At 35.5% G+C, this 72,089-nt stretch overlaps 6 protein-coding genes across 8 annotated transcripts in view; 2 read left to right on the top strand and 4 right to left on the bottom strand.

The window, feature by feature from the left end:
- Positions 1–931, bottom strand: part of LOC132059939 (CDP-diacylglycerol--serine O-phosphatidyltransferase 1-like) — an 8,775-nt gene extending 7,844 nt beyond the window's left edge. For both annotated transcript variants that reach the window (XR_009415818.1, XM_059452781.1), the window contains exon 1: positions 667–931. Coding sequence is in view for 1 of the 2 variants with exons in the window: in XM_059452781.1 (XP_059308764.1) it covers positions 667–881 (215 nt within the window). In the remaining variant the exon portion in view is untranslated. The remainder of the gene's footprint in view (positions 1–666) is intronic.
- An 18,813-nt stretch (positions 932–19,744) lies between these two features.
- On the bottom strand, positions 19,745–39,897 carry LOC132059937 (DExH-box ATP-dependent RNA helicase DExH5, mitochondrial). Of its 2 annotated transcripts, none has more exons than XM_059452779.1 (19): positions 39,583–39,897; positions 36,020–36,174; positions 35,850–35,937; positions 35,380–35,601; positions 33,735–33,830; positions 32,283–32,471; positions 32,027–32,186; positions 31,821–31,951; positions 24,983–25,150; positions 24,636–24,908; positions 24,006–24,200; positions 22,607–22,810; positions 22,359–22,428; positions 22,117–22,265; positions 21,689–21,994; positions 21,362–21,421; positions 21,130–21,282; positions 20,888–20,998; positions 19,745–20,719 (listed from the first exon to the last, which is right to left on the bottom strand). In XM_059452779.1, exons 1-19 carry the CDS (start codon positions 39,892–39,894, stop codon positions 20,264–20,266), a joined length of 3,498 nt encoding a protein of 1,165 aa, XP_059308762.1. In that variant the 5' UTR covers positions 39,895–39,897; the 3' UTR covers positions 19,745–20,263. The 2 variants fall into 2 exon arrangements, with proteins under 2 accessions (XP_059308762.1, XP_059308763.1); XM_059452780.1 differs by having other exon boundaries at positions 39,579–39,724.
- Positions 39,898–52,419: 12,522 nt separating this feature from the next.
- On the top strand, positions 52,420–53,808 carry LOC132061478 (uncharacterized). Its single transcript, XM_059454291.1, has 2 exons — positions 52,420–53,021; positions 53,235–53,808. The coding sequence occupies exons 1-2, from the start codon at positions 52,420–52,422 to the stop codon at positions 53,806–53,808; spliced, it is 1,176 nt and encodes a 391-aa protein (XP_059310274.1).
- Positions 53,215–55,183, top strand: LOC132060870 (uncharacterized). Its single transcript, XM_059453774.1, has 2 exons — positions 53,215–54,477; positions 54,609–55,183. The coding sequence occupies exons 1-2, from the start codon at positions 53,971–53,973 to the stop codon at positions 55,047–55,049; spliced, it is 948 nt and encodes a 315-aa protein (XP_059309757.1). The 5' UTR covers positions 53,215–53,970; the 3' UTR covers positions 55,050–55,183.
- A 2,324-nt stretch (positions 55,184–57,507) lies between these two features.
- On the bottom strand, positions 57,508–61,735 carry LOC132061477 (uncharacterized). The gene is made up of 9 exons (XM_059454290.1): positions 61,529–61,735; positions 60,456–60,857; positions 60,227–60,355; positions 60,035–60,130; positions 58,993–59,338; positions 58,766–58,907; positions 58,547–58,679; positions 57,935–58,464; positions 57,508–57,849 (listed from the first exon to the last, which is right to left on the bottom strand). Exons 1-9 carry the CDS (start codon positions 61,733–61,735, stop codon positions 57,621–57,623), a joined length of 2,214 nt encoding a protein of 737 aa, XP_059310273.1. The 3' UTR covers positions 57,508–57,620.
- Positions 61,541–63,244, bottom strand: LOC132060869 (uncharacterized). Its single transcript, XM_059453773.1, has 2 exons — positions 62,767–63,244; positions 61,541–62,346 (listed from the first exon to the last, which is right to left on the bottom strand). The coding sequence occupies exons 1-2, from the start codon at positions 63,061–63,063 to the stop codon at positions 61,771–61,773; spliced, it is 873 nt and encodes a 290-aa protein (XP_059309756.1). The 5' UTR covers positions 63,064–63,244; the 3' UTR covers positions 61,541–61,770.
- Between the last annotated feature and the right edge of the window lie 8,845 nt (positions 63,245–72,089).

The following is a 72,089-nucleotide window of genomic DNA, read 5'->3' as shown; positions in this document are numbered from 1 at the left end:
GCAACCTCAAAATTAACATAAATATGTATCTTTTTTTATTTTTTTTTATTTTTTATGTGAGTCCTTCTCTTCAGCTTCTATCAGTATATAAACGCCTCTAAAGAGGCAGAAGCATAAAAATTAAACAGCAACCTCAAAATGAACATAAATATATATCTTTTTTTTATGTGAGTCCTTCTCTTCAGCTTCTATCACTATAAAACTATAAAAAAAAAAAATAGTAAAACAAGAACTGACTGAATGCAATCAATAAAGATAACACCAAATTCGCAAATGCAACAAGCACCACAACGCACAATAGCTCACTTTAATACAAAAATCAATAATGTAATTGGCTATTACAAAAACATCACAATCACAACAGCAGCAGATCAATGTATACAATTGCAGATGAACCAAATCCATAAGTAAATTCTTTAGTGAAACCACAAACAACTAGTATAAAATTAATACATCAACATAATAAAATTTGACTCTTTGCTAACACTTGCAACATAAAAAGCCCGAGAACATAAAGAATAAAAACCTAATCTTCTTCTTTAAGTAGAAATGAAAGAGGGTGTCCAAAAATCAAAATTCAAGAAAATTACAACAACATACATACCCAGTGTAATCGCACAAACTGGGGTCTGGGGAGGGTAGAGCGTACGCAGACCTTACCCCTACCTTGGGACGTAGAGAGGCTGTTTTCGGTAGACCCTCCGCATAAGGACAAGCAATTCAAAGCAGTATGAAAAATGAAATAACGGAAACGAATAAGCATGATGGAGCAGTAACAACCACAAATTATGAAGAAAATTACAAGAACCCAACACTCTTTCACAAAGTAACTTAAAGGGTGCATGCCAATCACGAATTCCCAAAAATGGCAACAAATACATAATGTAACAGCTAAAAAGAGAAAAACCCAATATAATATTAAGATAGAGTAGTAAATGCCAATAATACATACATTACCCCTTCATTATGTACTCTCTCTTTTCTGACACATTTATTGTCTTGAAAGTCAAAACAACAACTCTATCTTTCACTACAATTTCGTACACATTAATGAATGTACATATACTACTTAAGTATTAGTAGTAAATGCCAATAATATTTCCTAAAGCTTCAACATTTATTTCAACTAAATAAATTCAATGAATCAATATCCCATTCCATACCAAAAATTACATGCTTTTAACTGGTACCCTGAACCCATTATTATTCTATTTTGGAATAAAAGTACAAACAAATACTCCCTTTCTCAATTTTGACAGTGTGTTAGAACATATAATCTTTTAACTTTTTTTTCAAAATAAAATTTACATATTTGAAAACAAGTACTCCCTCCGTTTCAATTTATACGAACCTATTTGACTGGACACGATATTTAAAAAAGAGGGAAGACTTTTGAAAATTGTGGTTTAAAATAAGCTCGAAAATTTAAGTGCCATCAGTAAATCATTCATAAAGTGAATTTATTTTCAACTTAAGAAAGAGGTTATTTATTTTTTACCTAACTAAAAATAGATTCAAATAAATTAAAACAGAGGGAGTACTATAAGTCCCCCATAATTAATCATTTAAAAGACATAAGAAAAAAATAAGTTTTTCGAAAATCGAAAAGTGTCAAACAGATTAGGATAGAGGGAGTAATACTTATATATAGAGAGAGAAAGAGTTGAAATACTTACGCAGAAAAAAGGGTGACAATTGATCAAATCCTTAGTCGTAGGATTGAATGAAGAGATGAATTTACAGCCGTTGGATCAAACAATACTAGGATTTAATAGAGATGGGGACGAACAAGGAAGAAATTAATGATACATGTATATATAGATATAGAAATATAGTTATGAATAAGGTGACTGGAATATGATAACAACTGGGTGTCTCTCTTTCTCTCTCTAAAAAGATGAAGGGAAAGAAGAGAGAAAGAGAGAAGGGCTTTTTGCAGTTGCGCACAGCGGCAAAAAGGCGGTGATAGAAAAACAGACACACAAGTACAAATGGTCAAACATGACAGATTTTCAACTTTGTTTTTTCATACGTTTCCTAGTACTCGTATCATTTGATAATAAGTATCACTTTAATAAAAAAAAAATACGCATATTAAAAAAATAATAATGCAATATAAAATTTATCAAATTATCTTTATATAATAAAAATAAATTATTTTTACCTTTTGATTAGAGCATGCACAAGAAGTAAACCTTTTGATATTAAAAATTCAACAATACCAAGTTACTATGTGGCTTTTCCAGACATCATTTAGACGTCACTTTATTGTCTAAGAGTAGAATTGAAAAAAAATTAGTTAATTTATGTCTTGGTTTCCTAAGGTTATTATGGGACAAAAAAATTTAGGTAAGGTGACACTTATTATGAGATGGAGGGAGTAATTTTTTGGGCTCCTTAATCGGATGTCTTGAAATCGAATCCTAATTATAGAAAAAATTCTTTGATATGAAGTGTTTTTCTTAAATAAGGATCTACGAGGAGCAAATACGAATATAATCGGGCTACAATACGAATAGCGGACCTTTGGATGAAAATAAAAATAAAAAAACTTGTCAAATTTGTATAAATCTCATTTAGACATTTAAATATCTTAATTATCATCAACTATTTATCAAAACACAAACATCAACTATAAGTTGTTCACTTTCCCTACCTGAACGATGGTGATAGTTCAGGTAAGAAAAAGCAACTACTAATAATTAAGATGTGTTTTGATAAATAGTTGGTGATAGTTCAGATAGAAAACTCTCACACAGCTTATATTTCAAGTACGAAACTCACTCATGTAGGGATATTAGTAGCTCAGTTGGTTGGCTACCTGAACTTTCACCTTATTGGTGAGAATTTGTATCCCCTACATTGTAATTCTCTTCCCCATTTCCCCTTCCCCTACCGATATGTAATAAAAATTACAATACAAAACTCACAAAAAAGTGATAGCTCAAATGTGTCTAAAATTTACCTGATAGCTCAAATGTGTCTAAAATTTACTTTCAAATTTAAGAAATTGTCAATACATTCGCCTAATTTTAGAACTAAAGTACTCTCTACAAAAAGTTCTAGGGAGGAGAAACAGTTTAAGTGAGAATTAATCTCACACTTCAAACTGCTTCTCTATCTTACCCGAAATAGGAATAAGGTATGTATACTCCACCTTCTTCAGATCCCATTTACGAGACCACATTACGTATGTTATTGATATTTATGCACTTAATGATTTTGATGCATAAACAGATGTGAATAAAGAAAAAACACAAACGGATGTGAGTAAACAATTTATTGAATTTATTGTGTAAGAACCTCCATCAATACGACTAAATACCTAACTAAAAAACTTATATTCTGACTTAATTAATCATTGTTAGTAAAGTTTAAGTGGAAAGAAATTCATAAAGTTGATGAAAAGTTGCATTATTAGTTTTCCATTTCATCCAACTTTATTACTACTTCTTTTACTTATTATGCTATGAAAATTTTATTTTTAAAAGAAATACATAACTAATTTTTGAAATTCTAAAAAGAATTATATTTTGTTTAAATTAGTGTAAGGAAAAAATTATGGGGGTTAATACACGTAGTAAGCTCTTTATATGAAAACTTATTATCACTCAATATATACACCAAATCAACAAATGAATTATGTATAGTTAATCAAGCAATATGTTCGCTCTTTATGATATAAACATAAACACGGTAAATTTTATCTTGACAAGGAGAAAAAGAAACAAATATTTTGGTACGTATTATACTATTCCCTTGCTCCTAATTTATGTTTCATTTTTCATTTTTCGAGAGTCAATTTATTTAATCTTTGAAGCTAAATTGAATTAAATCAACTCAATATTTAAAATTAAATTTAGATATTCAAAAAGTATATGGAAAGTATTATAAGTTGCAGATTCGTCTCATTTCAATATAGTAAAAAATATTTTTAAAATATTAATCAAATATTACATAGTTTAAATCTCAAAAATTAAAAAAATACCACATAAATTTAGACAAAATAAATATTATTTATAAGGCCCCTAGAGTGTAAACTTTACTGCAATGGACCCAAAAACAATTGAATGAAGTATTAAAGCTTAATATCTGTAACGTACAAAACAACAAGCTTTCTTTGTACTATACATTGAAAAACGAGAGATTCCAAACAGAAAGAGACAATTTCTTATTCGTCAACTCACTGCTCAACTGGTCTTCGTCAATAATTGTTTTCTTGTTCATTTAAAACACTTTCATTAAGTCTCAATCTTAGTCGTTTTAATAAATTAAATTTATTGTAAAATATTTAATATGAAGATATTTCTTTTTCATAATCAATTTTACTGCTCAAATTGAAGTGTTAAGTAAGATATTCTTATAATTAACGCCGTTGAATGTTTTTTTAAAGAATATAAAAGAAATAGAAGACATATAATATGGACAATAGACAGTACTAAATTTAGAGAATTGAATAATCTTTTATTACATGAAAAAATATTTTTCCACTTGATTTTTAAATATACTCATGAATTATTTTGATAAAATCATATTTTATACAACTATTTATCCGATTTCTGAATATGTAAATTTAATTTTTAAAATTGAGGAATCATGTCAAGACTCAAACAAAAAATAAGTATATATTACACTATAGATCTTGTTGTTTCATGATCTTGTCAGTCTCTTAAAGATGGGGCAATAATAAGCGTCACTCGTATAGTCGTATTGGACTTATTTTTACTCGTCTACACTTGTTACTCTGCCCTCAAAAAATAAGTGTCACCTTAACAAAAATTACGTCTATTAAGAAATTAATAAATATAATATGATGTTTATTAAATTATTCCTATTTATTAGATGTTTTTTAGAATTGAGCAATATTAAAGAGGATTACTTTTTTTTTAATGCTAATGGCATATAATTCAAAATACTAGTCAAGGTTTGCCTTAAATTTTTATGATGACATTTATTTGGGATAATTTATTTTTCTAGGATGACACTTATTTTGAAATGGAGGAAATATTTATCTTTGTAAAACAATTGCGTTGTTGATGTGAAAAAAGTTAATTTTACTTTGGACCACCACCGAGGGAGTCGGAAGTCGGGACATAAAAAATTAAAAACATCAAAAAAGTCCTTGGGAACAGTATCTTATGGCCTAAGGTTTTTCAATGCTTGACCAAAACCGAGAAAAGTAAATTATAAATATAACTATCTACTCTGTCCTCGCAAAATAAGTTCACTATACTAAAATAGATGTCAGTTTTTATTTGAAAAATCAAGACAAAATTATCACTTATTTTCTAATTTATCTTTATTACTTCTTCCGGATAAAAAAAGAATCCACTTAGCCATTTGCACACCCCTTAAGAAAATATTAATTCCTAGACAAAAATAGGTAATTTAACTAAACTACCCCTAATTAAATAGATATTCGGATTTGATCATATAACACTTAATAGGGGCAAATATGGAAAAACAAGGTTAATTCTTTCTTGATTTGCTAAATGGACTCTTTTTTTTTATCCAAGAAAAAAAAAAGCTAAATGGACTCTTTTTTGATCCGGAGAGAATATTAACTATAATCATTTCCCAAGATATTGAATTTATTATATTCAAATGGTGATATAGTAAACTTATCATTTTATTAAGTAGCATAAAATAATCAAGTAAAAATGGACGAAGGGAGTAGCATTTTTTTCCTTTTCGAGATATGACTTTCTTTGAAATTAAATTGAATTACCTCTTGGACTCATCAAATAATGTAGAGATAAAAAGTAATTTAGACGAATAGTCTTAATATGATTAACACTATTAATATTTTTAGGAAATATATGAAAATCTTAAAAAAAAAAAAAAAAAAACAGATAATATAAAATGGATAATACATAAAGATTAAAGACCCTTCAAACTAGCCTCTAAACTACTTCGAAATGGTATCAATACCTCCTTATAACGCCAGATGAAGGAGATAATATAATATCACTTCGAAGTAGTTTAGGGAGTACTAGACCTCGCAAATTTTAAGATTGCAATTTTAAAAATGGGATTAGTTTGAGGTTTTTTATACCATATCCCTAATATAAAGAACAGGCAGTATAATACTCCTTCCGGATAAAAAAGAGTATTCATTTAGCTTTTTTTTTCTTGGGTCAAAAAGAGTATTTACTTATTAAATCAAGAAAGAATTAATTTTATCTTTCCAGATTTGCCTCTATTACGTCTTATGTGATCAAATCTCAATATCTATTTAATGAGGGACAATTTAGTCAAATTATCTATATTTGTCCAGAAGTTACTATTTTCTTAAGAGGTGTGCAAATGACTAAGTGGACACTCTTTTTTATCCAGGGAGAATAGTAGTATGTTTGAATTGACCTAAACTAATACTCCCTCAGTTCACTTTTACTTATCCACTATTCCAAAAATAAATTTTCACTTTTACTTGTCCACTTTCATATATCAAGAGAAAATAATTTGTTTTTCCTATTTTACTCTTAGCATTTATTACTCATTCCAAGTCATTTCCCAACTCCAATACAATTATACACCAATTAATATGAATATTATAGTAAAATACATATTTTATTTATTAATTCTTAAATAGGATGCAAAGTCAAAAGTGGATAAGTAAAAATAAACGGAGGGAGTATAAGATTAAGCTTGACAACTTTAATGAGCTTTAATGACTATAGGTCTAGTGAGTTGATGGTGCCTTTTTCTTGAACTGCTGATCACAAATGATTGGCCAAAAAGAAACAAGCTAAAGTATTGTGATTATTAAATCTTGGACTGACCAGATTAACTAATGTACTGTAATTAGCTTTTCAGTCTGACAAACTTTTACACCCCATGTGTTGCTGAGATTTGACCGAAGTCAAGGTTTCATTATTTTAGAACACCCCAAATATTGACATTCAATCAAGCATGGCTTAGATTCAAAAAAGAAAAGACTTTAAACCCATAACTTGAATGTGTAAGATAAAGAAGTAGTAAAGAAGGGAAAATGGCAAAATTTGCTCTTTCATTATTTGAATTGGGAAAAGGATATAACGGAACCAAAAAAAAAAAAAAAAACATGTTTTTCTTCAGTTGAACCCTATATATATTCTTGTTTGATTCATACGGTTCCAAGAGATTAGCCTAGTGATTGAAATATTATTCGATTTGCAGTGTTGAATTTCAATAACCTTTTAAATTTAAATCTTTACCTGTCGATGCTTAAGCGGGTCTTCTAATTTGCATTAATTTCAATTTTAATTACCTCTTTGCTTGTTGCTTATGTTTGTTCTTCCCTAGTTTTTGTAGACTATATATGTTAAAAGAATAAATTTATAACATTCTTTCTCACCTTCGTTTTGAACTCCAAACAAGATAATGATTTTTCTAATTTCATTTTCTATCTCAATAAGGTGGAAATTATACTCTCTTGTTATTTACTTCCCCTTCTTTCATTATTCCCATCTCCTCTTCTTTTAAACTGTTCGAATGTTTCGTTTAACTCAGTGAAGAACCTCTTCTTGCGTGGTATTTAGAAATTAGAACCATTAATTAATCCGGACATTGCAATGTTGCAAGTCTTAACGAATGACTCATCTTGTAAGTTGTCATTACTAATTTACTATAATCCGAATTGTGATCTCTTGATCATTGAACTATTCTCTAAAGGACATGCTACAAATTTACTTATTTTTGGAAAAAGGTAGAAACATAATGTTTTTCCTTTGGTTTTTGTTTTTTACTATTGTTAACTCAAATTATTGTTTTCTTATTGACTTATGTTTTGTAACTTTTATGCCTTGGAATTAAATCACTTAACCAAAAAAGGCAGACAAGATAGGACTTCCCAGTAGAAATGATCCACAAACTTCAATTTCAATAAAGAGAAGAACATATATGTTGGAGGGAGAGGAGGAGGTCCCTATTTCACGAGGTTTATAGGAGGCCCATGTTTGGTGTTTGCCTAAGCTTTAGTGTTATCTCAAATGAAGATGTGACTCTTAACTTATAGGGTTCTCATTTGGAACTTGTGATTATGAATGTGAACTCTTATTATGGCCATCACCCCTAGCAAAACATAACAGCAAGTTGACAAATATAATGGTCACATCTCAAAACTTGTGGCCTTGACAAGAAGGTTGGTATAGTATTTAGATAGCCATTGCGGCCAGTGGCGTATGCGGGATTTTTTATGAGTGGTGTCGACATTTGAAAAAAAATAAACAAATGAATAATTGATATAAAAATAAAGATTGGAGAACGACTTAATTTTTTATGTTAGGGTTTAGCTTTAGACTTTATTGTTATGCACAATTCGTTCAAGTTTTTAATTTCGACAACCCTATATATTTTGAATCTTAGTCCGGCTAAATTATTATCTCTTAACTTGACAAGAAACTGCAAGTTCCAATCTGGTTGGCAACATTTACTTTTTGTAGTACCACTAAAATATAAAAACGTGAAAATAGATGAAGCTAGGTGTCCTTGCTGTGGCTCAAACTCGGGAAGGTCACTTCTCATGTGAAGCACCAAACCGATGAACCAACGAGGCTCAACTGTTTAAGTTGTGTCATTTATACTTTTTTTTTTTATTATTTTTACATATATTACTATTTTTCAGATTTTATATGTATATATATATATATATATATATACAAAAAAGTTTCGACACAGGGTTGTCGGACACCCCTGGGTATAGGGTGGGTCCGCCCCTGATTGTTGTCACGACCCAAACTGCAGAGCCATGACGGGCACCTGACTGTACTAGTCAAGTACCACCTGACAAACATCTGTGAGATCAACATAAACATAGGTGGGCCGATAGGACCATCATATGATTCTTGATAAACTCATAAGGAACATGCATATGTCAGCTAATCTGAAAGACTCATATGTAGAAATAAAAAGTAATTTAGATAACACTATCAAATATTTTTAGGAAATATATAAAAATCTTTAAAAAAAAAAACAGATAATATAAAAAGGATAATACATAAAGATTGAAGACCATACAAATTTACTTATTTTTGGAAAAAGGTAGATACATAATGTTTTTCCTTTAGTTTTTGTTTGTTACTATTGTTAATTCAAATTATTGTTTTCTTATTGACTTATGTTTTGTAACTTATATGCCTTTGGAATTAAATCACTTAACCAAAAAAGGCCGACAAGATAGTACTTCCTAGTAGAAATGATCCACAAACTTCAATTTCAATAAAGAGAAGAACATATATGTTGGAGGGAGAGGAGGAGGTCCCTATTTCACGAGGTTTATAGGAGGCCCATGTTTGGTGTTTGCCTAAGCTTTAGTGTTATCTCAAATGAAGATGTGACTCTTAACTTATAGGGTTCTCATTTGGAACTTGTGATTATGAATGTGAACTCTTATTATGGCCATCACCCCTAGCAAAACATAACAGCAAGTTGACAAATATAATGGTGTCATCTCAAAACTTGTGGCCTTGACATGAAGGTTGGTATAGTATTTAGACAGCCATAGTGGCCACATTCATTCTTTTTCGACTTTAATTGTATATGCAGTTGGACTGTCTTAAGAGTAAATCCCCGTACGAAAATGATATTAATTGTGAAAAATTAATAATAAGAGTGTGGCCATCTGAAAGTTTGTTGGCTCTGACATGAAGGTAGGTTTATTTAGACGGCCCTTGTGTCACATTCATTTTTCTCGAATTTAATTCTATATATAGTTGAACAATTTTACAGTACATTCCCATGCGAAAATGACATCAATTGTCACAAAATGGTAATGAGAGTGTGGTATTTTCAAAACTTGTTGCTTGACACGAAGGTTTGATATAGCATTTAGATAGACGTTGCGGCCACATCCATTATTTTCGACTTTAATTATATATATATAGTTGAACAATTTTAGAGTACATACCCGTATGAAAATAATAATGTATACGGGTAAAACCGAGAATACGGACATGCTCGGTTTCCCGTAGTCATGGTTATGTTCGGGCACAATACGACCGGCTTATCGAGGATAAGGCTTCGAGCTCGATTTGGAACGAGGCGTTAAAGGAGAGGCGGTTAACTACCATAAGGAGAAGACCGGAATATCCGCCCTCAACCGGATATTTCGGCGTCAATCTCGGTAACAGCTGTCACCAGATTTCATTTCCTTACTTAGAATTGTACTAGGGTTAGGACTCCTCTATTATATAAAGAGGAGGCCCTCATCCATTTTAGGGGGTTCGGCAACGAAAAGAGAGAAAGAGTTCATGTACTAAAGCAATAGAATCACCTTAGCTCATTCATATTTTTCTAAGTCTATCTTCATTATTCATTGTGTAAACACCCGGCAAAGGGGTTCGACCTCGGTCCCGATACCCAAGGCCAGTCATCATTAATACTTGGTCAGATCTGCATCTTTTATTTATTTATTTATTCGTCTATCTCGTAATCTCATCTCGAATTGAATTTAGCTACATATCTTTGGCATCACGCATAAATTTAATTGTTCTCCATTTTAAGGTTAAACAGATAACAACCTTCACAAAAGAGTAATGAGAGTGCCGCCATCTCAAAACTTGTTGGCCTTAACACAAATCTTAATATAGTATTTAGACGGTCGTTGTAGCCACATCCATTTTTCTTGACTTTAATGGTATATTTAGTTGAATAATTTTACAGTTCACACTCGTACGAAAATGGCATCAATTGTCACAAAACAATAGTGAGGGTGTGGTCATCTCAAAACTTCTTATCCTTGACACGAAAGTTGGTGTAGTATTTTGTTATGTCGCTAGGGTTTTTGTAATTGGAATCGTATTAAGAGAATTGGGGGAATTAGGAGAATTAGGGATGGAATTAGGGATTTAGGTGAATTGGGGGATAAATCTGAAGGGCCACGTGTAGTAAATTGAAGGGGGACACTTTCATTAATGAGGCTCACATCCTACGGTGCAAATGAGAAGGGAAATAAATAAGGTGAACGGTTGAGATTAGTTCCTCAAATAAGTGACAGCTGGGATGGTCAGCTGGTGCCAACTGTCAGGAAGTAGGACCCAACCAAATAAATAAATATCTCAACTGAAATGGGAAAAGGCAGTTAATCATTTGATGGTATTTTCTTCCCTCTCAAGTTCTCTTCCTTCTCTCTTCGATCTTCACTCTTTCTCTCTCGAAAATGCTCTTATCTTCTCCACAGGAATCTAATCACGTTGCAAGCCTTTGGCTACGGCGATTATAGCTTAGTTCATCTGGTTATTGTGGTGACTTGTAATCATTTGGTGATTGTAATTGATCAATTTGTTGAGAATATAATAAATTCCCTGATTTGGCCCTAATTTTGGTTTAATTACTTCCGCGCACTACTAGAATATTACAATTGGCATCAGAGCTCTATCCTGGCCCACAAGAAGTTTACAAATATGACAATTACGGTAAACGAGATCGAAATCTATGGAGGAAAAATGTAAAAAAATTGAAACGCATTTACAAAATCACATCACAGAAGCAGGTCGTAAATCTGAGGCCACGGATGCCAAAATTGATAACTTAGGGAAGAAACTGGATCTAGTGATTGAAAGATTTATGTCGATACATGATGGTATACTTGGTAGCCCACCTAGGGCAACTGCACCATCAACTGCTGGGCAAAAAAATGGTAATGGAAACTCTTGCAACAGGAACAGAGACAACCAAACGATGGCACCTGCAGTAAGAGCACAGGTGAATCAATTTCATCACAAAGTAGAATTTCCATATTTTGAAGATGGTGACTCTCAAGCATGGCTGAGAAAATGCAAACGATATTTCCACTACAATAACATAGTTGACGCTCACGAGAAACTAGAAATGGCAGTTTTACACTTAAATGGTAGAGCAGAAGCATGGTACTTCTCGTATCACTTCGAGTAAGGGAATGTGGAGTGGGTAGTTTATCGAAGAACTCGCAAAGAGATTTGTCAAGCGAAGTAATAGTATAATCAATCTCTTAGGTGAATTCAAAAGGGTGGAACAAAGAGGGTAAGTTAATGATTACTTGGAGAAGTTTGAAGACCTTAAAGCTTGGGTGTTTATGAGAAACCCAACTATTGCTGAAGAGTTCTTCTTAGGATTCTTTGTGGAGGGATTAAAGGAGGATATTAGGCCCATGGTAAAGATGCTTGACCCATACACACTAAATCAAGCTGTAGATAAGGCCAGACACTATGAGAAACTGTTAGATACAGCTAATAAAAGGAGTAAGACGACTTGGGGCAAAGGACCAGGACAAGCTAATAATTCCACCTACAGTACTAACAGTAGGAGTGCACCAACAGGGGGAATGAATAATAGGTCCATGGAGGCAAGGAGGAGTCAAGGATTATGCTATAAGTGTGGGGATAAGTACTTCTATGGCCATCAATGCAAAAACAAGCAGTTGAATGCTATTTCTGCAGATGAAGGACAATAAGAAGAAGAGACAGAAAAGGAGTTGATAGTCACAGGAGAGGAAGATTCAACACCTTTCAATGAACAAGAGCTGGTGGAGGAAGCCATAAGTTTGCATGCATTATAAGGGACTGAGGTCCCAAACACTATCAGCCTTATAGGAGAAGTTAAGAAGCAATTGGTGAGTGTATGACTAGACTCAGGCAGTACTCATAGTTTCCTAGATATGAAGATCGCTAAGGAATGGGAAGTGCAATCAGGCAAGTGAACCCAATGAGAGTAACAGTAGCAGATGGCAACCAAGTTATGAGCCATCATATTTGCCCAAGGTTCAGATGGAAAATTAATGGGATTGAATTTGAGGATCGTGTTAGGTCGATTAATGCGGGGGCATCTGACATGATATTAGGGGGTGACTGGATGAAGAAGCACAACCCTGTCTTTACTAGATTTTAAAGCTTATGAGGCCTAGGTCACTCACCAGGGGAAAGGGTCAGGCTGAGGGGTATGCATCATCAAGCTACTCTTAAAAGCATGACTTCTACCAGTGTTAAGCAACTCTTGAAGAAAAGTAAAGTGTTCTGGGGCCATCTGTTTACTATCACTGCATAGGAAGTTAAAGAGGTAGAGGAATTACCTCAGGAAATCACTGCTACACTGGAGTTGTTTGCTGATGTGTTTAGTGGTCTCTCCCTCCCACGAGACAACATGATCACTTCATACCACTGAAACCTGAAGCAGCACCAGTTAGTATAAGGCCCTACAGGTACAATTTTTTTTTTAAAAAAATGAGATAGAAAAACAGGTGAAAGACATGATGAGCAATGGGATTATTCAAATTTTAGTCATTCTCCATTCTCTTCCCCGTGCTATTGGTTAAAAAGAATGATAACACTTGGAGATTTTTGTGTAGATTATGGAGTTAAACAAGATGACCGTCAAGGATAAATTTCCAATCCCCTTGGTGGATGATCTATTAGATGAGCTAAATAGGGTTGCTATTTTTTCTAAAATTGATCTTAGGTAATGTGTTATCATCAAATTAGGATGAATGTGGATGATATGTACAAGACAGCCTTCAGAACACACCTAGGGCATTATGAGTTCAAAGTCATGCCATTTGGCCTAACTAATGCACTAACCACTTTCCAAAGCTTAATGAATCATGTATTCAAGGATTACATTAGACAGTTTGTACTTGTGTTCTTTGATGATATATTGGTGTATAGTGCCACCTGCCGGGAGCATGTGGGGCACTTAAAGAAGGTGATGTACATTCTGAGGAAGGAACAACTATATGCAAAGAGGTCAAAATGTTCCTTTTGCCAAGAAAAGGTGGAGTATTTGGGGCATGTAATCACTAAGGAAGGAGTGTCTACAGATCCTACTAAGATTGAAGCCATGTTAAACTGGCCTATCCCTAAGACCCTTAAAGCCTTAAGGGGATTTTTAGGCCTCACGGCGTACTATAGGAGATTTATCAGAAATTATGGGTGGATTAGCAAGCCTCTGACTGCACGATTAAAGAAGAACTCATTCAAATGGAGTTCTGAACCACGATTGTGCAGCCTTTGAAGAACTGAAGAAGGCTATGACTTCAGCCCCAGTTTTGGCTTTAGTTGACTTTACTAAAGCTTTCATTGTGGAAATTGATGCTTGCTCAAAGGGGATTGGTGCTGTGCTAATGCAAGATGGAAGACCTATAGCATTTTTTAGCAAAACTTTAGCACCGAGGAACTGGGGCCTATCAACCTATGAAAAGGAGTACTTAGCAGTTTTGTCTGCTGTAGATAGGTGGAGGCCTTACTTAATGGTAGGGCACTTTATTATTAGGACTGATCATCACAGTCTTAAGTATCTACTGGAACAAAAGCTTACTACATCACTACAACAAAAGGTCTTGACTAAACTATTGGGCCTTGACTATGAGGTGCAGTATAAAAAGGGAACTGAGAACAGGGTGGCTAATGCCCTTTCCAGGAGGAATGAAGAGGATTCTATGTTGAGTGCTATTACGGGTTGAGCCTACTTGGATACGCAGGTGTGCACAAGTTATAAACATGACCCCGTAGCCTTACGGCCGTTAACCGAATTGATCACCAATCCCTCTGGTCATGACAAATACTCACTACATCAAGGTATCATCCGATATGAGCAGAAACTCTATGTGGGCAAGGGGACTGATCTCCGATTGACTATATTTGCTGCCTTACATCACTCTCCGGTGGGGGACCACTCAGGGCAACAAGCAACTTTTAAAAGAACCAGGGTAATTTTCCATTGGCCTAGTATATGAAAGGACATATTCAAGTGGGTGGCTGAACGGAGTGCGTGTCAAAATTCGGAGTCCGAAAATGTGCACTATCCGGGTTTTTATGCATTTGCCAATTCCTGATCTTCCTTGGCAGGATATTGGTATGGATTTTATTGAGGGGTTGCCAATTTCACACCACAAGAACTCTATATTGGTGGTGGTGGATAGATTTACCAAATATGGGCATTTTCTAGCCCTCAAACACCCCTACACTGCTCAAGATGTTGCTGAACTGTTCCTACGAGAGATTTACAAACTACATGGGCTACCTAAGTCTATTGTCCATGAGGACTCGATTTTTACCGAAAGCTTTTGGTGCCCCGGCTCTTCAAATCATTAGGGTACGTAATCGAATATGACTACTAGCTACCACCCACAGTCGGATGGGCAAACTGAGAGGCTCAAGGTGTTTAGAAACCTATCTGCGAGCCATGGTGCTCCCTAATCCTAAACAGTGGTTCAAATGGCTACATTTGGCTGAATGGTGGTATAATACTAACCAACATAGTGCCATTAACAAGACCCCGTTTCCGAGGCTCTCTATGGATTTTGTCCTCCCGTATTCCCGTGGGGTCATTACCCGACAATTAACGGTCGGCGGTGAGCACGTCGGTCCAAGAGGCAATTACTACGAGCCTCGGGGATAATCTTTAAGTAGCTCAAGCACGTATGAAATACTTTGCGGATCGCAATAGATCAGAGAGGGTTCTACAACCAGGGTCCCTAGTCTATCTTAAGTTACAACCTTATCGACAGTCATCAGTCCAGGTACGATGGAATCTTAAACTAAGTGCGAAGTACTACGAGCCCTACAAGATATTATAGAGAGTGGGCGCAGTGGCTTACCGTTTGGAGCTGCCGCCGGGGTCTCAAATCCACCCGGTGTTCCACGTCTCCCAGTTGAAGCTTCGTGTGGTCCTGCCATCACACCTCAATCACAACCCCCGTCATGTGACGTAGAGGGTCGCGTCTTGGTGGAACCCCTGGCTATACTGCGCCGACGTATCGTAAAGGTCAACAATACGGCATCGGTGCAGGTATTGGTGCAGTGGTCGAACCTAGGCGCCAACGAGGCTACGTGGGAGGATTGGTCGTATATTCGTAGCCGGTTCCCTCAATTTGTGGCTCATGCTCAACCTTGAGGACAAGGTTTTTCCGATGGGGGTGGAAATTGTTATGTCGCTAGGGTTTTTGTAATTGGAATCGTATTAAGAGAATTGGGGGAATTAGGAGAATTAGGGATTTAGGTGATTGGGGGATAAATCTGAAGGGCCACGTGTAGTAAATTGAAGGGGGACAGCTCATTAATGAGGCTCACATCTTACGGTGCGGATGAGAAAAATAAATAAGGTGAACGGTGGAGATTAGTTCCTCGGAATAGGTGGACAATGGGATGGTACGGTGGTGCTAACCGTCGTAGAAGTAGGACCCAACCAAATAAATAAATATCTCAACCGAAATGGGAAAGAGCGGAGTTAATCATTTGATGGTATTTTTCTTCCTCTCAAGTTCTCTTCCTTCTCTCTTCGATCTTCACTCTTTCTCTCTCTAAAATTCTCTTATCTTCTCCACAGGAATCCAATCACGTTGCAAGCCTTTAGCTACAGCGATTATAGCTTAGTTCATCTAGTTATCGTGGTGACTTGTAATCATTTGGTGATTGTAATTGATCAATTTGTTGAGAATATAATAAATTCCCTGATTTGGCCCTAATTTTGGTTTAATTACTTCCGCGCACTACTAGAATATTACATATTTAGACGGCTGTAGTGGCCACATTTATTCTTCTCAACTTTAATGTTATACATAATTAAACAATTTTACAAGTATACACTCGTGCAAAAATAACATCAATCATCACAAAACAATAATGAGAGTGCCGGTATGCTGCATTCATTGACTTATAATTCTGAATCCATCTCAGCTTTGATAAGATGCTTATATCCTATGGGATCGTTTGGTACGCGGACTAAATTATCATGTGATTATAATATCGAGACTGATTTATTTCATCTGGGAGATGGGAGAAAATAATCCCAAGGTTAGTGGGATAAGGTGGGATATCCCAGGATAAATTTATACCTTCTATCAATCATGGTACAAAAAATTAGTCTTTGAGATATCCCAGTTTAAATCATGCACCAAACGACCCCTATATAATTGTTATGTCAACTTAATTTTGCCGTTGATTTGATGATAGAATTGGAGACAACAATATAAGGGGAGATGTGGCAAAATTTTGAAAGACAGCAAGGACCAGAGCCTTCCCTGGCTGTCTCAAACTCATATGGTCAGATTCGATTCAACTCAACATTATTCCACCTAATCTATTGAATGATTCCGACAGATAGATCAAATGTCGCATTTCGAGGCATGTTTTCCTTTTTTTTTTTTTTTTTTTTTTTTTTTTTTTTTTTTTTTCCCTTGTCCTAATTGAAAAGAAATAAAAATGTAGAATACTTAAAAGGGGTGGTCCAGTTAACCCTATTTCATAGTTTATTTCTTCATCATTTGTTATTCGAAATTTACTGTAAAGATTCGTGTCGTGGAACGTTCACTGTTAGATTTTTTAGCGCTCCCTATAAAAAACTTTATTTTTCATAACTCAAATTCGAAACCTCTGATCAACCTTTACTATTCCAATGCACCTATTGCATAGCTAAGTAGTGCATCATCTAGAACAGATTTAGTTTTGGTCCTCCTTTTTTTTGAGATTTGTGCTTAGTTAGGGACACGAGATGAACGAGAAGTTGGTTTACGTTATGCGACTTTATGTCACTATAGTTTCTCACAAAAGGTGTTAGGCCAACCTTGAATTATGGAATTTGCATTGGACAATCAACTAATTTAGACGTCAAAGGACTTTGTTGTTGGTTAGGGGGGGGGGGGGGGGGTGAATGTATGTGATTTTTGATATCGGTCTTCTTCTTTTCCATTACTTTTTTCCTCATTTGGTCTTCTCTTTCTTTTTTCTTTCAGGGATAGGGGTTGGCTATTGAGGAGGGGAAGGATGAGGGTTGGGGGGGAGGAGGTGTGTGTCTGTGTGTGTATATATATAAACATATATAAAATTGATCTATTTACAGTCTACGAGTGTAATTTTCCCAACGAAGGCTTGTGACAAAAACAAATCCGCGCCTAGCGTGAGGTGATGAGGTAGTGAACAAGTGTGGATTTGAGGTCACTAAAGCTGATAATTACAATTTAAAATGAACAATACAATTATTTGATGAGTTTAAGTTCTATGAAATACTCTACTATCACAAGCTAAACTACATTAATAGACAAAATGATTTACGTTATCGTCATATATATATATATATATATATATATATATATATATATACACACTTAAATCCTTACTCAACTAAGAGCAAATTCCATAAAATACAACTAAAGGAGAACAGGGTGTTTCATTTGACAAAATCAGAAGATATTATAACTAAGGGGGGGTATTGTGTTTCTAGTCCCTTAATTACTGAAAAACTTCAGTTCTAGCATTATATTGTCCAATTAAACGCATGTATTCCTCAATTAATTAGGCTTACAGCGGTTCATATGTGAACTACATGGCTATTATAGTACTAATTTTGTACTTTCACTTCATATTTTGAGGCGGGACAATATAGTAATGAATAGTCAGGATATAGCAGATTTCTTATTTAAAAGGATCAAAATGTACTCATTTTAGTCAGTTGAAGAGTCAAATGTGTTTAGTAAAACATCACGAGGACCAAAATCAAATTCATCAAAAACTGAAGACCCAAAGTGCACGTCTTGCACATTTTGGAAAAAAAAAAATCAATAACATGGAGTCACAAAGGAGTTTCTGAATTAATACAAGGAATAAAATCATACCTATACTTCCTAAAGAATCAAAATCACAAACACTACTTAATGAAAACTAAAAGATCCAAGATTGAAAGAATATATACACCAAAGACTCATTGCAAGCATCATATGCAAAATTGACCTTGACCCTACTGTTAAATCAATGACACGAACACCATTTGGATAGATTGATTCAAATATTTAGAAAATTTGAAGATTATAACTTAACTCTTCCATTTCTTCGAAAGTTGATAGAAATATATTTCGAACGGTCTTTCTTGTTCCACTAGCTAGGAGACAATTTGTTTGAAATTTCCCTTTTGTTATTACTTGTTTCTTTATGTCAAAGACCAAAAGCAGGAAACATCATTTTTGTCATTCTTTTCTTATAAGGTCGTGTACAACAACCTTAACTGCATAAGCCTGGGCTGGGCGACCGGGGAGCGGGTTCCCCGCTTGAAGGGGGACAGGAGACGGCCATCTCAAGGCACATCACGAACTACAAGCAACACTGGCGACCTGAAAAGTCAATCCCAGGAAAGATCCCTTCCCCTCACATTCAAATATGATGAAATATGAAGTCGAATTAAATCCCCTTTGTCAAAATGTTACCATGTAAATAATGTTAAAACGATTTTTTTTATTATGTATAAAGTTTGCATACCCTTGACAAAAATAAAGATTCAAGTGCAGCTGTAAAGGGGGTTACAATTGCTTCAGATCACAAGTTCTAATCCAAAGTGTGACATACTATTAATTTTTAACATTCTCTTTGCTTAAATTCCTTGGTTACGCTCCTGGTGGATGTGGTACCTGACTAAAAGAATGAACCTGAACTCTTTGGAAATGCTAACAGTGGGAACTGCAAATCGTAATAACTTGTACGTGCAAAACAACCGCTTGCACTTACAGGTTCGTGCAAGTACAAGAATTTTAAGCACATAGCCTATTGGCAGGACTGGAATAAGACACTACGCTGGATGCTCTCGACTCATTGGCTCCAACTTGAAATTTGTGCGCGCACACACATATTCAAACAGTTCTAAAGTATGAACATAATTATTCTAGATTCACAGCTATTGCAGTAAGGAAATAATGAATGTAGTCACATACTCCGCGGATATTGCTCGAGGCTCTTGATTCGCCTCTGCAGGCAGATCTTGAGCAATCAAATAGTCTCAGATGTGTAACCAAACAGGGAATCCAGATCACTGAAGTTCCAAAGTACTAAGAGCGGCCATTAATAGCAAAATAGAGTGTTTTTTTTTTTTTTTTAAACCATTAATATATACAAAGAACAAAGATAACTTAATCATTAAGTGCAACAATACCAGAGCATTTGATCTGCTTCGCAAAAAAATGAAGCATTTCTTCATCGCAAAGATATTGTAATTTCAGGTGCATTGGCTGAATGAGCAGACTGAACAGCTGCAAGGGCAAAATCGGGACAGGTCAAAAGAAGCCAAGCCCATCCAAACTTGTTCCCCTCCCTCGGATTTAGCTTTATTTCCAGATTTCAGAGGCAGTTTATTTTGCTGCTGAGCCTACTGCATTCATGAGACTCGAGAATCAGCCGTTCATGGGTTCCAGGATATCATGTTCACATACAACTGTAAAGCTGACAACACGGATGCTCCTATGAACTCATCCCAAGCGAAACCAAGGACACGAGGCTGTCCCAAGCATCACTGGATGCCAATTTTGTGATGTCCACTTTAACTCCCAACTCGTCTAAGCTTTCTTGCTCTTTTTCAGTAACTGTGACATCTGCTCGATGTAATTAGGACCTGCACGGTGCCCTTCCAACAACCAGTTCAGAGCCTCAGCTGCTGCGTCTTTTTCAGCTTGCTTTTTGTTGTTGCAAGGTCGTCCCATTATCTGCACTCCATTGAACTCCACAGTTGCTCGAAACTGACTGTTATTAAGTTGCACTGTCTTGTAGGTTGGTGTTGCATATCCTGCTCGATTCAGCAACGTCTGTAGCTGAGATTTAGCATTGTCACCTCCCGGACCACTTTCTGTCCTTGACATTTGAGCTGGTGGTAGTGCTCCAGCACCTGGCTTGGAAGGAAGTAAAATCTGACGACTAAAAACGAATCTGCCACCGCATTGATCCTCTGAGATAAGCAGCCGCACTGCTGACAGAAGTTCATGATAACTATGAACATCCATCCTCGGATTCAGGAGCTGTATATGTCGATTGCCAACTTCAGTTAAATATTATTTCAAAAAATGTTAACATAATCTGTGTTTCTTCAGATTTGACAAGGCACAAAAGAAAATGGCATTCAATGTGTTATGAACCAATTCTTTAGCAGAATTGACGATAAAGTGAGGTAGTAAACTATCACTTACTTTAGTCCGAATTAACTCGTCAAGCTCTCTTCTTAGACTTGTGTACATTTCTGCTGTAGTAGGGCTCATAAAGAACTCTAAGTATCCACCCAACATTTTCAAGTGACCGTCCTGTAAAATGGAAGTAAATGATTTCAATCAACCCCGAGGATATGTAGCAGGTTAATTTACACTTGGCATTAACCTGAACACAATTTCTCCTTCAGGTTCTAGGATCAACAAAGGAAAGATGAGGAGCTCACCACTTCCCCTTTTGAGATGGCTCCTCCAAATAGAAGCAGCACTGAGTCTGAGATAGCTGTAGAATCCCGGAGAAAAACAGAGTTTACTTTTATCTTTTCATTGAAAACGAGCCACGGATATGGTATCTTGGAGTCCCGGGCATTCACAGAGTTCTTTGCACAACACCAGAAAGAGAGTAAGATCAATGTGACTTTTATCAAGGAAAACTAAATACGCAGGTCGCATACTCACCGAGTGTAAAAACACCTGACCATCTTCCATTGTTTTCAAGGAAAATGACTTTTCATTATGCTGCGAAAAGCAATAATATCAGTAACACCATTGGAAGCAAGGACACTGCAAGGATTCTTCATTTGGGGTTTTACTAAAGTTAAAAATCATCCATGAGGGCACTTTCACTAATATGGACTTATACATTTATAATTATGGATAAACGCTAGTGTCCAGGTTATTTCAAAATGGATAAAAAGGTAGAGACTAAGATGGGATATATGGTAAATACAAATAAGATCTCTAGATACAATACTGAAACACACAAAGAAAGACACCAGGTTTTACCAGTACAGAACAGATTCCAGGATACAACCCGTAGCAGATTATCGCTCGAAGGAGATGCTCGTCATAACTCCAAGAATTATATATGGTAATGTTGCTGTCAACGAGACCAGTCTCATTCAGCAAAGAGTAAAACTCCCTGCGAAGGGAATCAATAGCTTTCATAGACTGTGCAGACAGGAAATTTTTCCAGCAGTACTCATATCCAGCTAGGTCTCTTTCAGCATCCCTCCAACCCTCATATGCTCGGACAAGAGCAAGATGGTCACTAAAATCACGTGAAAAATGAGCCTTAGCAGCCTCTGCAAGCTGAAAAAAATAGCTAGCATGTCTCAAAACCATTACTAGTCCTCAAGGGAAGTTATGTATGAACCAACTAATGGAGACGAAGCAAATAACGATTTAACAGCAAAGCGGAAGTTTTGACTTACATCTTTCTTGTCAAGCGGTGTCAAGAAGGGATCTCGGACACTAAGACCAGCAACGATAGTTAATATCGGGTCCAAACAATTCAAAATAGCCCCAAGTATAAGCATTTTTCCGAGTTTAGGCTCCATTGGAAGCATTGTTAAGTAACGTCCTGTCATTGAACCACAACAAAGACAGAAAAATCAGAGTACTAAAAGGTTAGACTTGAATACGATCATAATTCAATGACCGTCAAATTTCATACCTAGAACAGTCAAATTTTCACCCTCATCTAAAGCCCCAATGATTTTCAGATACTCAATGGCATTTTGAACCTACCAGCAAAACAAAAAGAATACTTCACCAACAGCAACAAGCAAAGGATGAACTTTGTACCATTCACAAGATGGTCTGAACTTATGTCAGAGGCCAGTAAACTGTAATACTGAATAAGAAAATTGCTACATATTCATTAACACACAAGTAACAGCAATAAATCTGACTGAGCATTACCGCTAATAACTCGGGGGACTGCAAAGCCCTCGAGAGGAACTCAGAAATGCTACCGAGTTTTAAACTTTTGATTTGCAAACAAAGGGATTGCAAAGGAGTCCTCAGAATTTCTGGTAATTGATAATCTGCAAAAGCATCATATACACATCTGGGATAAAGATGATAGCATTCTCCAGGCTGAACACGTCCGGCTCGTCCCCTTCTCTATCAGTTCCATAAGTAAACAAACATAATACGATTAAAATTTTGTCGGTAGTACCCAAAAGATTATTAGCATGAAAGGGATAACTTCTTATTAGAGAAACAGAAAATTCTTGTGCCAAGCACATGGCATAACACAGTAAAACTTGTGATGAACAACAAAAACTGGAGAGAAAAAGAAGTGAAATAATTAAATAAAATCCTTGCACCCTTACCTATAACCTACAATCTGACCAGGAATACCATGAGTTAAGGTGCATAATACACCAAGGAAGCAAAGCTTCACCGAAAATTATTATACTCCAAACAATTTTCTTTACCCTTTTTTTATGTCTGTGGTGTCAGAGCCAACTTGCGCTCACCTCTACTATCCCACTGGTTACCTGCTACCTCCCACCAGCACAGGTACCAGAGTAAACATGCCCACCAAGGCTTAGGATATGGGGAGCAATCACCTAGTGTTTTTTGCCTCCACTGAGATATGAACCTGAGACTTTATGGTTCTCCTCTCTCACTTCATTGACCACTAGGCCACCCCTTTGGATGGAACATTTTTCTCTAGCTTAAGTTGAAGAAACATGTGTCTTTTATAAGCCTCACAGGACTCATTCTTAAAGGGCTATTACCAAACATAAACTACGAAGATTGACTCTAAGACAAGCAGAATTTCAAATAAAACTGAAAAATACTATTGCCTTGGGTAGAGATCCAGCAAGCAGATCCTCATACAGTGAATTTTGCATAAATCAAAAAGTATCAGACTCCCTTGAATCGAAGGACTTCCTGAAATGAAGTAAACCTAAGGTTGAAGAAGAACTGGTCAAGTCTGAACTTCAAATTGAAATGTGCTTCAAAGGACAGAGCTATCATCAAAGAAAAGGCTCAAGTGTGAGGATTCAGAAATGTGATATTCATATAATATTTCAACAATTTGTAGATTCACAAAGCATCTGATGATGCATTCTCATAATCACTGGTCAATAGATTATTGGATGAATTGAAGGGTTACGTGGGTCTCATTATTGCTCAGCTAGTGAATCTCTCTGTTCGCAGCTATTAGGTGTTCTCCTTCCCCTCCCACACTATTACACTGAACACAAAAACTCTAACCATCAAATTACACAATTTATTATAAAGACATACATAAACGTATCTTCCAAGCAGCTTCAGAAACAAACGGACCAGCAAAGTATCTTACCTGTCGAGCTGAAACCTTTGAAATCCAAGAAGGAAGCAAACGAGGAGTATTATTAAGTGCATCATACGACGTCTCTTTTGCCTTGCCACAGTCGATAACAAAAACTACATCATCAATTGTGATACTGGTTTCGGCAATATTTGTAGCCAACACAATCTTCCTCACCCCAGCTTCAGGCTTGTCAAATATTAACCTCTACATGGAAGCAAAACAACTGATGTGTAAGCAGTACATAAAGAACTTAGATAATAAACTGCACAATTAAGATCTTGAACTCCTTTTTGTTTAGATAATAAACTGCACAATTAAGATCTTGAACTCCTTTTTGTTTTCTGATAAGTAGGAATTAGTGAATTATAGAACCGCTCAATCTAACAAGTCAAACGGTAAGAGAAGTCATCATTTTGATAGATTAGAGAAGCAGCAAGTGCAAGTCACCAGTTAATGGGCAGAACCCTATACCAATGACCAAACGTACAAGCAGAACAGAAACATGAATTGACTAGTAATGCTTATACTGTAATTTTAGAATATTAGCAGAAAACATATCCTTGAGAATTGCTTGTAACAAAGATATAGTTTACATGTAAGGCAAATGCAAGGTAAAAGCATTAATGCAAATTTCTTCACCTGCTCTGTACTAGCCATAGAACCATGGCATGCCAGCAACAAAACACGGCTTGTATTCCCCAAGATTGGATGACATTGTAGCTTATCCTTCAAAGAACTTATGTCGTCCCAACCAGTCATAAAAACTAAAACAGCACCAGGCCTTTCATTTTCACAAATATGGCATAGAATATATTCTATAAAATTGAAGCCTATACAATCTGGATTCCAACAAGACAAAGACTCCTGTGTCTCAGGGCTAAATTCTTGGAAATCAGCAGCTCTGAGGGTGTCCTGACGACAAAGAAAATATTAGCAGAGGAGTTGTAGCAAATGAAAATTGTGGGAGTTGCTTTTAAATTAGAAACCTCAACAGCAGACGCAATCTGACTCTTCCTTTTTCTTGGAGCTTGCTTGTTCATTTTCCACACTCTCTCCTGACCATAATCATCAATCTGATTGTCCGGCGTCAACCTGTACCCCGACATCTCCAGAATATCTTCCAGGAAATGAGTACGAACTGGATGTGTAAATCCCTAATGCAGACCATGGAAAAACTTCACAACTTAGAGCGCTCCAACTATTCATGAGTTTCCTCGTCTTAAGGATAGGAAAAAGAGAAATTTCATTGATGAAGAGAACAAAATTTTGGACAAAACATCACCACTAACACATAATACTACTGACATGTACTTAACCAAAATGACCAAAAAATAATGTGGAAAGAATGGAAGTATGGATCAAACTGCATCCAGGAAAAAAGGGGACGAATCAAGATTCATTGCTTGGTGCCTTAACCAAAAAATAGCAAACAGGAATGAAACACCAATGCTCTACCCAATAAGAGAAGAAATCAACTATATCAAGCATTTCACATACTCAATTAGAAAAAGCCACATCCTAAACAGGAAAATTTCGATTCCTTTTAGCAACAGGAAGGTCTGTGATTCTCTAAATTTAATAAGCACCACAACATAAGATGCTGAAAGAATCAAATCTCAACTGATATTGTCAAAAACCTTCATGCAAGTAACCATTCTAGATTCTTTTTTTTGGATAAGGTTCATGCAAGTATCTCTTATTTCTTTATGGTGCACCATGAGGTTCCTTTATGTATAGAAAATTAGTGTTGTTAGTAGAAAATCACATCTTTTTGTATAGTATTCTAATTTTTGCTATATGACTTGTATACGGGTGCTTGTTGCCCTTCATTAAAAAATGAGTTTTAAGTTTTGTCCACTGTCAGTGTATCATTTATTTACACCATCAGGTAATATTAACTTGCAATAGTAGGTTACCTGCTTTTTTTTTTAATCCTTTTTTAATTTATAATTTAAACATTGGTTTTTCTTTTTTGTAGTCTTTTTCATCTCTTTCATTCAAATCCTGCGTCTTTCCCGGTCTGTCAAACTACCCATCCAATTTCTCTTTTCTTCTACCATGTATGCCTCTCTTTCTCCTTCAAACCCTCCGCCCCTCCTTCTCTATCTCTTGGGTTCTATTATTTCCATGGTAGCCTCTAGGTAAAGAGGATTTCGTTATTCTAGTTGGAAGCAACAAGGACGGTGAGAACTTAGTTGATTAGATATATCTGCATGCTTGTTGTTTGAAACCAAATTTCTTATTCTTAGATTACTTTATTTCGACAAATTAGTACATTTTCATACACATAAATCCAGGCTATACCAATTCAGTTGTGCAACAAATGGTGAGAAACTGAGAATTATGATCAATGAATTAACAGATCCAACTTGAAAGGAAATCTGATGCCCAGCAAAAATGCTATGCTTAAAGGTGTTACGGAGAGTATTCTCAAGAATTCGGCATGAAGAACTAATTTAGTGACTTTGACGATGATGGTGAGATAGAATCATGAAAAACTAGAATTTAGGTAACTAACTTGGAAAGAAAATAATTGTGGTTACCTAGAAAATAATTTTGGTTACCTCTACAACGAGGATTCTAACTTATCTTTAATTGTTTTATGTCTCCAAGAATAATTAAAAGAAAAGGTAAAAGTCTGTGGATACCTATAAAATGACCTGATAGCGTAAAAAGTTTGTACAATGAGTCAATGACAGTGCACAAAACGTGAACTCTTAAACAATTTATTACCCTATCAAGAAAAAAAGGTTCATGCTAGTAATCATTCTATATTTATACCCTCCTGACTTCTCATCGGAAAAATACTCTTACAATCTAACACAAATTTGATTTATAGCAGCATTACAAGAAGCCTAAAAACAAGAATGCATACTATAAATAAACAGGGAGTTAAATAAATGAAGAAAAACTATAGAAGCTCACCAAGCAACATAAACTTCAAACGGGAATAGAAGAATCCTTCAGCAAGAACTAAACATCCAAATGAAGGACTAACAATTATCTATGGTTACTAAATTATCTATACATGGTGTTCATGTCAAAAGCATATGATAGGGTATCAAGATAAGTCCTTTCATGGGCGTTGGAGAGGAAAGCTATTCATATTAAATATATGAATGCCATAAATGACATGTATGAAGAAGTCTATCACTAATGTGAGAACAATGATAGGAGATACAAAAGGAGTTTCCTGTAACCGTGGGTTTAAACCAGGGATTGGCAATGAACCTGTACTTGTTTACCCTAGTTATAAATGAGCGAAACCAACGCAGTACAACATATAGTCCCATGGCGTATCATTACCTTCATATAAAATGGCTTAATACAGTATTACCACCTGACCTTGTAGCCAAATCCCCTTTACACACCCCTCCTTCACGGGGAACGTTTTACAGACCCAGTCTTTTTTAAAGTGTCTTTTACACACCTTTTTGGGACGTAAAATAGGCGAGTGAGTGTAAAATTTGTATATCTGAAGCATCTTCTAAACGCCACATGTCCAGCTTTTTTCCCTTTTAAATATTTTAATCATTTTTTTTTATTTTTTTTTTGTTAAAAAGATCTCGGTTTAAAAATAGTCATCTTCCCCATACACTTCCCATTTTTTGTAACCCACCATTGTGAAAACCCATCACCACTCCCTACCAGTCGAAGGTCGTTTTTAGGGATTAACCAAGGAATTTTTACTATAAAACTCCTCTATACTGCCAAGCATTTCTTGGTTTGGCTTTGGCCATTACAATTTGCGGTCTTCGAGCTCCTTTTTCGTTGATTTCTGAAGTTTGTTTTCTCCAACAAGAACTTGAAGAATTGGGAAATATATTTGGGAAAGAAAATTGTAAGCAAAAGCTACTGATCAAAAAAAGGAAAAAAAAAAAAACTGTAAGCCAAAGTTACGAGATGGGTTTTCACTGGTTGAATCGAGGAATTAAGCAACGATTTCGTGGACTAGCTTTGACAATGGAAGTGATGAAGAGATGAGAACGGAAGAGACGGGTTGTCACTGGTGGTTCTCTATGAGCCGGTGATGGTGAGTTACTGATTTTTGGCCATGGAGGAAGGAGATTAAAGAAGATGATGGAGTCCAAATTGCTGGTAGAGACAAAAGAGAGAAGAGGAGAGGTGAGGTTAGGGATTTTTAGTAGTAACCGGAGCAACAGTTGCCAGACCGACAAGTTCTTTGCTTTCTGGGATTTTTTTGAGATGATGATTAGTTATTTTTTTAAAAATAAAATAAAAAAATAACACGTGTCACGTTATTTTGGTGTGTGACATCACTTGCTGAGATTAAAGTGGTCAAATGTCAAAGTGGGGTGTAAAAGACAGACTTTGAAAAAGTTGGGTGTGTAAAATGTTCCCCGAGAAAGAGGGGTGTGTGTAAAGAGGATTTAGCTACAAGGTCAGGAGGTAAACTATGTATTAAGCCAAAAAAATCCAATGACATATGCTATTTTGATGACAATATTGTGCTAATTTACCAAACTAACGAGTGTATTAACCAAAAGGTTCAAAGATTGAAAAGCAATCTAGAGAAATACGGGTTTTTAGGAAAAAGTGGAAGATGATTGAATATATCTGCAGCAAATTTAGCCAGCATAAAAAGATTGAAGTTAAGGTGTAAGATTAGACGGGATTGTGGTGCTGGTGCCTAAGTGGCAAATAATTTGAAACCTAAACTTGTTATAGGCGAATGGAGATGATAGATGAAGATGTTACATATAGAATCAAAATCGGATAGTTGAAAGAAGCTACGTTGCTCAGACTCTTCAAAAATTGTCCCCGGGTGCGTGTCGGATCCTCCAAAATTGCACTACTTTTGGAGGATCCGACACTGGTGCGACAAAATTTTTGGGGAGTCCAAGCAACATAGGAAAGAAGTGCTACCGGAGTGTTACGTGATAAAAGGATAATTACCACAGTGAAAGGTAAGTTCTAGAGAACAGTCAGAGGACCAGCAGTGTTATATGTTTGGCTGCTAAAGTCCAACACATCCAAAAGATGAGTATCGCAGAAATGCAGATACTAAAATGAATGTGCGGTTATACAAGATAAAAAATGACCACATCTGCTTGAGATGGTTTGGTCATGTCATGCAGTGACCCCCCAGATGCACATGTAGATGGGGGTGAAACTATGGTGAGTGTAGGTGGTTACAAGGGGGCGAGGTAGGGCTAAAATAAATGGAAAAAAATTATCTCGCAAGAGCTACAATCTCTTGGAATCAATGCAATCTTAGAGAAAGAGGACACAAGGGAAGAAACAGATATATATATAGGCAATAGCGCGATACCAGTTAGTAGGGAATATGTTTTACTCATGTTAGTACGTTCACTTTACATCGTATACCTTCTAGGAGTCTTTTAGCTCCACTAGAGCTTTTTCTGCCAGTAGAATTAATAGAGAACTTCTAGTGGTTTGTTTTGTAATTGGCCTGAGATAAATTTAAATGGAGAAACATGGTCACTAAGAATTCATATAGCCTTAACGATCTTGTTAGGGACTCAGGTGTAGTAGCAGTTGTTGTAGTAGTATTTCTGGCCTGCTAAATTAATCAAACACCCACATAATTTCCCATAAATTATTTCATCAAAAAAAAATCCCATAAAATATCTTTGACTCATTGCTTTTCTTGAGCAGCAAATGTGCAGATTGAAAAGGAGAGACAATTGAGGGTTCTGCGAGTCGAGGACTTGATGCACCCATCAAGTGACTAAGAGGACATGCAAGAAGACCAGAGGAGGAGATCAGGGAGATGCTAAAGTTGCGTGTAAAGTAGAGAGGCAAAGAGGTGATCAGATGTTTATTGTTCGATAGTTTTCTTTAACCTGTTCGGTTATTAATACTAAATTGCACCAATCCAAGCTATTTGAAGAGATTATTTGGCCTATCCTATTTTGACCTACCTACAGACGTGTTGAATCAACCAACCTGTTAGCTCCAGAAAGTTACTTGTTTGACAGGTCAAAATTCCCAGCACAACCTCACCAAGAGTTAAAAGAATCTGGGAAAAGGGTCAAAAATACCCCTCTACTTTGGAAAAAGGGCTAAAAATATCCTCCGAACTTATTTTGGGTCGAAAATACCCCTCCCATCCTTAAAGTTTTCAAATATACCCCTGTCTTGATGGAAATTATCCCCCAAAATAACCCGAAATCATTTTTTAAACCCGCTCCATCATTTAAACCCGACCCAACTAAATAATTACCCATAAGATCCCCTTATTCCCCCAATACGTAGGTTTGAAGTTTGAGGGAATTGGGGGAATAAGGGGATCTTGTGGGTTATTATTTAGTTGGGTTGGGTTTAAATGATGGAGCGGGTTTAAAAAATGATTTCGGGTTATTTTGGGGGATAATTTCCATCAAGACAGGGGTATATTTGAAAACTTTAAGGATGAGAGGGGTATTTTTGATCCAAAATAAGTTCGGAGGATATTTTTAGCCCTTTTTCCAAAGTAGAGGGGTATTTTTGACCCTTTTCCCAAAAATCTATTTCAGGATTGAGATTTTGACATCAATAACCCTAACCTAATTGTGATCTTCAATGCTCAAATAGCAGCAAAAAGAGCATAAACCTTGACCCTTATGAAACTAAAAACAGTTCCTCAGCAAAAGAAGTGTCGTCAATAATGACTACCATTAGCACAAGTTGTTGCCCTCTGTCTCAATTCTCAAGTTATGTGCTGCACTTACTATTTTCAAGATGTCCTTGAAATATTTTCATTCTTTTACAATGATTTGTCCTTATGTCTAATTTTATATGAGGGTAGATTGCATAGACATGGAGTTTAATATGTTCTTGACTGTTAGTGGTAATAGTGGAAGAGAATATTAAAGTAATGGTGAAAAGTTAGTTCTATATAGCATATCGAAGTTCAAAATTTGAATAATTTGAAGTATTTGAATTCATGAAAGCTGTGAGTTTATAAAAATGGAATCGTGTCAACATCTCGGATGTCTAAAATTAGAAAGTGTGTCACATAAATTGGGTCTTATGAAAAGAAAGGAATGTCAGGTGTTTTGAAGGAAGATACAGCTCAATTCATAAGATCTAGATGGTTTTTTTTAATGACCCTGGTGTCCGAGCCAGCTCGCATGACCTCGACTAATTTCACGGGGTACGTACTACAGAAGACTAAGATGAATTGCTTACTGTTACTTCAGATGTAAATTATGCTAACTCTTTACTAGACATCATAGAATCCTTGTAAGATGAACAAGAACATATATTTGCTTTGCAGGGATCAGTAACAGCTACCAGCTTAGCCTATGCACTGATGATTATACAATGTTACCTTTCTCAAAAGAAAAAAAAAAAAGTCACATAAATTGGGGCAAAGGGTGAAAGTTAATTGATAAGAAGGAGAAATCCCACATAGAAAATACATAAACAGAAGTAGCACATCTCAGATAAAAAACATCTCCACAAAGAGAAACACGTTACTTAATATTTTTCTGACAACTTATGCAAACTTCAACAATTCACATTATTCAAATTTAAACATTTATGATCCTTTCCTACTCTACTATTTATTTAACAACTGTCTTAATTTTTTTTTTCATATATAAGCTATTCTATATATATATATATATATATATATATATATATATATATATATAATTGTTTTAATGTTTTCTTCTACAACTACCAAAAGAATATACATGAGAAATTAACATTAAACTTTCTGCACAGTCAAACTATGCCGTATCACATAAATTCGGATTCAGGTAGCAACAGAACAAGATGGGCCGGAATGGGACCATTGGCATAATGAATGTTGAACATCAATTAAAAACACAACTACTTAACCAACTTACTCACCGGAATGTGGACCAGTGGAGCCCCATCGAAGTATGAAGAGAAAAGCTCTGCATCTAAGGTGGCACTCATCAAAATCAACCTCAGCTCTGGCCGGCGAGGGAGTAAATCCTTTAGAACTATTAGCAGAAAGTCTGGTATAACACATACTCAATTGTTAAAAAGTAGATTCCATGAACTCCAAAATCCCTTTAAAGACAACAATATACCTTCATTCATTCCACGTTCATGAATCTCATCCACAATTACATGTGTGATGCCCTTCAGATTTCTATCAACTAGTAGTCTTCTCAACAAGATACCAGTGGTACAAAAGAGGAGGTGAGTGTCCCTTCCTTTAACACCTTCTAGCCTAACTTTATATCCAACCTGCAAAGACATCAAAGAAGACATGATACTTATTCCTAATATTAAGTCATGTGTGATGGAATGTATGCCAGTTAATTTGCTAGTACAGAAACTCACCGTTTCACCCAACACCTCCCCTCTCTCAGCAGCAACTCTTTCAGATACTGCCATAACAGATATTCTTCTTGGCTGAGTACATATGATACTGCACATGTCTCCACGAACGGACTCAATTTCAGACTCTAAAATAAACTGGGGAATCTGTGTGGTCTTCCCACAGCCAGTTTCACCTGAGATAATAATCACCTGTGCATATGGAAAAGTTTTTCCTAATATCAGCATAATCAGGAGAAGTTTCAAAAAGATCAAGCTTTCCCAAGGCGTTTAGCTATGTCATGGTTTTTTTTTTTTTTTTTTTTTTTTTACACATGCCATTCTGAACTTTATTAGTCCTAAATAAAATTAGAAAAACAAAAAACCACCAAACTAAGAGGGGACCATAACTCTCTTCAATTGGCAGAGAGGTAATTTGCAGACAAAGCTAACACCCAGTAATAGTCAGAAAATTAGTACCAGAATGCTAGACGAATTTGATAGAGCTTTAAAGGGCTCCAAGAGCTTCATTTTGCTATCTTATTCAATCATCATGCTTCGCCAGGAGTAAATCTTTTCATTTTGCACTTGTTCACTTAAGCCACATCCTGTAAATCCCCAAGCGAAAAGAAGAGATTCACAATGCTGGGACATACTTCCAAACAGACTCCTTTTATGTACCATCTTTTTTTATTTTCTCGCCCTCATTTGCGTTATGCTTCGCCAAGGCATCTAGATATCTCACGTGGAATACGTGGAAACACTTGTGAAGGTTCATTTGGTGTCAGATAAGGAACTGAATAAACAATCAACGGTGACTGGACTAATTTGGGATTGCTAATCCATGGTATTATTACATCCAAGGGATTGAGTAGTCATGTGGAGTAAACTATCCTAGGATTAGGTCTCAAGAGATCATCTTGACATTCACCTATAAATAGGAAAACACCAAACCCTGGCCCATCTTTCTTTCTTCTGTCATCTCAATCTTCCTCTCTTTCTCCCTCACTCCACTATGGAACAACCTCCCATCCCCACCCTCTCTCCACTGACTCTCGCTCCATACGTCTTCTCCTTCACCCTCCCTTCAGCATTCGTCTTTCAACCCTATGCCTCTCTGTTCCCCTTCCTACCATTGTCCTAATAAACCTAACATTAGACAAAAGAAAGTAATACTACATTTAGTCTCCTGATTACAGTCCAACATGCCTGGATTCTAATCATGGGGTGTCTTGCTTGCCTACCAACCGCCCATAATAAATGTTGATTGTTAAATATATGAGAAAGACACATTTATCTTTTAGAATATAGTTAGATGATATTTTCACAACCACATATTTTATGATCTTACTCAAAAGTATCATAAAAAACAACAAATTTTACCAGTGACATAAAATGTGCATGGCAAATGTCACAGCTCAAATACAGCTAAGACGGGCCAACTAGCGAGGATAGATGTCTCAAGATCTGACACACCTGGTTCTGTGAAATGGCACTTAATATTGCGTCTTTTTCCTTATATGCAGGTAGACTACTACGAAATTCCAGCATCTTCTTACCCTCAGCTGATTCCTGTAATAAACAAGAAAGTTATTGCATGAATCCGTCTTCCACAAGGAAATGACAAAACAAAAAGAAACTGATAAAATTTTGCAGCATTTATATAAAACAAATAAACAGAACAAACTAAAAACGAAAACTATAAAAGTTACAAACAGTGGAGAAACAGCATTTAGAACATGTAGTGCAGGAAAGATCTACTTAGAAAGGATTAAAGAATGAAGTCATGGCACTGTTTACTCACTCTAGCATATACTGTTCTCCCTACAGACAGTTGATATTGGGTTTCCTTTACACAGATTTTTCAGAAATTCATTTCTAAAAAGTTTCCAATATTGGTTGCTAAAGTTGTCAAAACATATATTAGATTTGAAGATATTCTTCTCCTATGAATACAGGTACTATAGGTTTGCATAAAACATCACTTAATACCAGAGAATTCCACCTTTGTTTATGCAATTTAATTGAAGACTACGGGGCTTTTTGCTTGATGCCTTGAACAAGGACCTCTCTTCAGATTTGTGCTTAGTTATGTAAGCTATGACATGAAGTCATGAACTAAAGCATTGTACAACTCGCAAGCTCCAGCTAATGCCAATGTTTATGTCAAATATTAGACCACCTAATGTGTGCTTTTACTCTTGCTAAATTGAGACTCGAAACCAATCATTTATCATGTCTATCAGCTAAAACCAGAGCCCTCAATAATTATACATAGGTCCATGAGTATGATCAATACTTTTCCTATCCGGGCATCCATTTCACCAAAAATCAAAAGATGACAAATATTCTTCTTATCTCAATGCCCAAATATTTCTGGTAAAACGAAAAAACAGTCCAAAATAACAAAGTGTGAGCTCCTCAAGAGTCCAGAGAACAATAGAGAAACAGTGGAGAAAGAATGAGAGGATACCTACTTATCAAAAGTAAGGGCATCTTGGAGAAGAAGGATGAAGGCAAAAGCAAGGTCATCATGTGTTATATCCTACAACTGTTACTATTTTGTGAACTAACTGGGAATGTTATGTATAGACATTTTTTTTTTTTTGACAATGTTAACATAATGTTATGTATAAACATTTGGGAATAACACAAAAAGCATTTCAGAATAAACAACACTTATAACTTTTGACTTAGTCTGTTGCGTCCTTATCTTTTACAAACATACCACAGATAACTTCTACAATTTATAAGAGTTGTTTTGGCACTATAATTAAGTTCACAAATCTCCTATCTCTCACCATAAGCAGCTTAGAGGTAAACAGCAAGTGAACAACAGTTTTTTTCTTTCTTAAGAAGTTATAAAAAGACAACGATTATTTTCCAATAAAGATGTGCAGAAAAAAGAAAAAAAAGAAAAAAAACAAGTACTAGCTAATTATGTGGTTGAGTTTTAAGGACTGTCCCAGCAACACTAAAATCAATTGCTCCTGCTTAAGGAAGCATTAGAAGATAAAAGTCTTTACTGCATTTTGCCCCAGCAATACAAGGTTGGAAGAGGGAGATAATTCTTAATTTGCACAAATGTCAATGTGCTTTAAAATTTTCGAGGTGATTGAACCTGCCAAGTTTGCTGTTTTGTTTGCATTTGCATACTCCTTTCCCAAAGGATTTTCTTCATGGCAGTCTTACTCTGAGGGAGTGCCTCTGACTGCTCAAATAGACCCTCGTCAGTAGCTATACTGCCATTACTGCTTGATCGTGACATGCTCCTTGGCTTAAGAGACAAGTATTGTCCAAGAAAAACATCTACTCGTCTTGGTAAACCCGGAGGCAGGATGACCTGACAATTGTTTAAAGGTTGCAGTCTTATCATTGATGAAATAAAGTACAGGAAAGAAAGGTAGAAGGGGAGAAGAGGGAATACAGGAACGAGGCATGAATTAAAACCAATAAAGCCTGACCAAGTAGGAAGCAGCAGGAACGTAAATCCAGAAAAAGACCATCAATAAGAGAAAATAGAAGTGGAAACTTTTGTTGAGTCAGAAATTAAATTACTGACTAAGAATATCTAACAGGTCAAGAACATACCTCTCTCTGAGGACGCTTATCATCCAAATCAAATCTGTAGTTAGGTAATGGAAGCTTGCTGACAACTACTACTTTTGAATATAGCTTGCTGCATAGATGGTGGCATTTTAAAGTCCTGTAACAAAACAAATGTAGAAACAAGAGACTCCTGATCAAAGTCTCAAAGATACCTATATAAACCCATTTTGCTTGCTAAAGCTGCTATTTGCTCATAATCCCGCCTATCCTTTTTCTCCCTTGAGATCACCTCTTGTTTATCATTGTTGTGTAACAGAGCAGTGAGCTTCCATTTCCATGCTTCAGCATTGTCAGATGGGGCAGCACCCTGGAATCCATTTAATGTTATACATGCAGACTGAAACAATTAGCTGTGAATGCATGCACGCCTTACCATGGATACGATTGTCTATGCAAGTGAACGTAGCTGGACATAAGCAGTTATTTTCCATGACAAAGCAAACATTTACTGACACACATGAAAACCTCATCATCGGATCAAAAAAGAAAGTCTAAAAACCTCAGCCGTGCCAGGAATGCTTCACATAAAAAGAAGCCAGTCAAGCCTAAACCTATGGGTTAAGGTTGAGTCCTTCAGATTAATGGTCAAGTTCAAGTCTCCACCATGTGTGCCTATCATCTAAGTGTATGTTGATTCATTCACCATATGTCCAGATCAGTGATTCCATCATTTCAGCAACAGAGAAATGCTGACAACATAAATGTGTAGTTAAGTTGGCGCATATAATTTTAGGGGGCACAAGAACTCTCTAGTTCAGATGCAACTTACTGGAGAGGTGCAAACTAATACCATAGTTAAGTTTAAACAAGTCATAGCTTTTTTCATTTATTATTATTTTCTTTGGATAACCATGGTTTCCAGACCAGCTAGCCCGCACCTTGGCTAATTCCACGAGGTGCCTGCTGCCTGCTACCTTCCACCACCACAACAAAGAGTTACTAGAGCAAAGGTACCAGGTAACTCATACCACCAAAGCTAGGACAAATCGGAAGAAATCGGCTAGTATTTTTGCCTCTGCTGGGACTTGAACTTGAGACCTCATAGTTCTCACTTCTCAACCTACTTCCTTGACCACTAGGCCACACTCTTGGGTGCAGCATTTTTCAGTTAATTGTTTTTAACTACATATATCTGGACAAGTATATAACTGCAGCAAATTCCATCATTAAAACAATCTATTAACTCCAGAAAACACACTAGTGTACCCACTGATCAGCATATTACTTGATAATTTGGCAGGTTCCAGGACAAGTAACGTAAGAGCATATTATGAAGACTATCAAAAAGAAGCACTTAATCCATGTCCAATATCACCAGATAGGATAGGATAGGATAGGATGAAACATTGCATATCTAATTCCGCATGAAGAATGGGATTATATTTTCCTGTATATGTGGGATAAGGAGTTACATTACAATCCATTTTTATGCAAAAGGTGTATGCATCAAGTTAACAAACTAAAATTATCTCATCCTATCATATCTTACCTAAAAAAACATGGCACTAATAATAAAAATAAAGACAGCTAAATGTGGACAAGCACTGACCATCGAAGAAAGATGTTGAGGAGGAGCAAGATAGATGAAAACTTGAAAAAGAAATGAGAAGAGTTAGAAGGTCCAAGAAAAAAACGATGAAGAGACATACTAGGGCAGAAAGGTCATTGAGCCAAAAACCAAAAAAAAAAAAAAAATTACTCCGTAGCTCAGAGTAGAGTGAGGAAAAGGGATGGACAGAATTTAATTTGTCTGTTTTGTTGATAATACTTGTTTAATTCAAGTAAACTCATAACGCTCTATACACCAATTATAGTTGTAGGTGCTGGCAATGGAAACTCTATTATTCATTATATTAATTACAGTAGTTTGGAAATCTTAAACAGACTTTCTTGTTATGCATATCTTGCTACATGCCTGAACACCAAAGGCCTAAGGCATACGAAAACAACAATGCCTAACCCAAGTTAACATGCAAGTGATGCTTGCCTAATGCACTTCAGTGCTTAGACACATATATGATCCTTGAGTACATCTTTACGCACATAGGGTCACATCATAGATTTAAAACTCAATTTCAGCCATATGATTTGGTTATCTAGCTCATCAAAATATATGGGCAAGTTAAAAACGAAGCCTAAAGTCAAAGATTCAAGACAATACAAAGATACAATGTCCACGGAATTGTAGATAAACATGTCAGTAGATCACCAATAAACCAAAACCAAATGACAATGTTATCTAGTTCTTAGATTACGTAATTACTCAAGTAAGCTTACATAATACTATCATAACCCAATTTGAGTTTCAAATCCACTTTGACATACCATTGAAACTTAAAAACACCATTTTGAGTTAACTTTCTCAGAAATCGAGTTTTAATCGAAATTAGGCAATAATTGAGTTCTGTATGAAATTAGGCATCATCTTTTTTTCCATAAAAACTAGGTCATCATTGAGATTTCCTAAGACCAATTAACTTGTTCCTACTAAATCAAATTGAATCATTACACATTAATTCAAACATAACCCAATAAAGGGGCAAAAAATTGATAGGTGTTGCGCAGAAAGAATCCACTAAATTAATTGTATAAACAGCAATAGTAAGCATTCCAAATACTGAATTTGGACCCCAAGATTCTTCCAAACTAATTCCGACATTTAATTGCTCAAGGCCTCAAGCTAATCGGTATATTAAATATCTATCAGACCTCAATTCCAAACTAATTAAGGTCAATAACATGAATCCTTTATATACATTCTGCTCTATTCAGGTCATTTCGTTGGGAACCTTTTGTCTATTTAACACTTAAGTTGGGTACCAATCAAATGCATGCCTAGAGGAGCACGTCCCAGAAAACATTTTCTTTCTTCTTTTTTTTTTCTTTTTTCTTTTTTGATTAAACTTCTAAGGTACTCCCTCCGTCCCAAAATGAGTATCATTTTAGCTCTTTTCACATCCATCAAGACAATAATTAGTAATTGTTTCCAACTATACCCTTATATTAAAGAACTACTTCTTCTTAACAGAGTTCAATTCTCAAGAAACATCTACTCCGTCCCTCCTAATTTATGCGACACATTTCGTTTTTCTAGATTCAAACTGTGTGAACTTTGACGAACAATTTAAAATATATTTTTTCATCATACAAACAACGACAACAACAACATACCTAGTGTAGTGTACACATAGAAAAGAATTGCATCTTATAGTACTTCTTATACAGTTTCAAAAAATCTAAATTTTAATTTTAAAATATTGAGTTCCACTAATCCAATTTAGCTTCGAAAATTAATCAAATTTACTCTCGAAAAGCTAAAAGTGCCACATAAATTGTGACAAAGGGAGTAATAAATAGGAGCACCTTAATAAATGATACTCCGTACGCCCCAATTTAAGTATCTAACTTTCCTTTTTGTGGTTTGTCCCAAAAAAAGAGCTACTCTTTCTATATTTAGTAAGTTAACAATTCAAACATCATGGCAAGTTTAAAACCACAAGATTCAAAAGATATTTTAATACATTACACACATATTTAATTTAGGACCACAAGATTCAACAGTCACTTTTTATTCCTTAAATTTGGTGCCTAGTCAAACTAAGACACTTAAATTGGGACGAATGTAGTACAGTCAATAAAAGATAATGTCAGCATAACTAATCCCAGCATTACTAAGACACCATATTCAGTACTACTAAGAGGTGGGCTCACCTACCTGATAAGGTGTAAGGTGAATATCCTCATCAAATCGTGAACTTCTTTTATTCTGCAATCTCACTTGTTGCTGCTGAGGTGGCGGCAAGTAAGGGTAAGACTTGATACTATTAGAATTATTATTATTAGGTTTTTGATCGATTGGTTGTGGAGAAGCAGTAATTACTGAACGGAGGCGTTGGTGTGGAGGTACGTAAACGGCGCCACCACATGACGATAACGGCCGTTCCTTCATTGGAATGGTGTAGGGTTTATTAAGGTTAGTGAAATGTGAATTGTATGTGAGAAATTGGAGTGGATAATATAGGCTCATAAACTGTTTGACGGAGTTAAGTCTTATAGCGACGGAGGGCGGTGGTTGGTCGGAACTTGAGAGTGGAGATGGAATGTGAAGATGATGAGGTGTAAATTAAGGGAGGACATTTTGATAGCGTGATGTGCACGTGAGTGTATGTTTGAAGACTGTAGGGGGGAACACGTAACTTCTGTCGGAGGATGTGGAATACACAACTGCTGAGCGATCATTTTTAAAAAATAAAAAATAAAAAATTATTCTTTGAATAACATGTGTTCTCACACCCCAAGCCGAAAGGGTGAGACGGGCACCGGCCTTGCTGGCCGGGTACCAACGTACATTACATTTACTCAACTCTAATGAGTCATGGCCAACAAGGCCGTCACATGTTAGTCAAATGAAAAATGGACTCACCTGCAAACAACAAAACCCAAAGAAACACACACACACATATATATATAAGGCCGATGAGGCCACTATGAAAGTCTATATGTCAGAACACAAGGCCGTACACACTATTAAATACAGAACACATGTCTACAAGCATCTACGAGTAGCATGACTGTAAGAAGGTTGGGACAGGGCCCCCGCCATACCGTAATCCAAATATATATACACACACGCACACTCAAGAGTCACCTAGCATCCAACATCTACAGCAACTCCGGGAAGAGCGGAGTGTGACCATCAACGTTGAGCTGGGGCCGCCTACCGAGCAGATTCTTCTATCTAGCTACTTGGACCTGCGGGCACAAGACACAACGTCCCAACAATAAAACATCAGTACGGATAAATGTACCGAGTATGTAAGGCAGGAATATATATATATATATATATATATATATATATATAAAGGCAATAAAGTAAAGAGAAGTAACCTAAAACTCTAAGTACTATTGAGAACATATGACATGCATGCATTAGTTTGAAACATATATATACACACATATACATAAGCCACATCATCATCAATCCGCTCTTTGTGGCTAACATCATCGTCACGTACCCAACTGCAGTAGTGTGCATAATAGGTGCTGTACCCGGACGACGACAGCGCAGCTCGATGTAGTAAAATAGATATATATATATATAGACTCATGGAATGACATTCTGAATTTTCGGAGTGACGTAAGGTCAGTAACTTCGAAATGCATTATGTAACTATCAGTCCCAACATGTAACTCAACGGAAACTCAAGAGCAACGATAACATGAATCAAAGTAACATATTGAGAAAAAACAAAGATCATGAACCTTGTATCTTTTAGAATGGAGTTCCTCTTTATGGGGGACATGTACGTTAGCTTTGACCGGGTTCCTGCCAAAAGAAAGGAAGAGAAAACTTTACATACATTGTTGGCTTCCTTGACAATTCAATTGACGTAGCTCGTCTAGTGTCTCGACCTATAATAATGATAACGCTTCTCGTTAGGCTAAAGAAGTACTTGGTATATCATGTATATCAAAGATAGGCCGATTCTACAGTGAATCGGACATCACCTCCCCTATTTCTTCTACTTCACCATAACTAACTTGGAACAACCTCCATACAGCCAATAGCAAACCAATAATTATACAAATGATAATTAACGAAACTAGTACCCAACACGATGAGTGGTAAACTAGGTTTACAACCAATAACCACCCCTTTTCCCCTATCTTCTTCCCTAATTTTTTGACACTGCAATAACAACAACATGGCGAGTATATATTTAACATATTTACATGATTCCTATCCTTATATTCATCACAAGAACTATCCTTATATTCATCACAAAAACCACACCAAACAGCCCATACAACTATAACAACACCTTTTTATTATTTCCGCTATTAATTCCGTATTTCTCATCTCACAATTTAGGTACGACCTGGACAAATTTAAATATATCTACGAGAGGAGAATTCTTATCTTATATGACAAGACTACTCTTCTTTCACCTTACTTTACTTCGAAGAAAGCCCGCATTTCACAACTTGGCAAAACGTAACAACGAGATCGAATTAGAGAGCAAAACTCGTATGTTGTCCTTCAGAAAAATTATACCTTTCTCCCTTAGAATTGCAAGTCACGTTGCAAATATATCAATTTAAAGTTGTGTTGTTGCTATTTAAGTGGAAATCACGTTAATGTTCCTCCAAAAATGAAATATATAACTGCATATATATTCTTTGTTGCGACCTCCCTGTATATTAAACCCATCAACCGGCTCGGGTTAACCGGTTCAAACCGGTAACTGGACCGGTAAAATCGGAACCGGTTGAACCGGTTAACCGTTCATTAATTAGCGGTCTGGTTTTGATTTTTTTGGAACCGGAACTGGTTAAACCGGTGGAACCGGAACCTGATCGGTTAAACCAGTAAACCGGTGGAATTAAAAAAAAATTAAAATATAGCCGTTGGGCTGGTCTGTTGGACCGTTGGCCAACGGTCCATTTGCAAAAATGGTCGTTGCCAAACGGTCCCAAACCCACATTTTGGCCCCCCCCAACCCCCCAAACTTTTTTTTAACACTTTAACCCATACCCCACTCCTATATAAACCCCTCTCCATTTCCATTTTAATCCACACTAATTTACTCTTCTCTTTCTCTCAATCTCTCAATTATAGTTACTTTGCAACAATTAGCCACTTTAAATTTCTCTCAATTAAATATTATAAAGTCTTATTATAGTTTCAATTATTAATTTTGCAATTATAATATTGTTGGTGGAGTTAGTGATTTTACAACAATCCGAAGTAGCTTTGGTGGATTTGCAATTCTAGCCGCCTTCACTTTGTTGGAAATTAGTCCGGCAATTTAGTACATCTTTATTTTTCGCAATTTAATTTGTTGCAATTTATTTTCTTCTGATTTATTTGAGTGTGATTTAAATTAATTCTATTTAATAATGGCGAAGAGATTTAGACGTGGTGCCGGTAGTAGTGGTATTGTTAAGGATGATGAAATTGATGATGATGATGAAACATGAGCCCCCGAAAATCCCATAGGAGATACAGGTCCTGCACAATCACATACACAAGATAAACCGCCTAGAACTCGTAAGCCAACCGCTAAAATTTGGAATTTTATGACTAAGGATAAGGAAAGCCAAACAGCTAAATGTAACATATGTAAACAAGTATTTACTTTTAGGCAAGGAACTAGTAAGGATGGTGGAATGGGTACACTAAATGATCATATGAGAAAGAAACATACCATATGGATGTTTGGGGAGAGCAAACGGGTTCAAATGTGGGGGGTATTCAAATGACGATAGACCCACGAACCGGTAAAAATTTTAAGTATGACAAGAAAAAAGAGCGTGTAGAAATAGCTAAAATGGTAGCTTATGATTGTTTATCATTTTCTTTTCCTTCGGGTTTGGGGTTTGTTACTTACATTCAACGTTGTTATAATCCGTTATTGAGGGTATTCCTAGAAGTACTTGTAGAGCGGATGTTATAGATTTGTATAAAAAATATAGATTTTATTTGCGCCATGTATTCAATTCTTTAAATTGTAATGTTTCTCTTACCGCGATTTGGTCTTAGTCTTAACAAGTTAGATTTTTTTGCTATTACATGTCACGGGTTGATGATAATTGGGTTATGCAAAAAAGAATTATAACTTTTTTATATGATGAAGGGAAAGGTCGTCACGATGGAAAATTTTTAGCAGATTCAATGTCTACTATTATGAGATTTTTTAACATTTATAAAAAACACTTTGTATTGCTTTAGATAATGCTTCTAATAATACAAAAGTGATTGGTCTTTTAAAAAGAGAATTAAACCCTCCGCTAAAAAATATTTTTCATGTTAGATGTAGTTGTCACATTTTAAACTTAATTGTTAAAGATGGTCTTGTGTATTTTGACGATTCTATTCAAAAAGTTAGAGAGGCGGTTGCGTTTCTTTTTTGTAATGCTAATAGGGGAAGACTGAGAGATTTTAAGAATTGTTGTGTGGAAAATAACCTTAGACCTAGAAAAATTCAAGTAGAAATCGAGACTAGGTGGAACTACACTTACATTATGCTACAACAAGCATATGAGTATAGGATTCTCATACAACAAGTTCATAACAAATATAATATTAATAATGATGATTGGTTAAATTTTACGCATTGGGAAGATGTTAAGGAATGTGTTGAACTCTTAGAAATTTTATAATGCAACTCTTGCTTTTTCTAAACAATTTTATCCCACGGTAACCAGAATTTTAGCCTACTTAGCGGAAATAACAAGAGTTTTACAAGAGTATAAATATAAAATCGATTATCAAGCGGCTATTTTTGATATGACAACAAAATTTAAGAAGTATTTTTTTTCCCTCCCAACTTTATTTATATTGGGTTCTCTTTTAAATCCCTGTTTAAAAATGTCTTATACTAAAGCATTGGTTAATCAAATTTATACATTTTTAAAAATTGAAGAGGGAGTTCAACCATCTTTAGCTGAAGCCGACCTAGCTATTGATGCCGAGTTTAGAAAAGTTTTTAGTCATTATTCTAATTTGGAAGAACATGCTACACCCGTTGCCACGCCCTACTACTTCTCAAAGTAGCAAAAAGGGCTTGTCGGGTTTGTCGCATTTAAAAGTTTTACATTCACATCCAACTCCTTCTTATAATGCAAACTTTGATGAATATCACTTTTATTTGATGCAGCCAAATATGGATATCAAGGGACTAGATGATTTGGATGTCTTAGGATGGTGGAAGAAATACAAGGCAAGTCATCCGATACTCTCAAGAATGGCTCGAGATATCCTTACGGTTCAAGTATCAACCGTGGCTTCGAAGAGTGCATTTAGCCAAGGAAGACAACAAATTGGAGACCATAGACACTCATTATCCGGATTTAGCTTGCAAGTACTAGTGTGCATTCGCGATTGGATTAGATCGGAGCAACGCAACCAAAACTTAGAAGCGGTGGAAGGCGAAGAGGAAGAGATTGAAGATTTGATAGCAAGTGGAGCGGGCCAAATGGAAGACTTTGAAGATATCTCCATGGCCGAATATGATATGGGGGAAATTAATCAAATGATTGAGAATTGGTGATTTTATTATTCTACTATTTCTTTGCAACTCATGTATTATTTGCAAGTTAAAAAAACTACAACTTGCAAATAAATGTTATCCAAGAATGAATAAAATATATGGCTCATTGAGCTTTCTTCTATTTACTTGTGTTCATATTTTTACTTTTATTAAGTTAGGAATATACCTAAAATATACTAAGAATATACTTATAATATACATCTACTTAAATTAAAAACTAGAAAGTTATATACTTGAAAAATAACTAAAATATACTAAGAATATACTTATAATATAAATATACTTAATTTATAAAATACCAATTTATAAACTTAGAAAAAAATTAAGCTATAAATAACTTAAGTTATAATATATAAGTATATATAGTATACATATAACTTATACATATATATATATATAAGTTATAAGTCAATATAGTATACATATAACTTAAACATAAAGTTATATAACCTAAGGGGTCGTTTGGTTTAGTCGAAATAGAAATAGTCCCGGATTATAATCCCGGACTAATTTATCCCATATAGTGGGATTATTTTGTACCATCTAAAAGATGGTATAAAATAATCCCCATATAATGGGTTAAGAAGGTATAATATATATATATTTTATATATTTGGTACAAGGTATAAATTTATTCCAGGATTATTTTATACCTTATACCAAACGTGGTATAAAAATTAGCGCTGGGATAACCCACCTTATACCTTGAACCAAACGACCACTAAGTATATTGATATATAAAAGTATATTCTTATATATATTTTAGGTATATGTAGTATAACTTAAGCATAACTTAATATATATATATATATATATATATATATATATATATATATATATATATATATATATATATATATATATATATATATATATATATATATATATGTTGTATTGTTGTTAGTCAAGTAAATATATAAACTTTACTTATAAACTTATATAAAATATGTAGATATACCTACAATATACTAATAAATACTATAATATATATATACTACACAAAAAAAAGAAGAGGTTTTGACAACTTTTGAACCAGACCGGTCCGGTTTCGGTTATTTAACCGGTAAACCGGAACCAGTTAAATCGGAACCGGTGACGGGTTCCGGTTTTTAAACCGAAAATCGGCCGGTTTGTTAACCGGTTACCTGTCCGGTTCGGTTCAAACCGGTTAACAGGTTTACTATACATTACAAAAAATGAGGTATGGAGGTTCCTTTAACATAGTTAACTGTGGGTCCCACTATATGGATATCATATTACTTTTACTTTCTAAAAGACTCTCCTAAACATGTCACCTAGCTATCTACTAGTATCACTTGGCCCGAGCTTACCGACATTAAAAATTTAATTTGTAGGTATTTTTTAAATTTTTTTCTGCTCTTAGTTTCTTATTCTTGTAACATCAGTTTGACATATTCGAAAGCCTTTTAAAATATTAAAGTCTAAAAACGTATGTTAAAGGAAAACATTTTATTTAGTTTATATATTGGACTTTTTTTCGAAAAATCGATAATTGAAAGCTCTTCTAATTTAATTTTTTGAGATTCAGTCCCGGATGATCCAAATTGAGTTTTTTCATATGTTTAATTGATTTTAGTTGAGTTCCTTGAATTGAACTCATATTGGCTAACTTATTTTTCACCAAAATATATTTTGCAAAACAACGGATAATTAATATGTTATATAATTTAAGACAATAGTTAAGTTCAATATGAAAAAATTTATTACTCCTAAATTATATAAAATATATTGTCCGGTTTTTTATAAAATATTTTAATAGTAAAAAAAGTTAAAAAAAAAAAAAAATTGCAATTGTCTAGTATTATCACTGTATCTAGATCAAATTATATTTCTTTAAATACAATGTTTTTCAATCATTTTTAGAATATATATAAATAATATCTTATAGTTCCTCTTTTAATATATTAATTTATTAGATAATTCTATGCTAAAAGTGCGCTCACGTAAAATTTGATTAATTAACTACCATACTTGGGAATTCATTTTTCGATTGAGACAGAAGTGCTATTATTTACATTTTTGATAAATTTTAAAAGTATTTAACAATGATATATTGAAACAAGTTTAATAATATTTTCAAATAAAAGACTCAAATATGTATGAGTATGCTTTGTGGGGGCCACTATAACATTTTCCATGACATCATCTTTTTTAGTAGCATAAAAAAAACCCTAAAGTCCTTAAATTTTACCAAAATGTATGCACAATTTATAAAGTCATAAAAATTTCAAGTAGGGGTAGAAAAGGAAAAAAAAAATTCATGTGAGGACAACAAAAAATGAGAATTCTCCCTTATATATAGTAGTAATTCTACATAGTCATTGTTAGGCTTTATTAAATCAGCCACCTTGTTGCCGCGTGGGGATGATATCCCCATTAATTGCTTATCCATAATCCCTAATTAGTTCACTAATCTCCCACTAAAATGCAATATTTAATCGATTACCAACATAATTAATTCCTTGATCTCAATCCACTTAAGTAGTAATCATTTTTAACACCCTTTATATACTCATTATCATACTCATGTGGTATAACTCTAGTCCATAGTCTTTTTATGCACATATCAAATATTATTTCCAGTCATCGACGTCACACTTTTCCGTCTTAAATCATTTTGGGACTTCATCCTTTTATACGCTGAGCTCTTGATTTGCATGCTTGAATATGACCAAATCCTTCGGGCTTGGGTAAATTTGCTCATGTTGGATGGTTCAATTTCCTAGTTCAAAAATTTGGGGGTACTATAGCTTGGACCGTATTTCATTTAAATAAATGTTTAACCTCGACGAAGCTTTTTTTATTCGATTCGTTTAGCTTCTAATCCTTATGACATATCCGTACTACCATACTAACCACCTATAAGCTTGGGGATAACCTCGTTTTCTCTACTTATGTCGTCTAACTTGAACGCTTTCTAATGCACGAAAACACGGGATGTAGCATCCTCCCCCCCCGCCCCCCCACACACACACACAAAGGAACATTCGTCCTCGAATGTAGATTAGGGGAGAACTAATTCTTATAAATTTTTCCAAATTTTTTGACAGACTCGCCTTTATAATTGGGCACTATCCAAAACCTACAAACAACCCAAATCCAACCTACGTGTTCCACGAGGCCCTATAAATATCATACATACACATATCGAACCTCATGGAATCGTCATACATTAAAAAAAAAATAAGCTATCATTTAACTGATGAGTTATGTCCTGCTCCCGTCTCCTCTTGCAATATTTCATCTTGGTGCAACCTTCGATTGGGAATAGACAAGGGTGCTTAGAGTTCTTTTTCCTCCACGTCATGTTCGTGACATTGTTATTCCTCCTTGATGCTTTACAAAGACCGTAACCATGTCCTTATTCTATATACTTGCCAATCTAAAATAGCCACCCGAACCCCTGTGACAGACCTTCCATGATCTGTACATGACACACTTTCGTAACCTAGAGATATGGAAAACGGACTCTAGTTCTAATAGTAACTCCAACTCATAAAATACTTGGCTTACTTGTCAAATGATTCTATAGGGCCTAATACCTCTCGGGTTGAATTTGCCTCCTTCCTGAAACCTTATCATGCCTTTCATCAGCTAAACTCACAAGAAGACCCAATCATTAATCGCATGTCTAAATATAACCTTGATGGCTCTGAGCTATCAATACCCACATTCACTTTCTCTGCGGCTTGGTGAACTAAATCGAGCCTAAATAACTCTGACTAGTCTGCTTCGAACCACCTGACAGGGAATCCATGCTTTCGTCCATATAAAACCCCATAAAGTGCAATATTTATGCCCATAACACTCTCGAGTGACCGTTTCGTGCGTCCCGTTTGGTCATTTGTCTATAGGTGAAAGATTAAACTAAGCTGTGATGCGTGCACTATTCTAGGATCCTCATTTGGTTCTTCCCAAACTCATACTTCGGTCTTTGGTCAATAAGATTTCATCTTAAGGGTCGTTCCACATTCCTATAGTAACAATCCGAATGTTACCTACTCGTTTCCTTAAAGCTTGAGAACCGTAGGTCCATAAGTTGGATACAATTCGCCGTAAGTAACAATCTCGAATTCATCTGCTAGATTCTGGGATGTGTCTGCTAAACCAATCCTCACTTGATAATCATGCCAGTCATATAATTTATCTTAAACAAGGGCTATACACTTACAATGATCATCTAAGAACTATCCATAGGATCTATCTTCGTAATGTCATGGCACATCTTGGTTGACCCTGGATGACTAGGATAACGAAAGTAATGTATCCTTGCCATGATTTAACGTCGTGATTCCACTACATCTACGACACATAGTCAGCTTTGATATCTTAAAACCCCATCCATTTCTACCTCACAGACTGTTACCTCATTCTATCGGACTTCCTTTTCAAACTATAAACACGATAGGATCTTCTTATTGCCGCCTTCTTATTTTGTGTTACAGAGAATGGTGTAGTATTTCTGAATGATAACACTTTCCATCTCCCGAGTCCAGCAACCCGATTCCTTAAGTAGTTCGCTAGCGTAACTAGGCTAACTTCCCTTCTTCGGGCCCAAGTATGATAGGCTGGTCATAAATTTGCGACTAATTGTGTCAGTTACAACGTTAGCTTGTTCAAAAGGCACAAGATATCAATGTTATAATTCTTTAATAACTCGAGCTACCTCCTCCCTCATTTACGCTTAGAAGGGCTTCCTTGGTCGTGTTAACTTGTGAGCTTCCCGTAGCACCTCAGGTGATTTAAACCAGTTATGATCACCTCTAATTGCTTTCACCTTCTCCCTTATTCTAATAGTGTTTCCTGAACCATAACCTTTAAATGCTTTCCTTGTATCTTAAGCTCAACGGTCCCTTCTGTATTTGAAGCACGCATATTGAACTTTTGCAGCCATCACTTTGTTAAAGTGCTCTTTGGGGTTGCAACCGTGTCTTGCAAAACTGAAGCCTCATGCACTTGAATCCTTTATATAGTCCTGTATGGTCTAGTGACTCATCTGACCTCTTGTCTAGCCACACCTAGGCCCTTCACAAGTCAATTATTGGTTGTTCAGGTTGAGCTATCTTCTAAACATTAATTTTCGAAGAACTCTTCTTGGGCCTTATCTTTTTGGCTTCGCTTACACTTCATATAAATCTTCAAGTTCTCAACCCCTGACTATACTTACTATCGATTGGTATTCCTGCTAAGTTTATTACCATCTCTTTTAGCGTTTGCACTTACATATCGTTCTAAAGCCGTGGCATTTTAGTAAGGCTTAAACTAATACTATCTCATCTGCTTCTCACCTTTAGCTGCAATTCTTCTTGCCACTTTGTCATTAAGATTTTTTATAATTCTATCTTGATGTTTTTCCATGATATCTCCCCTTTTGGAATAATAGCTAATACCTCATGCCCAAACATTCCATCCCTATAGCATCACATTGCTATCTTTCCGATTTTACTAATTCTTCATGCGCCTTGTTCTTGTTGCTTCCTTTACTATAATCTTCCGCTTATGGGGAACGGCTGAATCGCCTATGCGCAGAGAGTGTCATTTATTTGCAACTAGCGGGCTCGATCATAACGAGCTTAACTCCAACTGATGGCGCGTGTCTTAGGGTGACGACTTTAAATAACTTTAAAAGATTGCTCTTCTATTGTACGCCCTTTCGCTGCCTGATTGCTTCCTGGAAAAGGTTGCAATGCCCATTACTACCAAAGTTCCATGAGATCTTGACTTGCATTCGGTTTAGCTTTACCCAATACCGGTATCTCACAAGTTCGGGAGCTAAATCAGTTTGCTGATAACCCCCTAATGGAGTGATCCGTTCACATTTCATAGTGGAAGTATAACTTCGTGACTTATACCCCTTTTTATAGTCCTACCCTTATCTCTTCTTGCCCCTTTTTTTACCTAACCAAGAGTCCTATCGCACTGCCATGCCTACTTCACGACATTTATTCGTTTCTTATATCTATCCTAGCGCTTCACTTATCGCACCAACCTCTGGCTAACCTCACCATCTCATTGTATTCTGGAAAATTTCAGCGAGATGTCCTTTTGTTTCTAGTTCCTTTTCCCTTTAGTTTCTCAATATCTCTTCTTCACCGCGAATACATGTTACATCGAGGTGAGTACTTATTCCATAAACAAAGATCAAATACCTAGCCTCTGCATCTTTTAAACACTCCAGTAGTCGTACCTAACTATACAATCCCTAGATACGCTACACCTATACATCGCCTAAAGAGGAACTACAAACATCTTCATAATATTCTTTAGTACTACCGTCCAATCCTAAAAATCGGTCCAAACACTAATGATTACTCTAACCATTACTAGATCCTGAAATCCCACTCTTTCCTAAAAGCACGTCTGTTGAAGCCTATAGGTCGTAAGCTGGAACGAGTGCTGCTAACTATGCTTTTATCACTGTTGAAAGTGGAACCATAACGCTTGCGTTGTTTTGTCCGAACTGTCGTTAATTACAATCCCTCTCCCCTCAAATACCTCGTGCCTTCTCCACATTACCCCTCTACCTTTAAACTCCTTACTTTCTTCCTGCTAGGGCATGACCCCCTTCCCCCGCAGGGATAAACATTGTTCATACCTTAACGTTTTGACATCACCCCCGAATATCTGGCGTGCGCATGATCTGACAGAGGCCTTACCTTTATTTCGTTACAAACATAAGTCAAGATCGAGTTCCTATTCCCTTATTTTCTTCTGTAGCCACATCGAATTCCTTACTAGTCATCCTCTGCTAGTCATAGGTATCGCCGTATGTACGAACTATGAAGGTTAGGAATGAACTTCTTATAATTCAGCTCTATCGCACGATCTAAAAATTTCATAAATGACTAACATTTGGGGTTTAAAGATTCACCGTAGCAACACTTTCATTATTTACGTGATGTAGCAAATCCGAGCCCATATATATCGGCGTGTATCCAACATTGGTTGCACGCAACACGTATTACGTGATGTAGAATACAAATTTCATTTAAGTTAAAAGTTTGAAATCTTGGAACCAAATCTTTTTAAACATGGCAAACAAAAATAAAATCTTCCTAAAATCATGCTTAACGTATTCCGCACAAAAATTAACACGCTCTTTATTCCTTCATACATTCGAATTTGAATTCAAATTTGCATCAGCAATAGCTGAAAACAGAGCAATTTGAGTCAAAATTTACAATTCAATTATACCGATTCCATGCATAAAACTATCTCAGAATTTAATTGCGAATCTCTTGCATCCGTGTATGTCAAATTCGGTGTTGTATGTATCGCTTTCTACGTAAATCCTTTTTGTTGACCTATACGGACATTGTTGGATTCATCTCGTCGGCATTATATACGAGCAAAAGGTAATTAATAGTTCAATTTATGTTTATGACCAATTTATACAGATATAGATGATACAACATTCTTACAGATGATTTTGTTGCTAATTTGTTGCAGTCCTGAATTTTTCGTTCTAAATTCAAGTAATGTCTAATATAACAAATGTAATTCGGCATTCTGGTTTTTGGAACGATGACAATTGTTTCGTTAATTACTCTATAGATGCAGTAGTTTTCAAAGAGTATGCCTCATATGATGAGTTAGTTGATGCAATAGCGAATCAGGTGCGAATAGATACAAGTATCAAAAAAATCACTATCAAATATTTGATCGACGGTAATTCCATGCCTATGGAAATACACAACGACATGAGTGTCCGGGTGTATGTTGAACTGAAGAAAGAGACAAGGCAGTTCGGGATGTATCCGTTGTGTATCACAACAGCTGATAGGACGAGTGCATACAGTCTATCGGGCGAAATTGTTATTCAAGGTAGCCTAGCATTAGCGGATACAAATGGTATACACGAAATGGATGCTAACGATTCGATAGCACTGGCGGCATCAGCTTCTAGTAAGGAAATAGTTATATTAGGAGGAGAGAACGATTTCATAATTTCAAACCGTAATCAAAAAGAAGTCATGGTAAATCAGGTATACAATGATAAGGAAACTTTGAAAGCTGTGATGACGAAGTATGCTATTGACAATAGATTTCAATTCCGAACAGAGAGGTCAAATTCTGTAAGGTTAGTTAGTTACTGATTTTTTTGATGTATTTGTATACATCTATGTATGTCTACTAAATTTGAACTGCTTACATGTATGTCTACTAAATTTGAATACATGATTATATGTGTGTTTTGATTATTTATATATTTTCTAAATATCACTGTTTTGAAATAATCAGATGATGTGTATTTTTTGACTGTATATGTATATATACATATCCGGTATTGCAGCTACACCCTTGCTTGTCTTTCTAGACAATGTGAGTGGAAATTGAAAGCTTCAAGTATCAACAGATCAGCTATGTTCAAAATCAGAGAGTTCATAGAGAAACATACATGTCCATTGAAGGATAAGGTGTATACGCAACATCAAGCTAGTAGTGGTTTTATAGCTGGAATTATTAAGCCAAAATTTAGAAATTATAAGAGGAAGTATGTGCCTAGTGATATAGTAGATGATGTTAAAAATGATTTTGGGGTGGATGTGCCATACATGAAAGCATGGCGTGCTAAAGAAAAGGCTATGACGGAGTTAAGGGGTGAGCCAGCCGAGTCATACAAGAAATTGCCGGGATACGTATACATTTTGGATAAAACATACCTGTGTTCTCATATAAGAATGAAGAAAACATCTGAAAATGAGTTCTTGTATCTTTTTGTAGCATTGTATGCATTTATAAAGGGGTTTGAATGTTGTCGACCCATCGTGGTTGTAGATGGCAGCCACATCAAAACAGCATATAATGGGACATTTGTTTCAGCGAGCACGATGGATGGTGCAGGTATTTCAAAATCTATCATTTAGTTATATAAAAAACTTATAGAACTCCAAAAAAAATTATGTATTCAACTCGATTTTGCAGGGAACATACTACCTTTGGCGTATGGCGTGATTGATTCAGAAAATGATAAGTCTTGGACATGGTTCTTCGAACAGTTCAAGGAAGCTTATGGGCTACGGGAGAGCATGTGTGTTGTATCTGATAGGCATGAAAGCATCATCAAGGCTGTATCCAAAGTATATCCTAATGTTCCCCATTTTGCATGTATATGGCATCTTTGGAAGAATGTATACAATAAATATAGAAAGAGTCACAAGGTGCTGAGTGGGGTATACTATGCAATGGCAAAAGCGTATACACAGGATGAGTTTGACATGCTAATGGAAAAGGTCGAGACGGTGGATATTCGTGTAAAGGATTACTTGGACTTAGCCGGCAGGGAAAAGTGGTCTAGGCTTTATGCTCCAGTCAACCGAGCATGGACAATGACGTCTAATATTGCTGAGTCTATCAATTCAGCTCTCGTACAAGCAAGAGAATTGCCAATATTTGATTTTCTGGAAGAAGTTAGGATTATGTTTGGGCGCTGGAATTTCACAAACCGACAAAATGGTTCGTATACATTCACAACACTTGGGAAGAAATTCAATGAAATGCTTTCCATTAATGAGCGTAAATCTGCACGCATGACGGTTAGTTTTTTGTGTATCTGTTTGTGTATTAAATTTCTTCGGTATATTTCATGGTCTGTATGAATGTTAAATTTATATATTATTTGAAATACACCTGTAACATGCTAATATATTTTTGTATGGTTTCTTAGGTAATACCATCAACCGAATACGTGCACACGGTAATTGATGAGGGGCGGCGTTTCATAGTTTGTATTGAAAAGAAGACATGCAGTTGCAAAGAGTTTCAGATGGAGGAGATTCCCTGCCCACATGCCTGGGCTGTTCTTAAGAAAAAAAATCTCACAGCCGACAACTATTGCTCAAAAATATACAAACCTGAAACTGTGATGAAGACTTATGATATCCCAGTTTATCCTCTACCCGATGAGAGTGAATGGAAAATACCTCAATACATTTTGGAAGAGGTAGTTTTTCCACCGAGATACAAGAGACCGCCTGGAAGGCCAAAGAAGAAGCGCGATAATTCGTTATCTGAATGGTTTTCAACTAAACGTACAAATTCGTGTAGTAGGTGTGGACATGTTGGACACAATAGGCGTTCTTGTACAAATGAGCCTCGAAGAAAGTAGTTGCTGGTTCCGTTGTAAATCTTGCTGTCTAATTTTTTTCAATATTGGACAAAATCAACCGCAAAGAACGATTGTCGTTTAAGTTCCCTGATTTTTGGTCCTGTATGTTTGTTTGGAACACTGAATAAATGAAACGATTTTATATGAAAGCATTGAAGTTTTTGATTTGAAAGCAGAAACAGTTTCTTTGAAGGAATGATATTTATCAACTATGTTCTACAGCTATTTGACTGAATTGTATCCAAGATATCCCGGAACCAGAATACAGTTTTCTGTGAATACAGTTTTGTGTGGATACAATCGTATACAAAAAATAGCTAGTTGTACTAACTTGTATCAGTATATTCTGAATCAAAAATACAGCTTTGTTTGGAAATTCTCCTGTGGATGTATTCAACATTGCTGATACTAGATACAACAATGCGTGAATACAATAGAGAATGCGTATACATTTTTTTGCGCGGATTGCCCTTCGTTTGGGGTGGTCTTTAAATTTTGCCCCTCAAATTTGTGGTCTTTAAATTTTGCCCTTCATATTTGTGGTCTTTAAGTTTTGCCCTTTGCTTGGAAAGGTGGAAGAATATATGAAGTTCTGGGTTCGAATCCCCGCTCGTGCATAAAATAAAAAAATAATTTCGCAAGGCAGAATTGGGGGGAGTGTATGCCGAATCCAGAATACAATCTTTAAGGAAAAGTTAAAGTTATGCCGGATCCGGCATAACTAAACATAACTAAAAGTCGCCCTCCGGCGTACTTTTAGTTAAACACAACTAAAAAGCGTGATCCGGCATAACTAAACATAACTAAAAGTCCGCCCTCCAAAGATAAATTTTTTTGCATTTCTAAGAAAGTATGCCTCGATCGAGCTTGCATTTTAATCTTCTTATGCGAGATATTGTTCCAACTCACATGCTTAATCTCGGTTTACAAATTAACAACAATTAACATAAGTATGAATTCAGCTTGAGACAAGCAACCCAAGCGATATGTCCAACTTAACGGAATATAGAGTACTAGATTTTTTCGAATCCGAGCTATTAAATTTAAAGTAACCATAAAACTTTGCGTCCATGACAGTGAGTTTGTGGTAATTAAGTTATATCCCAAAGAAATTAACAAATCAATATTCTGCGTAGATTCGTGTGGATCCTCGTATATATACTTCAAAACCTAACAATAAATTGTTCGAATTAAGGGAATAGTAGTTAGTATCTCACGTTAATGACAATGGGTTCGTGCCTCTCGTGGTGTTTAACAATTAACACCGCTATACAATGCAACCCATAATTAGTTTGGAATGACAAATACATATATATGCTTCAAGGCAAAGTCTGCCCATAAGGCATAAGTATGCCCCCATCGGCATAAGTTTGATAATTCGTTAACAAATTTATGCCGATGGGGGCATACTTTTAATGGGCAAACTTGTATGCCGGACCCGGCATAAATTTGTGAAGGAATTACCAAAGTTATGCCGGAACCGGCATACTTATGCCAAGTCTGCCCATGAGGCATAAGTATGCCGTGTCCGGCATAACTTTGGTAATTCCTTCATAAGTGTATGCCGATGGGGGCATAGCGAAATTTAAACTCTGCCTTGCGAATTTTTTTTTAAAATTTTGACTGTGTGGGGGTTCGAACCTGGAACCCATGGAGTTTATGCGAAGGGCAAAATTTAAAGATTTCAAATATGAGGGGCAAAATTTAAAGACCACCCTAAAAGAAGGGCAATTCTGCGAATTGCCCATGCGTATACAACAACTGCTGATACTAGATACAACAATGTGTGAATACAACTGTAAATACGTATACAACTTTTGCGTGGATACAACTTTGAGTGAATACATTACTGATTGCAGATGGAGATTCTGTCTGTGGATGTATTCAACATCTGCTGATGCTCGATACAGCAACGTGTAAATACAACTTATTAATCGGGTATTTGAGATTATCCTACCTGTACCTTGCGTGGCATGCCCCAGTTTTTCTGGTGGTTTTTACAGCCATGGCGTCGCCAGACTATCTTTTGCCCGAGCTTTACAGCAGATGGAAATTCTGTCTGTGGATGTATTCAACATCTGCTGATGCTCAATAAAGCAATGTGTGAATACAACACTGAATGCGTATACAACTTTTTTCACCAGCTTGTATCTAAGAATCCCAAATATAATTTTGTGTGAATACAGCCTTTAAGTGAATACATTACTGATTACAGATACAACTATGTGTGAAATATTGCTATGAATGCACATCCTAAAGTTTCTTAACTACAATGGATGTGTCCTCATTTGATTCAAATAACCATCAAAATTGTGTATTGTGTATTCATACTATAAGATACAACATCGTATCCAACATATGTTGTATCACATGCAATTGATTCAACTCTGAATACAACTATGAGATATAACAAAACATGAATACATTGTAAAAAAATCAGAATGTATTCATTAAAAGAGTAGCCGAACATTGAGTATTCATACTAACAATTGCCTTCTAGGCATCAAAAAGTCAACAACATAAAGGATGAAAACACCATCATAATCTGTTTTACGGTCAAGAAACTAGAATCTAATTAACTATGTTTAATTCAACTTGATCAAAATCTATCGCCGCTCTAACTGGCTTTGGAGGAGCCTCATTGTCGCTTACGGCATCGACTTCATTCTTCTTCTGAGCATAAACCCACAAAAGTGCACCATATCTCGTCCGAAGTAACTCAGCATCAATATCTTTGGGTGGAATAGCTTCTTCGTGACTCAAATACTCCGCAAATGCAACAACATATATCCCGCAGTCCCTACAAATATGAAAAAAGATATGTATTTTAAAACAATAAATTATCTGCGTCTATGTTATTATAGAGAATAAAGAAACAGACGTACATGCTACCGGGACTTTGCTGTGGCAGATTGTCAACAAACACAACTTCAAACTTATCAGCCGGTGCTTTGTCTTTGTATGCCGGGTGATGAGTAAAATCAATTCCTTTTTTTTCAACATAGAAGTCAGTGAGATGTAAGTACAGAGGCAACAGTGAGGCCAGTTTGTCTATTTCTGACTTAACAGCTGCATCATGCCCCGCTGATCGGTAGGAGTCATAAACATATAAACGTCTGTCCATGAATGATAGGACTGCCAACAGCCAATGATTTTTATCTTTCACGTTGACTGGGATAAATACATAGTCAACAAAATGCCACGGGACAGTGCATTGCAACCGATGGCCTTTCACGTATTCACATAAAATATCTTCCTGTTTTCCACCGATTGTTGCACCATCCGGGTCAGCATACACTGTGTTTATTGCATCAATCTTTGTCATGAAAACACAATCGACAGTGGTAAACTTGAATTTGCTATTTGTGTCATACTTTGCTTTCTTTCGGAAGTAGTAAAAGATGACATCAATATGCTGCACAAAAAAAGTATATAAACAGTAAGCATGGAAGACATGCTAATAGATACTATATTTGAAAAATAAAGATACATCGCACCTGATCATTCCACATCTGTCCATCCATTGACAAAAGGTAAAACCAATTTTTGTCATTGATTTTCTGAATACCAAAGTCCATAAATTTGGGCAGTGTTGCCTTCCCTTTTTTGTAATGGTCCTCTTTGTTCTTTCTGTAAAGTAAATACGAAATACATGTAACAAAATTATTTTGAAAAATCTATTAAAACAGCTAACTGTGGTAGATTAAATAACTTACTTGGTATCATGTCTAACAAGCAAACCCTCCCTCAACCATTTTGAGAAGTCAGCAAAGAGCTTTTCATCATGTCGCCCCGTGATGGAATTATTCTCAAATGGGTGTTTTTTGTCAAATATCTCAGTCAGCTTAACTGAACTACCTGTTTGAATTAAGTTAAATCAAAGTGAAATACAATAAAAAATGGAATACAAGCATACAAAAGTGAAATATGCAATAATACAAACCCGAAGTTGAGCCAAAATTTGTCATATAGGGGGATATTTGCAATGGCCCGGGGCGTCTTTCTTTACGCAATGTCATCACAATTCTTGATATGGTATTTTGAGATGGAAGCAATTCGTCCGCCAACTCAAACTGAGCCACATGTTGTACTGCCTGAACAATCTGTTTGTCATCACCTATGGTCTGCTTTTTCTCTTGTTTTGGATCAGCTGCACCACCACAAACTGTACTAGACGATACACCAACTGACATGGGACTTCCTTCATTGCTATGCATGCCATCAAGAGCAATGTGGACAACATCAACTGTTCTTTGAGCTGTTTCAATTGGAATCTGAGACCCGAATCCCTGCGATAACATTAGATGACACTTTTTAAAGGAATTAAGCAAACAGTGAAGCAGCACTTTCAGCATCTTTTTTTTTCTCTAGTTTTTCCAGTTTTGAGCTGTTTCAAATGTTCACTTATAGTATATTTCATATACACCACACACTTATATTCATATATGCGGTCATGTATGCACATACAGTCAGTTGTATCTGTATCAAAAATCAGTACTCATATACACAGACACCAGATTTAATGATGTTTACAGTCATGAATTCTAATTCTAATTCATGTGTACATTCAATTCGGTAATCAAGAAATATTCTATTTGTTTGCACATTTAACCATATACGGATATATACACCGATGTATACACTCATGTATACAAAATATACAAACCACTTGTGTTCCCGGTGTTGTATTCATGTATACGAACGTAGATGCCCACATGCGATTGTATTCATGCATACAAATCGTTGTTTGCACATTTAACCATATACAAGATGATATATACACGATGTATACACTCATGTATACAAAATTTACACCACTTGTGTTCCCAGGTTGTATTCATGTATACAGACAGTAGATGCCCACATGCAGTCGTATTCATGCATACAGTCAGTGCAGTTGTATTCATTTATATTCATGTATACACATAATTAAACATCAATAAAATTGAAATACAATGAAATATAAGCTGATACAGACAAATTACCTCAGTTGGAATATGAGTTGTGCAAGTCTCATTTTGATTTGGTGGTGTATCGAAGATGTTGTCATCAACTGAGCGATGTATTCCAATGTCATGCCGCTGAAATGGAGATTCATTTTGGCAGCCTTCGTAAGGAAAAAAAATGTATATTTATTTGACATGAATATAGTAATGTTTTTAATTGTTTGGTTTTACCTTGTCCGAAGCATTATTCCCTTTGATGGCTTGAAGAACCTTTGTGAAGTTGTCATTGATCGTTGTGTGAAGATCGTTCATCGTTGTGCGAAGATCATTCATCGTTGTGCGAAGATCATTAAACTCGTCCTTGACTCGAATTTTGAATTAAATATCAATATAGTATGCTTATCATACAATTTCAAAAAACATGATATAATAATAATTGAAAGCTATAAATTACTCTTACCAACTTCTTAAAATCATCAAGATCTTGCCTTATGAGAGACAACTCGTCTTCTTTGTTGGTTGTCGGGATGTCATGCTGGACAAATGGGGTTTTTGGATGCACTTGCTGATCGGAGTTTGGAGAAACTGGCATTTTAGATTGTACAAAAGGCATCTTCCCACGGGTACTAATGTTGGAAGTTGGAACTGTTTCGGGGCGAGGACTTGTTTTCTTGGATGAAGAACCTCCAACAGTTCTCTCCTTACGTTTCTTGTGAGGTGGGGTAGAACTAAAATCATCAAAATCATCATCTACAGGAATTGGGGCAGTGGTAGTTGGTGCCACACCAATGACAAGCGGGGGCAATTGAAGACAAGCAACCTCATTAATAGTCGGCACTATGTTGTCAAATGAATGCATCTCCTAATCAACAGGATGTTCAATATACATCAGATTTGTATAGCATGATTACACAGTGTCAAACAAAATCTTAAGTCCTAAAATAGACTCCAACCAACAGGATGTTCAACATACAGTCTCAAACAAGCCAAACAAATTCCAACCTTGATGCAAATAGCCATAACAACACCATAATATTCAAAGTGCCTAACAAGGATACATAATTTCAAATGAATTCAACGGATCGCGAACTTGATACAAGTAATCACAATAAGACTATAATACTGAAAATGGCATAACATGGACATATAACCTCAGATGGATTCAATAGATCTCACGCTTGATACAATACCCACGACAAACCACTATAACATTTAATAAAGGCTAAATAGATGAATGCAAACTAAAACTGATTTCATAATATCTAGTCAAACATTCAACTAGCCATTTATCAGCGTGTATCCAATATCTTTTGAGATCCTAAAGACATAATATGAAATCAGGAAAAAGACTTTGAATCAATTCACAACGCCTTTCTAGACTAATGTCAAATCTGCACGAGACTCTTACTATTTGATTTCATGTTTTTTTGTAATCAGACACTTCAAGTATGTATGTATTTGAATATGTATGTATACAAAATTAAAATAGAGAAATTAAGATACAAAATTGAAAGAGTTGGAACAACAAATTACCGGGTCGTTATCTTCTTTAAACATGCCGTCCATCAGGTCTTTAAAAGTTGGTTGGCTTTCTATGGTCCTCCAATTAAGAATTCTGGGGATGTTGTCACCCGACTTAACCGCATGAGTGTTGTCAACACATGAACAACACTCGTACAACCATACTTGCATGGCAAGGGGCATTCCATGAAGCCTATAAAACTTTTTCTCAACAGTCATCTTCTGGCTGATACTTTTGATCAAATCGCGGAATGCTAACTTACCCCATGGGAAATCTCTGTATCTACCAGTCTCCACCAATTCAAAATGTAGCCTTGGTATCCTTGTAGCATTCTTCTCATTGGACAAGATATACGTATGTATGAAATATAATATAGCAATCTTAACGGCATCGCCATCATTGAGGCCCCAATTTTTGTCCATGAAGCAATCAACCAAATCGCCTTTTTTGGCAATTTTTTAGACCCACCAAAATATTGTTCCAATATCCTGTTTTTCCGTTTTCGGTTGACTGTAAAATCGTCTTCATCGCCAATACACTTCAAACCAGTTATGAGTGCAAATTCCCTAATAGAAAAGCGCAATTCCCTGCCATTTATGTCCATCAAAAAAACATCGTTAGAACTATCCGTGAGCTCTCTCACCATGCAGCACCTCACCATCTGTGCTTGGACCTCACAGTGCTGCATCTGGAGGAATACACCAAAGCAAGTATCCCCGAATAATTTGTACTGCCCAGCGGTTAGTTTGTCCTTAAGCTGTTTAAATACCTCCGTATTTGTGTAACAACTCATGTGCACCGAATGTGTAGGAGGATCTTTCACAAATAACTGATTCACAAAATATCAATAAAAACATGATCAATGATACAGTATGTCAAATCTAAAATACAGTTACATATACAGTGTGTCTATTTTTGCACTGTGTTCACAGCTATGGTGTATTCACCCCAACTACAAATTAAAATACAATCACTCTAAAAAAAGATAAATGGCAAGGTGCATAATGTAGAATACTCATTACACTATATATATTGTATCAAAACTAAAATACTCAATTTATACAGTGTAGCTATTTGCATTGTATTTCCACCAAGAAATCATATACAAAACACATACACAGAATATGACATTTGTATTCACGACTAAAATACACTGTCAAATAAAAAGGGGAAAATTGTATCAAATATTGAAAAACTAAAAATACACAGATACATTGTATTCATAAATTCATGAAAAGAAATACAGTACCTCCACTGTGTTTTGAGGCACATCTACAACAATATTTTTTCCCTTGCTCCCTGAAGCATCATCGATGAGTTTTCTCCGCTTATCAGTACTAGGTACGGATGCTTTGGAATTTGACGGAGTCTGAACTCCATCTTTTCGTTTGATACTACTACTCTGGGCAGCCACTCTAGAAACAGAGCCTGCAATTTCTTGTTCATCTTGAGAGATACACAAATCAAAAGATGGAGCATCATCAAAATACTGCACATTAGTGGGTATACCTCTAGTTATTCTGCATGGAGTGCTTCCGTCCGCCATTAATCCCAAATTCGAAGCTTGAAAAACCCTAACAATGGCGGATAATTTTTTGCATAAAAACGCAAAAACCCTGACAATGAAGTAAAATTTGTTCCTTAAAATTATAGAGGGCAAGATTGTAGAGAAGAAAATACACAATAGAAACTTAAAAAACTACCCAATACCTTACCTATTAGTGCGTGGCTACGTTTAGGATGAGTGAATCGGTGAGGATCGTGTATAAGGGAAATGGAGAAAAAATCGGAGAAGATTGCTACACGATGAGAGAGAAAAACGGTTTGAAGAGTGTCAAATGGGATACGGGTTTCTTTTACCAATGTTTTTACCGTGTCCGTTATTGGATGTGATTATCGGTTGGATGTTTGCTATGGAACGTAATTAAAACAAACTATAGCTACTAAATATAATTACTTAGTATAAGTTTGTCATGCCACGTAAAATTATAAGCACGTATGAGCTCACGAAAGACACAAAATATGGAAAGTTTAAAGATAAAAAATATAATAAGACCTAATAAATGCTGCAGTTGTTAAAAAAAAAAAAATTGGCTCCAAAGTTGCTTAAACTTAACCAGAATGTATAGGACAAATAATAAACTACCCCCGCCTAAAAATATTTGTCACATTTCATTTTTTGAAAGGTAATTTGACTAATTTTTAGAGCTAAATTAAATTAGATTAATTTAATATTTTAAAATTAAAATTGAGATATTCGAGAATTACATGGAAATAGTATCAATATAGTGATTTAAAAAAAAGATATATTGATTAAAATTTATGTAACTTGACCATCGATAAGTGAAACGTGACAAATATTTTGAGATGAAAGTGTAAAAAATATCTAAGGAGCTAAAAAAACAATAATCACAAATAGGTACTACTCCACTATTGACCAATTACAAAGCCACATGTGAAAATGTCTTGAGAAAGGGAGTGGTAGCAAAAAAAAAATTGCAGGGGAAAAGCAAGCAACAACCACGTGGCAGCCTAATCCCCAAGAATTGTTGGAGTCAAATAGTCCAACTTTCACAAAATAATGTACAACAACAAATGCATAGCTAAATTCCAATTCTAGCCAAATGCAAATCCTTGTAGTTAGTAAATAACCCAACCAAATGGTTGAGATGTAATCAGGGACGACAAAACCCATTTGATTCTCCCTTATAAAATATAAAATATAGTAATAAGGCCGACGAGGCCACTATGAAAGTTTGTATGTCAAAACACTAGGCCAACAAGGCCGCACACACCACTAAATACAGGACACATGTCTACAAGCCTCTACGAGTAGCATGACTGTAAGAAGGTCGGAACAGGCCCCGCTATACCCATAATACAAATATATATATATATATATATACACACACACACATACATATACACACACACTCAAGAGTGACCTAGCATACCGACATCTACAACAACTCCAGGAAGAGCGGAGTATGACCATCAACGCCCCATGGACAGCCTCGATCTTGAAATTGCGAACAAATTTCATTTAGATACTCAAATTAGAGCGTGTTTCAATTGAGTATCTTAACAGATGATAAATTGTTCCTATTAAACCGCAATAATATATACCATGACAAGCAAGAAATTGAAGGATATTCAAGCAAGCAACTGTAAATAAAGAATTTATCATAGCACAGATACAAAATCAGATTAGGGAAAGATTAGGCATGTTGAATTGTTCAAAAAGAGCACATAGATGTCAAGGTTTAATTCATCAATTATGTACATTCATCAATTATGTACTTAATTCTGCTTTTGCTTGATATGGTAGTTTAAGGCACCCTTCATAGGTTGTGGTATTTATGTTGGTTGTTATGGTAATATTTTACATTGGTTACTGAAAGAAAATATGGAGTACTACTCTCTATGTTTTAATTTATTTGTCTTATTTTTTTTTTTAGTCTGTCTAAAAAAAATGTCTTTTTCCTTTTTTTGCCAACTCTTTAATTCAAACTTTTAACTAGAGATGTACATGGACCGGGTTGATTCGTATTTTTAAAACACCAAACCAACCCAATTGCGTCGGGTTTTAAAATTTATACACCAAACCAAACCAATAAAATTTGAATTTTTCAACCTCGAATTTTCTCGGGTTTTTTTTCTTCGGAATAGTCTTGATACAAAACATATACACTTTTACTTTAAATATTTCTTTAGTCTTAGTAAGATAAAACTATATAATTAAGGTGTTTCTTAAGAAAATAACATAAAATATGAGAAGAGTGATAACATTGTATTAAAATATTCAACAGAAGATAATAAAATCGGTTAAAATAAATATTGCTAATTAATAAGCCATAAAGAAAATGACCATAATTTAAAAATACTAAGTCATGCTAAAATAAGTACGGCTAACAAGTATTAATTACATGACAAAGAAAAAAACTTAAGTTATGTATTTTCACTCTCTAAACCAATTATGCAAAACTAAAGAATAAATATCCAACAGTATTGTCATTCTTAGTGATAAATTGAATTTCTTTTATTAGCATTAGTGTTGAGTTGGTTTTGGTTTGGACTTTATTTGAGTTACTAACATCCATAGGATATAAAACTTATTGACATTCAAAATTCTAAGTTCAAGCTTGAATAATATGATAATAGATAAAAGAGAAAAGACATCATTTAACCCTTGAACTTGGCACGAAAACTCAGTTTAGCAACTAAACTTAACTTGTATTTATTTACCCCCCTTAACAACTTTCATCCCAATTATTTACCACCCTGAGAGCTGACGTGGCAAAAAAAAAAAGTAAAAAAAAAAATTAAGAGAGTGAAAAGGTGGGCCCGATATATATAGATATATATTATTATATAATTAAAAATAAAATAAAAATAATATATAATTAAAAAATAATTAATTATTTTTCTCTCCACCCCCACCCCACCCCACCCCACACCCCCGCCCCCTCTTCACCCCACAACCCCGCCCCCACCACCATCTTCTTCGCCCTTCCTTTTTTATTTTTTCTCTTTCTTCTTCTTTCTCCTCATCCTACCATAACCACCCATAACAACAACACACATCTTTAACCCACACTCACACCCACCACCACCACCATCACCCCACCAAATTTCATCCCATTCCTTCTCAAAATCATCCATAATCATTATTTCATAATTTTATTTTTGAAAGAAAACAAAAATCAAAATCAAGAAACCAAAAAATGGTAAGAAAAGAATGATGAGAATATAGAGAGAAAGAGGAATTGGTGGTGGGGGGGCGGGGGCGTGGGTGGGGTGGGGGTTGTGAAGATGACGAAATGGTGGGGGAGGGGCGTGTGTGGTGGGGAAAGGGCGGGGCGTGGGCGCGGGGTGGGGGGGAGGGGCGTGGCGTGGTGGGGGAGGGGCGGGGGCGCAGGCTGGGGGGGGGGGGTTGTGAAGATGGTGGGGGAGGGGCTATGGGGGCGGGGCGTGGCCGCGGGGTGAGGGGTTGTGAAGAAGAAGATGGTGGTGGTTATGGAATAATGATTATGGAAGAAATGGAAAACAAAAATCAAAATCAAGAAACCAAAAAATGATAATAATAATAATAATAATAATAATAATAATAATAATAATAATAATAATAATAGCCAACAATAACAATCAAAATAATCAATTTGGACGAATTTGAAAAAAAATGGGATGAAATTTGGTGGGGTGATGGTGGGTGTTATTCTTATGGGTGTTTATGGTAGGATGAGAAGAAAGAAGAAGGAAGAGAAAAATAAAAAATGAAGGGTTGGTAATTTTTTAGTATTGATTATTTTGCTTGGCGGCGGTGCGGCGGCAAACGCGGTGGCGGAGGTGTGGCGGCCGCGGGGCGGGGGCGGTGTTGAGGAGAAAGAAGAAGAAAGAGAGAAGGAGGAAAGAAGAAGAAAGAGAAAAAATAATAAAAGAAAAACAAAAAATGAAGGGTTAGTCATTTTTGACATGGCAACGACGTGGCAATGATGTGGCAATGACGTGGCGCGAGTGTAATGCACCTCCCATTGTGAGAGTGGTATTATTTTCTTAGGGTGGTAAATAATTGGGATGAAAGTTGTTAAGGGGGGTAAATAAATACAAGTTAAGTTTAGTTGCTAAACCGGGAGTGTACAAGTTCAAGGGTTAAATGATGTCTTTTCTCTAGATAAAAACTACGAAAAATTTAAGAAATATTTATAAATTACATTACAAATAAATATTTTTATGTATAAAATATTTTAAAAATTGAATACATGTAATGTCGAATTGGTTTAGTTCGGTTTGACTTTTTTTAGCTAAAACCAAACCAATTATGATCGGTTTTTTTTTTCAACACCAAACCAAGTCAAACCAAACTACTAGTCGGATTTTTTTCTCGGTTTGACTCAGTTTATCGATTTGGTGAGGTTTGTCGATTTACTTTGTACTCCCCTACTTTTAACATAACATGTTTAATACTACAATATTAAAGGACATTTTAGTACATTCTCAATAATTTAAGACAACAAGATCAAAAAAATCTTCTCACTTTCTTAAACTCCGAGATTAAGTTAAAATTAGACAAGCAAATTGAAACGAGAGATAGTATAATTGAACTATTACTGTTATTTCCGTGAAGTTCCGTCAATAGTGGAATAATCAAATATTCAGTAAATTTTCTTTATATTCTTCGCTTTCTTAAAATATTTGTTACATTCTTTTCAAGTAACTGGCGACGTCGATTTTTTAAACTTTGAGCTTTGAAATAATATTTTTAATGGTTGAATAACTGAAAACTGGACTTTTGATTATTGTTGGTTAAAGAGCTTAAACTAAGGAAAACAACTACTGTTTGGGGTTATTTTAGTGGAGAAATCAAAGATCCACCATCTTTGAGCTTGAGTTTCTTAAATCTGAAATTAGAAATTTATTGTCTGATTCGAAGTGGGTGTTACAAAACACTATTTCTGGTACCTTTTGGGATGTTTGTACTTCAATTTTGATTGCATTTGGAGCTAATTTGAGGTACCTGGCATATGATTTTTGAAAATCCACTATTGAGCTTGAAGAATTGTCAGGGAACTATATTTTCTCTAAAACGGGTATAAGAGTAATTATTTAATTGATATTAATTGATACTCCCTCTGTCCCATAATAAGTCACCTTTGCAAAATAAAATTGTTCCATAATAAGTGTCACCTTGGGAAACCAAGATATAAATTGACTAGTTATTTTCAATTCTACTCTTAGAGAATAAAGTAACTAGGGCTGGGCATAAATACCGAAAATCGAAAAATTGGACCGAATCGAACCAAACTTAAAAAAATCGAAACTGAAAGAACCGAACCAAACTAGTTTGGTTCGGTGTCCACCTTCAAAAAATTGAAACCGAAATAGCTGAACCGAAGTTTGATAAAACCGAACCGAAGAACCGAATGCCCACCGAAATTTAATACATTACCCAAAGAAAAAATAGTCCACCCTATTAAGTTTAAGCCCAAAAAAAGCCAATTGTAATAAGACCTCAGTTGCTTTTGTATCCCTAATTTTCCACTTCAGTTGAGAAAATCAAATATTCTTAACAAAGAAATGTGACTAAGATGTGTCTTTAGGATTAATGTATGTCCCTTATGTGTTTTCTTATTTATTTTTACTGTATGTATATAACACCTAATAATCCTATATCATGGTTATGGTTTTCTGTTCTTGTATATCCTGTATGTTTAATTTTGATTTCAATTTATCAGTTTTATGTTTTATTGCTTTAGAGAATATGAATTAGTGTCAATGGAATCGCATCTAATATCATATCAAAAAAACCGAAACTGAACTTCAAAAAACCGAAACTGAAAGAACCAAACAGAACTAGTTTAGTTCAGTGTTCGGTGTCCACCTTCAAAACACCGAAACCGAAATAGCCGAATCGAAGTTTGATAAAACTGAACCGAAGAACCGAACGCCCACCCCTAAAAGTAACATCTAAATGATGATTGAAAAAGCCACATAGTAACTTGGTATTATTGGATTCCCAATGTCAAAAGGTTTATTTCTTGTGCATGATCTACTCAAAAGGTAAAAGTAATTTATTTTTATTATATAGGGGTAATTTGGTAAACTTTACATTACATTATTGATTTCTTAATATGCGTGCTTTTGGCTAAGGTGACACTTATTATGGGATGGAGGGAGTAATATTTATTGTTGGATAGAAAATCCTGTAAAAGTCCCAATGGGCCAAGTCCAATTGCAAGTAAAGAGCAAAGAAAGGAGAACAAAAAAAATTGTTGGGCTTCCATCATATCTTCTTATCTGAGACCCCAACTATATTTATAAAACGGAAAAGAAATTTAAATATCATCCAATTATCGGAAATGGGCTATATATCTGGCTAATATCGATGGTTTCATTTACGCCATCGAACTATAGAAACTTCATTTATGCCATCGAACTATAGAAATTATTTATGCCACTCATCAATAGTTTGACTCATTTATGCCATCGCCCGTTAATAAAATGACTCATCCATGCCATATTTCATTAAAGCCGATTTTACAATATCATATATGACACGTGGCCTCCAACTAGATTATGGTTCGAGTGGGTAAGGTGTATGAGTCGGATTTTTTATTAATTTGGTATTTAAAATTGGTACGGTTTAATTGAACGATGTAGACCTCTAATTTGAGGCCACGTGTCATATACGGTATTATAAAATCGGCATTAATAAAAATGGCATGGATGAGTCATTTTGGTAACGAGCGAGCATAAATGAGTCAAAATATTGATGAGCCAAGATAAATGAGCCATTTTATAGTTCGATGGCATAAATGATCATTTCCTATAGTTCGATGGCATAAATGAGCCAAACTATTGACGAGTGGCATAAATGAACCATTTCCGATAGTTGGATGGCATATTTGAGCCTTTTCCGTTTATAAAATGAGGTGGGTTGGTAATTTTTGGGCATATATTAAATATTTTGCGACCGTTTGAAATGTAATTAAAATAGAGGAAATTTCACAAAGCACTATAGTTTGTAGGTTTTACGATGCGCAGCTAATGTTTGACGAATTACAATTCGTAGCTATTGTTCAATTGTTACCTATAATACTTGTATTCATTCGCTCTAATTTTACTTGCATTCATTCGATCTACTGTGTCAATTATTAACAATTTGTATTCATTTATAGCTACTATTCAATTGCTACCAGCTTGTATAGATTGTATACGTTCACTTAATGTATCTTTATTAATTATTGATACATGATCGATATGGTTGAACTCATGAATAAAGTGCTATGTTTTTTATATTGGATGCATACATCCTTTTGTTTGGCTGGAGTATGGCTGAACTCATGAATAAAGTGCTATGTTTTTTATATTGGATGCATACATCCTTTTGTTTGGCTGGAGTATGGCTGAACTCATGAATATAATATAAGTATGTTTTTGAGTGTATACAGTCTTCTCCACAAGATCGTCGCCGCCAGTCGTGATTTCTAGTTGAACTCCGACCAGTAACGCCGTCGAGAAGCAGTAGAGGGATTAGATCTGGTGAATTGCCTCATATGGTCATATGGAAATTTATTGAATTAATATCTATGTACGTAGGATGAGGAGCCTAAATAATGTAGTTGTCACATTTTTCTTAGATGGTAATTCTTTCTGACGGTTCAACATTCTTGATCTTTCTGGTGGCACTATGGCATATATAGATATTGAATTTTGTGCCTGCTCTTGGTTTTAATTAGCGGCGGAGCCGTATGTATTCAAGGGTGTTAATTGACACTTCTTCATCGGAAAATAAACTGTGTAGCAAGACAAAAATTTCCTTTTTATGTATATATGCTATTGACACCCCTTAGCTCTTCTTAAGTTTTTACCTTTATATTTTTGTCTAATGCCAATCAATATATAAATACAATACTAGTACTATATATTTTGACACCCCTCTATCTGAAAATTATACGGATTCTTTTCTCTTGATTGTCAAGATATCACCAGTTGCAGACAGCTTAGCACTTGTTTGTCAATATGCCAACTGGAAAAGTTATGGCACTTATTCTAATTCTATTGAATATTACATGACAGTTGACACCATTTTCCTATTTTCATGAGTATATGGCAGGTTCTTCTTTCAGTACTGACTAACTTTTTGTGTGAATATGCAATAGAAGAAAACAAATCTAGCTGGGGCACAAGCTTTTTTAGCCTTTCGCATTCTTGGACACAGGCACATAGCTATCTGTTATGTGGAGATTAACGTATTAGTTAGTCATGCACAATACAAGAAAAAACACAGATTTTGTGACAATGCCAAATATTTTTGATGGACAAGTTCGTCACAAAATTATGACAGATTTTGTGACGGTTTTGTTAGAATTCATCGTGACGGATTTATTCTTCCATAATATACTTCTTTCTTTAAGAGCTTTGCCTTTCTTGTCTTATATGGAATATGTTTATCAGGTAGGTCTGAATTTGAAGAGATGAGGTGCATGAATCTGTCAATTTTCAGTCTTGATTACTCATTTATTAAGTTTTGTCATGACCAGAAAGCAACCAAATTTGCAATAATCAATCTCAATCTTTCTGAATTTTTTTCTTCCAATTGTTCACATCAAAACTGGAATCAGCCGTGAAAAACAGGTAAAGTTGGTCTGGATGTATAGATACAGATTTGAGTTGTGAAATCACTAATACTCAGTCGCAGTGTATTTGCCTGCATTACACTCCTCGCCGCGCTCTTCTCTGAACCCTGCGCAAATGTGGATACTTCGTGTACTAGATTACCAATTTTTTGTTCTCATCTAAAATGCAAAAGGCAAATACCCATTAACTAAAAATCTAATAAGTGTAGCAGATTATTATTGAAATGCACTCTAAGTATGAATTAGTTTTTATTGTATTCCATTGAAAGGTTTTGAAGACCAAATTTATTGACCAAGACTATAGCTGCTTGGGACCATTAGAGGTATATATATCTTATCCTATAGATAGGTGTCTGCTGAAAGTGCCCTGTTGAAACCTTTAAAACAATTGGAGATTCATGAGTTGCATTCTTATAATTAAAATCACTTACTATTA

Source organism: Lycium ferocissimum, chromosome 6, assembly GCF_029784015.1.
Source record: "Lycium ferocissimum isolate CSIRO_LF1 chromosome 6, AGI_CSIRO_Lferr_CH_V1, whole genome shotgun sequence".
NCBI classification, from domain to species: domain Eukaryota; kingdom Viridiplantae; phylum Streptophyta; class Magnoliopsida; order Solanales; family Solanaceae; genus Lycium; species Lycium ferocissimum.
Note: the sequence above shows the minus strand (reverse complement) of the source record. Positions and strands in the feature narration are given on the sequence as shown.

Bases quoted from the DNA above. Each gene is read 5' to 3' on its own strand.
- LOC132059937 (XM_059452779.1), bottom strand. From the start codon at position 39,894: ATGAGCCTATATTATCCACTCCAATTTCTCACATACAATTCACATTTC. The intron at 32,472-33,734 runs GTGTGTCAGATC...CCATATGCACAG, and splicing joins GTGCCATTTCACAGAACCAG to GTGATTATTATCTCAGGTGA. The intron at 20,999-21,129 runs GTGAGCTCCTCA...TCCATTTTACAG, and splicing joins CCATCTCAAAAGGGGAAGTG to GACGGTCACTTGAAAATGTT.
- LOC132061478 (XM_059454291.1), top strand. From the start codon at position 52,420: ATGTCTAATATAACAAATGTAATTCGGCATTCTGGTTTTTGGAACGAT. The intron at 53,022-53,234 runs GTTAGTTAGTTA...CCGGTATTGCAG, and splicing joins GAGAGGTCAAATTCTGTAAG to CTACACCCTTGCTTGTCTTT.
- LOC132060870 (XM_059453774.1), top strand. From the start codon at position 53,971: ATGTGTGTTGTATCTGATAGGCATGAAAGCATCATCAAGGCTGTATCC. The intron at 54,478-54,608 runs GTTAGTTTTTTG...ATGGTTTCTTAG, and splicing joins GTAAATCTGCACGCATGACG to GTAATACCATCAACCGAATA.
- LOC132061477 (XM_059454290.1), bottom strand. From the start codon at position 61,735: ATGACTGTTGAGAAAAAGTTTTATAGGCTTCATGGAATGCCCCTTGCC. The intron at 60,356-60,455 runs GTAAGAGTAATT...ATTCGAGTCAAG, and splicing joins TTGATGATTTTAAGAAGTTG to GACGAGTTTAATGATCTTCG. The intron at 60,131-60,226 runs GTAAAACCAAAC...TCTCCATTTCAG, and splicing joins GGAATAATGCTTCGGACAAG to CGGCATGACATTGGAATACA.
- LOC132060869 (XM_059453773.1), bottom strand. From the start codon at position 63,063: ATGGCGGACGGAAGCACTCCATGCAGAATAACTAGAGGTATACCCACT. The intron at 62,347-62,766 runs GTACTGTATTTC...TTTGTGAATCAG, and splicing joins TGCCTCAAAACACAGTGGAG to TTATTTGTGAAAGATCCTCC.